A 64560-nucleotide genomic window follows, 5' to 3' on the forward strand; every position below is an offset into this window, starting at 1 on the left:
TGTGTGCAAAACATTAGCGTCATCGTCCCGATCATCTCTCTCCGTAGGCCGCTTGTGCGAACCTTTCCAGGGGGTACCCGACAGATTCAGCACTTCAACGACTCTCCGTCAACCTTTCGCACAACAAGGCCCGTCTTCATCCGACTCAGCTTCCGGATGAGATCATATGCGATTAACGATAGTTAACAAATTAAAACCATTAATCGCGAGGTAAGATTTAGAGGAAAACTAGTTTTAAAACTTAAAATACTATTCGTACAATGAAATATTATATATATTTAAGATGGTCACGAGTTAAGTATAAATAACCTTTTTAAGTATTATCATCTTATGTATTTATTTAAGACTCGAAAGGGGTCTCATATTCAAGTTATATTTCTATCCAAGACTAAGTTAGATTTCTAATGATACATAGTCAAGGCCCCTTGGCCATCACGTCAATTAAATTATTCACAAATAAACTTTTTAGTGTTCGTATGGTCTTTGTAACTTTTTTCAAACAAAATAATAAAAAAAACACTATGCGATCAACTATATATTTTAATTTAATAAGGGAAGTCAAACTTTCTTTATGTGTTTTTTGAGCTTTGCTAGATTCACACTATTTCTTCTCTGTGTGTGTTTTCTCTGCCGAGCACACTATGCATTTTTTAAAATGAATATACAAATTCAAGCGCTGTGTAAAATGAATTAGAGGTCAGATCACCGGATCATTGACCATTTATACTTATAATTGGATGGTAATTATAATATAATATGATCATAATTGATTATAATCTTTTTCTGAATTTATTATCTTTAAAATTATAATTTGAGACAGAATAAGTGTCAAAGACTATCCAGAAATCATTGATGGTGAGTAAGTGACCTCCGAGCGATGAGATGATTATTTATCTAATCTAAATTATAATTTGAGGGAAGATAAATTTATGAAAAATCACAACTATAACTGAATCGTCATCCCAATTTAATTGAACCGTAATTATAGATAGTCATCGTCTGTTAGTCTTACATGGACCAGAGGGGAGGATCTGGTTTCAATGAATTAAAGACGATTTTCCAGAATGAATCAGTTTTTTTAACGGCACGTCATCAATTCGAGAGTTGAGCCGACAGAATCAAGTCATAGATCTACTCGTAGGGCCACGTGTTCGACATTGAGATGCCAAAATTCTACCGAATCTAACTACGGACGCGATCCACGTGTTCGACATTGTTTTTGCAAGTAATAATGCATGGCGTCATTTTTCAAAAGCAAGATAAACTATCATTTCATCGCCGGCCAAAATATCGCTCTATTACAAGGGAAAAACAAACAAACAAAAATTTCAAATTTTCTTTTGCTAAATGGTTGACGGCGCCGCCTTCCGGCGACGAAATCACAGCCGATGACTTTCGAATGAACATTAACATGGCGGCGAAATTACCGGCTACATCCGGAAGAAGTCGCCGATTTCCGAGAAGAAGCTGTCGCCTCCTCGCTTGAAGTCGAGGTCGAGCCCGGAGCTGAGGTTCAATACGTCTTTCAAGTCGTCGACTAAGAAGCCGGTTGGCAAGTCGCCGTCGTCGTTGAAGAAGTTGAAAGGGGAAGTCTTTTCCAGGCCGACGAAATCGTCGAAGAGCTCTCCGTCCTCGACCGGCAGCAGGAACCCGCCGGACTCCACCGGAGGCAGGGTCGTCTCCTCTTCGCCGTCGACATGCCGGGAGGGGGAAGTGGAGAGGCCGAGGACGGAGGTTGGGGAGCGGTCGTTGCCGGTTCGGGAGGCCACGGTGCTCTTCTTCGGCGCCGGAGAGGCGCGGACCTCGGCGGCGCCATTACTCGCGGCGGCAATGGAGGCCGCCGGCGCTGGCCGTGGAAAGTTTGTGATAGCGTCGGCACCGCGCAGCTCGATGGCGGCGGAGTCGTACACCCTAGCCGCCTCCTCGGCGGTGCCGTACGTCCCCAGCCACACACGGACTTGCCGCCACGGATCACGTATCTCCGCCGCGAACTTCCCCCACGGCCGCCTCCGGACTCCGCGGAACCTCGGCGGCCCGCTGCCATCTCCACCTCCGGTTACGTTAACCAAGACGCATTTCTTCCTCGTCGCGCCGACGGCGGTTTTCTTCCCAGTATTGGATCTCCGAACCTCAGCCGCGGTCTGCGCCTTCCCTCGCCGGACCTCTATTCGTATCTCCTGCACGATCCGCCGGACGCTATGGCCGCCATCCGGTTCCTCGTCCCCGGACGAGTCGGTGGCGCAGTAGTCGTCGTAGAAAACTCGCACCGTGCGCTGCCGAATCTCCGCATCGCCCGACCCCCTGCCCGGCATCACCCACATGACCTTCGGCGTGACTTGGACGTGCTCCGTCCGCTTCCCCGGCGTCGAAGACACAGCGACCATCACCATAATCTATTCTCAAACACCTGCATCAACCATCAAAATCCAATCTTTTCGTTCCCAAAACCTCGAATCGAACGCGAAGATTAACAGAAACACTAAAAGCAGGAATTTTTTCAGCAACACAAATCTAAACATTCCACAACTCAAACCTCTGCTCTGCTCTGCTCTGTTTTGATCGGCAGAGACAGAAGAGATCCAAAGAGGACGACGATCGAACACTGAACCAGAGGAGAAGAACAGAGAAGAAGAACGAAATTGAAGAAAAATGGTACCAGACTTGCAGTTTTATAGCATCGACACACTATCGAATATGGAAACCTCAAGATCTGGCGCGTTCTTATTGTTTTTCCTTTTATGTATTTTCTTCACACTCAGATTTAATACTTTACTATGAAAATGTTTTTTTTTTCGTTTTATTCCATTAAATTGTGTTTAACAGACGCGGCCGGTGTTTTTACAAAACACCCTGAACTTTCCAAATTGGACCAAAATATTTAATGACATTGCAATTGCGCTTTTATTCGGTAATTAATTTTAAAGATCTGGGGAATTTTGAAAATTTAAAAGTTAGGCGAAGGGGAAAAATAAAAATAATAATAATAAATTAATTTCCTGGCAAAAGATAATTTATTCGTCCCAATATCCTTATTAATTCATCCGTAAATTAATACGGACAAGATAGATCATGTATAACTATTAATCATTAATGTAAGTGATCAAGACAAGGAAAAATATAGTCGCCGAAAATGCATTAGGTTGAGGAATGTTAACGTATAGATTGGACAGCAATTCATTAGGTTGAGGAATGTTAATGCATAGATTGGACAGCTAAATTAAGAAGCATGTGTTGAGTGTGTATGAGGGTAGAGATTGTACAAAATTTTATTTTAATTTTTAATAAAATAAAATAAAATGGTAAAAATGGTAAATCTTAGTTCATTCACTCTTCGGGGTCGATTTTTTTGTTCAATGTTTATTAACTACATTCCAAAATGAAAAGATCGATGAGATCTAGATGATATACATGAATAGGTGCATTGTATGATTTTATTACAACCCACGGCAACCTTATTGATTTAATTTATTCATTTTAAGGAGTTAGCATAATTAATTATCAGTTGATCAATAACTGATAAATTAATTATATATGATAGAAAAACTAGAATATATATGTGGTGTATAGTATAATTAACTAATGAAAAAAAATGATGACCCATTTGATATAATTCCTAATCAATAAACACACAAAATTGAAATACTGTAAATACCTTATCAAAGAACAATGTAAATCTTTGTGTTTTGTTGTTGATTAAAAAATAATAATCAACGTTCTGGTCTGAGAATGAGAGGTGGGTTTGAATGATGAAAATAATTTTATTATCATTGATAAAATTTTGTTTATTTAAATATTTTTTATTTTTTTATAGTTCATGTGGCAAAAAGTGATTTGCTCGTCCTCAGCGCCCCCGCCAACCCGTCCCTAGGCCAACACGAAGGAGGTAAATCACGGGTGACTACTAGTCATTAGTGCAAATGGCCAAGACATTGGGGAAGTTATGCTCGGTCACGCCGAGTTTCGACCCCAAGACCTCATGTGGCAACACCCCATGTCTTAACCATCGCACCACCCCGAGAGGACATTTTTGTGATCCAATTGATCCTATAAGTGACCAGTTAATAACTATTATTTTATCACAATATTTAGATTTCTAAATTCATGATTTTTAATCTTCTCGTATATTAAATTCACATTTATATTATATTTTATGAATTTAGATTCATTTTGAGATTTGATGTGATTTATCTTACATTTGTGGAATTATTTCTAAATATTTGAATGTGATCTTCTTTGTAGGCAACCAAGGGAACATAGACTAGAGTGGATCAAATTTGGAGTCAAATCTAAAGAAGAGATCCAATCTGGTCTAATATGGGCCATTCATTCAAGATTCGAGAGATCTAAGTCATCTGTCAAAGATCTAATCCATCCAAGTCAAAGGAGAGTAAATCACAGTCATTGATAAAGATTTGAGGCCTTTGATCCAGATTTGAACTAATCCAACCATTGATCCAGATCTGAAGAGTTCTTAGTTGTCCATCCCAATTCAATTCAAATGAGAAGCTATAGTTAAGAAATGGATGAAGCATTGGGGGGAGGGGGACAAAGGAGGTGGGCGCGAGGTTGGGTAGTGGAGGAGGAAGACGACCGGAGCATCACCAACAGAGGTAAGGTGTTTTTCTATTCCACAACCATCATCGGCCGGAGTCTTCTTCCTCTTGAATCCATCCACCAGCGATCGTCAAATTCTACAATAGAAGCTCGCGCGATGCAAAGGAGATCGCCGATCCAGTTCCTTCATCTCCGCTAGCCACTAGTGATCATCCATCCATCGTCGAGGAGGGTTATGGGATTTTCCTGCCCTATTCAGATTCGGTGATCCATCCTATTCACAGACATCACCATTCAGGATTCCTTCTTCTTCCACCAACGTTGGTAATCCATACTGCAAGCCACAGTGAGGATAAGGGGTTTTCCTTCCTTGGGGAATCATCTCTATTCCTCCGGCATTCCTCAGAATTGCAATCATCCTTCTTCCTCCATCATTTCGATCAACTTCATTCACCTTTGTCGGGCATCTCTTCTTCTTCACCCTCGCATCAAATCTAACCATATGAGCTAGGTTGCCCTAGCTTGAATTGTAAGTACCCTTAGATTTATCAGTCCTCCATGTAGAAATTAAGAAAGAAAAAACTAACTGTATTATTGAATCCAAAAAGAATAGTATGAATATAGAGTATAAACTCTTATATACCTAATCTAAACCCTAAATAGAAAAGGAAAATAAACTAAATTGCTCTAAAAGTTATAAACAAATAAATATATATAATCTAACATCCTCCTCAAATGTACGATGCTACAACTACAATCATTGAGAGTTTGTCCGACAAGAAACGAAAGTGTGAAACAGAATGTATCTTGGTAAACATATCAGCAATCTGTAAATTTAAAGAAATGAAAGACAATGTGATGATGTCAATCTGAAGATGATAATGAGTAATGTGACAATCAATTTTAATATGTTTCATATGCTTATGAAAAATTGAATTGCCTGTAATTTGAGTAGCACTCTGATTATCACAATATAACGGAATATGTTGATGAAGAGAGATACTTATATCTGCAAGCAACCAATACAACCAAACTATCTCACAAGTAGTTAAGGTCATGCCACGATACTCAGCTTTTGTGGAAGATATTGAAATAACATCTTGTTTCTTACTCTTCCAAGAAATCAGGGAATCATCAAATAAATGCATAAACCAATGGTAAATTTGTGATCCGTGGGATCACTAGCCCAATCAGCATCAAAGTATGGATGCAACTCTAGAGATGAAATAGAAGGAAATAAAAGGCTTTGAGATAACTCCACTAACTAACTATAAAGAAGTTCAAGTTCCTCTCTGTACCCCACTTAAGAGCTTTAGAGAGCCTTCGTACCAGTAGTTAGTGGTGCAACCCTCCTACTTAACTAAAAGCACAACTCCATAAGTTTAAGGAAGGGAAGACGCCTTAAAGAATCTTTCTGTATGCGGAAAAGCTAGATAATATGCCTCGAACTCAGTACCAGTAGTGGATATTAGCGTTACTCCTTTCTTCAATCAAAGTCTCTCTTGTTGTCTATAGAGCCCTCCCTTCGTGCACCCCTTGGAATTCACTCTCTCGGTCGACACTATGTCCAAGAAGATAGCTGCAAGTATGAAGACAAGAATCAAAATAAAGGGTTGAGTGAGAACGACGGGGCAACGTGTAGATGGGGTGACATTGAGACGTCTCGAAATAAAGTTTGGTACAAGCATTGCAACATGACGAGACACACTTATTTTGATTTTGCGATGTTGAGAACAACGGGGCTAAGTGGTGCTCTCTCCTGTTCTTGTCTATTGTTAGCAGTTAGTCTTCTGCCTCAACATTGCGATGCTCGTACCTCTTGAATTGAATATAATAGAAAAGAATGGAATATGCTCAAGAAATACAACATGATGAGAGATATATAATTTTTGACTAACGGGATCAAAACAACGATATCCTTTTTGACCAACATCATGACCCTAAAAGACACAAATGTAGGATCGAAAGCATTAGAGGGGGGGGGGGGGGGGGGGGAAAAGGGCTCGTGACTTTTACGTTTTTTGAAAAATACTCGCATAGAGAGTAAGTGTAGCGGAATAAAGAAATAGATGAAAAGTAAACAACACGCTAACACAACTAAGTTTTATTTGGTTCGAAGCCTGTGACGACTCCTATTCCAAGACCGCACTTGTTGAATGCTTTCGATAGAAAGTCTACTAGTAGTTCGAAAAGGTTATAGGAATAGAGTGTAGGAACTACAATGATTTAAAAATAGTAAATAAAATTATACTGACAACTTTTAAAGATTTGAAGTTACGAGTCTTCAGTCGTCGGAGCATTGTTTGGGCATGGTAGAAGTGTTTGTAGAAGTGTTTTCTGAGCAGTGTGTAGGAGAGAAACTTCATTGAATTGATGTATTTGAGCTGCTGGTTGAAGTCTCCTTTTATAGCCCCATCCGGGCACCTAGATTCCCTCCCGGGCGCTTGAACTGTGCTGATATGGCGAGCTCTCATCGAAACTTTATCCGAGAAGTTTATCCACCTTCGAGCACTTGGAGCCCCTCCGAACACTTGGACCGCTGACGTGGGTCGGCCAATCATCTTGATCCAACTCAGCCTGATGATGAGATTTCTCTTGTCTAGGTGCCTGGACCAATTCTGAGCGTCCGGACCAACTCCGAGCGCCTAGACCTCCCGGGTGCCTAGCGAGGCACCCACCCGAAGGCGCTCCCTCATCGAAGCTTGCCCGGGCACCTGGAGGAAATCCGAGCGCTCGAAGTCTGGGCATTTAGACCACCTTTTTTTTCCAACTTTTGTCTTTCTACAAAAAAGAGTTAGTATAAACAACAGTATAGATATATAAAGAATAATTTTGACAGTCTCCGGACTATCCAGTCATGACTTTAAGTTTCGCTGAAACTCTAGGTCAGATGTGTAGGACTGTTGAGCCGGATAGAAGGGGGGGTTGAATAGCCCTAAAAAAAAACAAAAACAACCCTTCTCGAACTCTTAAACTAACACTTGTATAAAATTAGCTAAGCAGAAATACAAGAAAGAAACGAGGCACCGTGTTTAACTTGGTTACAACCGGGGAGGTTGTTAATCCAAGAAAAGTGATCGCACTAAAAACTCCTTCGGGCGGAGAAGCCTCTTACACCGGTGAAAGCACAAAAGCAGAAGCTAAACTAGAACAATGAGCGCACAAGTGTTTGGAATGCTAATTACTGAGTTGATTTGAAGCTTCTGGACCAAGGCTATATTTATAGCCTTGGTCGGGGCGCCTGGAAGGGTTCCGGGCGCCCTGGGGGGATAAAACTTTATCCCCCAACGTCCAGAACGCGAAAGATGCGTTCTGGTCAAACTTCATGTTCCGGGCGCCCCGGGCTGCTCCGGGCGCCCCGGAGCAAAAAGTCAACTCTGGTTGACTTTTGCGTCCGGGACCTCTGCTCCGTTTCAGTCCCGCCTCGGTCCGGGTCTTCCGCTCCGGATCCGCTTACTTGGGTGATCTCTGCCATCCGGAATAGGGTTCACCCGAATCCAACTTCCGGTCTTCTCGAGCGTGCTTCCCTCCGGCTTCTCGTCCCACAGAATTGCCGGATGTTTCCTTCTCGTCCGCCAGCGTACTCATCCGCAGTCTTCGTCCCTCGGTCGTCGACCTTCTCGCTAGCTGCGTCTCTTGCTCCTCGAGCAATCTTCCGCTCCGACTTTCGTCCCTCGGAACCACCGCGCGCTTCCTTCTCGTCCGCCGGTGTACTCTTCCGCAGCGCCTCGTCCCTCGGACGCATAGCGTGCCGTCCTTCTCGCTAGCTGCGTCTTCCGCTCGAGTACCTGTGCTCCTGTATACTTAGACACAAGGTTAAATACACACAGGACCTAACTTAACTTGTTGATCACACCAAAACAACCTTGGGCTTCCAACAATCTCCCCCTTTTTGGTGTGATCAACCCAAGTTAAGCTAGGGTAAAAATAGACATTTAATAAAATTAAATACATTAACTTAATTTGCAATTTAAGTACAAAAAGATAGAAAAATTAAATCTATCTACCTACCTCCCCCTAGACTTATACTTTCCCTTTCTCCCCCTTTGATCACAAAAAATGGGGTTCCAAGAAAAATAATCTAAGGGTTAAAGACTTAAAAAAAATATTTCAAAAAAAAAAAATTTCAAAATTTTTAAGAAATTTAGAAAGTTTTTCTAAGTAATTTAAGCTGAGATTTCTTGTTTAAAAAGATTCTTAACAAAAAAAAAAATTTTGAGAATATTTTTAAAAAAAATTCTAAGTAAATTTGAAATAAAATGTTTTGAATAACCTTTTTCAAGCACTAATTAATTCTTGTATTAATGCTTCATTAGTAAGTTAATTAAATATTTATTTCAATATTTTGGCTTCCAAGTCGTGGCGAGGCACTAGGCCTTCTTGGTTATTGGAGCAACAACCACTTCCTTAGACAAAGCCTCATAAAGAAATTATTTGTTTAATTTTCTCACTTAAAGCGCTAATTTTAATTTTAAAATTAATTTAAGCATGATTTAAGAACCCAATATAGGTTCCAACCTACTGGATTAACTAAAAAGTTTTTAGGGACATGTTTTCTTGAGATGTTCCTAATTTGTCCCGGGTGATATTTAAAGTACCAATTTAAATTATTAAATCTTCTAAAATTGGTTTTAGATGAACATGCATAGTTTTTTAAGTTATCTATTTCAATTTTCAAATTTTGATTTTCTAATTCCAATTTTTCATTTTTCAATTTTAATTTATCTAATTCTTCTAAGAGACAAGACTTAGCTAGAATTACTTTTAAATTTTTATTTTCACTTTCTAATTTGCAGCAGTCTTTTGTTAAAAGTTTAACGAACTTAAACATTTTATCGGGAGGAAGAGATCGTACCTGACTTACCTTGTCGATCTCGTTGTCCGTTTCTCCCCCTGAGCTGCTGCTTTCTTCCGACGTGTCTCCCCCTTCATCGATGCCCTCGATGCTCATTTCGGAAGAGCTTGAATCGCAGTCGTCGTCTTGATGGCTCGCCATCAGTGCGAGCCCGGAGAATGCTTCGACTTCCGATTCGGACGACGTATCGTCCCACGTCGCCTTCAGGGCCTTTCGTTTTTGGATAGGCTTCTTACTCTTCTCCTTGTCTTTGTTCTTTAGCTTGGGGCAGTTTTCCTTGACGTGCCCTTCTTCTTCGTAGTGGTAGCAGCGGATCGTCCTTTTCTTCTTTCCCTGCGGATGGTTAGTAGATCTAGATTTACAAAGTTTCTTAAATCTTCTTACCATCATTACCATTTCCTCGTCGTCGAGAGAGGATTCTGACTCAGGTTCGTCTCTCGAAGCTTTGAGGGTGACATTGTTCTTGGGCTCCTTTATTCATGCACATCTTGACTCATGGACTTCAAATGTTGAAAAAAAAATCTTCTAATGAAATTTTTTCTATGTCCTTAGAAATGTAAAAAGCATCTACTAGTGATGCCCATTTTGAATTTCTTGGAAATGAATTTAAGGCGTACCTGAGCGAATCTCGGTTACTTACCTTTTCTCCGAGATTCGTGAGTCCGGTGATGATTTCTTTTATTCTGGAGTGCAGATGTGCGACTGTCTTGTCTTTCCCAAGTCGCAGGCCGGTGAGCTGATTGCGAAGCAGATCTCGTCTAGCGAGCTTGGCTTCGGACGTCCCTTCGTGCAGCTCAAGAAACTTCTCCCAAAGTTCCTTTGCGGAGTTGTATCTACCGATCCTGTTGACTTCTTGAGGCGGGAGAACGCTCAGCAGATGGTACTCTGCTTTGCCGTTTGCCACGAAGTCGGCCTGCTCCTTTTTTGTCCATTTATCTATTTCCTTGTCCTCTGGAGCTTCAAAGCCAAATTTCATTGTTAAAAATAATTCAATATCTGTTGTAAGAAATACCTGCATCAGTTTTTTCCAGGTAGCGAAGTCCCCTTCATATTTCGGCGGGTGGATGCTTGGTCCGGCCATCGCGTTGCTTCGTTCGGCGGTTAGTCCTCCTGAAGCGCCTTGGCTCTGATACCACTTGTAGGACCGTTGGGCCGGCTAGAAGGGGGGGTTGAATAGCCCTGAAAAAAAACAAAAGCAACCCTTCTCGAACTCTTAAACTAACACTTGTATAAAATTAGCTAAGCAGAAATACAAGAAAGAAACGAGGCACCGTGTTTGACTTGGTTACAACCGGGGAGGTTGTTAATCCAAGAAAAGTGATCGCACTAAAAACTCCTTCGGGCGGAGAAGCCTCTTACACCGGTGAAAGCACAAAAGCAGAAGCTAAACTAGAACAATGAGCGCACAAGTGTTTGGAATGCTAATTACTGAGTTGATTTGAAGCTTCTGGACCAAGGCTATATTTATAGCCTTGGTCGGGGCGCCTGGAAGGGTTCCGGACGCCCTGGGGGGATAAAACTTTATCCCCCAACGTCCAGAACGCGAAAGATGCGTTCTGGTCAAACTTCATATTTCGGGCGCCTCGGACTGTTCCGGGCGCCCCGGAGCAAAAAGTCAACTCTGGTTGACTTTTGCGTCTGGGACCTCTGCTCCGTTTCAGTCCCGCCTCGGTCCGGGTCTTCCGCTCCGGATCCGCTTACTTGGGTGATCTCTGCCATCCGGAATAGGGCTCACCCGAACCCAACTTCCGGTCTTCTCGAGCGTGCTTCCCTCCGGCTTCTCGTCCCTCGAAATTGCCGCATGTTTCCTTCTCGTCCGCCAGCGTACTCATCCGCAGTCTTTGTCCCTCGGTCGTCGACCTTCTCGCTAGCTGCGTCTCTTGCTCCCTGAGCAATCTTCCGCTCCGACTTTCGTCCCTCGGAACCACCGCGCGCTTCCTTCTCGTCCGCCGGTGTACTCTTCCGCAACGCCTCGTCCCTCGGACGCACAACGTGCCGTCCTTCTCGCTAGCTGCGTCTTCCGCTCGAGTACCTGTGCTCCTAAGCTCCTGCATACTTAGACACAAGGTTAAATACACACAGGACCTAACTTAACTTGTTGATCACACCAAAACAACCTTGGGGTTCCAACAAGATGGACACCTATTGTTCCCTCTTTGTGGAACGCGTTCTCACCTACTCCTCTCAAGAGAATTTACCTTTTGCTAAACCAGTCCTCTAGATCATTTGGACTTTTGCTCAGCGTCCGAGACATCAGGATTTTCTGTTGGACGTCCGATCCTCAACCCGTCTAGTCTTCCACCTGATGTCCACGACCTCCAGAACTTTCACCTAGCGTCCTCGACTCTAGGATTTCACCCAATGTCCTTGACTCACCAAGACTTTGCCCAATCCCTCGGACTATGACTTCGTTGTCTAATCATACCTAGGACTTTTCACCTTTTTGTCTAGTCTCAACTAGGACTTTCACTTTGCCTAAGATCAGTTAGGACTTTCCTGCACACTTAGTTCAACTTGTTAGAACAACAACACAACTTAACTTTGAACCTTTGCCAATATCAAACCATAAGTTTGATTAGCTGGTGCTTTCAATACCAACAACAAAGAGCAAATCGAGGAGCTAACTTGTTGCGCTTGACATGTGGACGAAGGATGGAGCAAGTATAACCAAAAACACGCAAAGAGAAATAGACAGGAGCATGCCCATATAATTTTTCAAAAGGTGACATGCCTAAATTGAGTGAGGTTGGAATTCTATTAATCATGTGAGCAGCGGTAAGGATTGCTTTCAACCAAAAGACTCTAGGAATAATGACAGATAATAAAAATGAATAGGTTATTTCAACAAGATACCTATGTTTCTATTCAGCCACATTATATCTATACACAAGATTTGATGAATAGTACTATCATAAGTAAGTAAATGTGAAAAATGATTCAAAGTGCATTCACCTCCCAAATCACAATGAAAGCGCTTTATGATACTAGAATATTGAATTTTCACAAAAACTCTAAAGTTGTTGAAATGGGTAAAATAATCAGACCTATGTTTTATAAGATAGACCCAAGAATAACGAGTACAATCATCAATAAATAAAATATAAAACTTTGACCTCCCTTGTGTAGGAATAGGATAGGGTCCCCACACATCAGAATAGATAAGATCAAATGGAGCAGATGAAAAAGAAAGACTTTTAGTAATTAGGCAGGCAAAAAATTTGACCAGTTTACAATTACTGTAATAAAAAATATCAAAACTTTTTAAAGGTCCTAATACTCTTGTAAAAGTTAAAAACTACAAACGAGATACTGAAACATGACCTAAATGAGAGTGCCACAAATAAAAATCAGAAGATGAACGACTCAAACAAAAAGATGATAAATTCACATTCGAAGCTCAACTTCTAATAGAGTTGATCCAAAGCATAGAGTTCTCCTTAACTATGGCTTGTCCCAATCAGCCTCTGAGATAATGAGTCCTGATCATAACAATTAGATGAAGAAAAGAAGATTAGATATACAGACTTACATAATTGACTAATAGAAACAAGATTTAAAATAAAACTCAAAATATAATAAACATTAGTAAAAGATAAAAAGATATAACAATTGAACCAACATCTATTTATGATATAAAAGTATCACCAGCGGCCACAATAGATATAGAAGAACTGTGCGAAAAAAATAAAAAATGATAAATTAGATGACATATGATGGGAGACACCAGAGTTCAAAATCCATAAGGAAAAAGATATATTTGAAATACTAGATAATGACAAACCTATATGAGAGGAAGCTGACATGGTAGAGTGCTGTGAAGCAAGGAACTGTTGATACTGCTCATGTATATATGGATCATATTTCTATGAAGTATTTGTACGACCATGCATGATGACAGAATGAATAATGTTCAGAATAACCAAACTATACAAATACCTATCGCGAAAACTGTGGATTGTATTAAAAGTTCTTCAATCAAACTATCGAAACCATGAAGATGAAGACTCTGATATCATGTAGAAATTAAAAAGAGAAAAAAATTAGCTATATTATTGAATCCAAAAAAAATATTATAAATACAGAGTATAAAATCTTATATAACTAAGTTAAGAGACTCTAAACCCTAAATAGAAAAGGAAAAAAGATTAAATTATCCTAAAAGATATAAATAAATAAATATATATAATCTAATAGTCCACTGTTTAGTGTAGTTTTCTTTTCATGTTTGGAAGAATGTTGGGGTTTAATTCCTTATGCAATTGGTTTAAATTCATTTGATTGGTAGTAGTTGTTTTGCATCTAAGTGTTCGTTGCTCATGCTCAATTTCTATATTATGGCAGATTAGGGATAACTAGATTGATTGTGTTTTAATAGATTGAGTTAGTTTATCTTCACAGTATAGTTTCTTTCACTCTCTTTTGATGCAAACAGGTTAAGTTAGCTTAAATTTCATTGAATGGTTCGTGTTCCTTAAGTTGGGATTCAACTAAATGAGCAAAGATCTGACTCGCGTTTCAAATTGAGCCCAAATTATGAAATCCTTCTCCCTCGCTGTCGACTGCTTCTTCTTGGACGATCAAGGTCATTTTCTCCTTATGGTTATTGAAGCCCAGAGAGAGCATCCTTTGGGCGTCTTGTTAATGGCTATCCTCCATGTTACATTTCAAGCTTGGACTCGGTTTCGGTTGCATCATTCTGCATCTAATTATGTTCAATATTAAGAGCTTTAAACTTCAGGGACTTATGCTGTTCTAGCTGTTGACTTATCAATCATCTACTGTATGTCGACAAATATTGGATGCGTCAATATTGCCTCGTGTTATTGTGGGCATTACTCGTGGTAAGCAGTTGGTCGTTTTAAGAATTTTGAGTCATTTGTGCTTTCCCGTTGCTACAATGAAGAGAAGCTAGCCAATACCACACCTAGAAATTTTTCTTAATGTCTATTTCATTTTCTTTCAATTTTACTGTGTCGAACGATTTTGAGTTGAAACATTTTATTTAGTTTACTTATACAAATTGCAGATGAGCTAAACAAGTTTATATAAATTTAGCGACTATCACTGATGATGTTGGGGATTGTGGAAAGGAAGAAGAAAAAGTGGTGGTTCCCTAATGGTGGAAGAGGCTCAGTGAATTTGTGTTTGTTCCACTTAACTAGAATTGAGTACATAAATTTTTGTTTTTTGATAGGTTAGGTGCTTAAATTTCATCTGATTAATTTTGGAGGTGAATAGTTTTTTTTTTTTGTTTGTTTTGATTTGTCTATTAGGTAAATTTGAAATACATTTTATGATGACAAAAGACGAACACGTTCGCCCCCAGCGTCCCCACCAACCCGTCACAGGATCAACACGGAGGAAGTAAATCACGGACGACTACTAACATTTAAAATAGTAACTAATACATAATGGAGACATTTATCTAGCAAATTAAAATTGAAAAGCAATTGATTTTGTCCAACATAAGAACAAGAGATTCAACTAGTTTTAACTCCTTTGAGATGTTAGTGAAGAGAAGTAGAAAACTCAAGGGTATGTAACATACTCCCCTCTTCACTTTTCAAAATTTATCGATTCACCGTCGAGACTAGCGATCCGACAATGTAGGCTTCTAGCTCTCAGGTGTTTAGCATCGTCACAAAGCATGCACTCTTCAAGAATGCAGGCTATGGAGGAAGGGAGCATTATTAGTGGAGAAGTTCCTTAGTAATTGTACTGTTTTGGATCGTTGAGCAAGACATTGTCCATTATGGCGGACCATGCGAAGATCTTGCTAAGTTCACTTAAGGAACAGATGAAATGCTGATGCCACAGCGTGTACAAGATCTTGAGTTTCGATGCTTTTCAACAATGACCTGAAAAAGAAAAGCACTGTCATGGCCCTCACAAAGATTTCATTAGCTGCATAACAAAATGACTAGGATTTCACTACCAGTGACTTGCTACTCCAAAATGAGGAGTTAGGAATCTGCCATAGTTGCTCAGAAGTCAAGAGACCCACATTGTTTGCTCTGAAAGTTGGAATCAGTAATTTTGGGAACAGAATTTCCGTGCTTCCATTGCTTCTTCAGATCATTATTGCCTATTGTTCTTCCGATACCGAATTCATTGGAAGTGCAACTAATGGATGCCACTTCAGGCTTCAGCCATTGACTCTGTTCCTTGAACAGCAAGCATTGAGTTTTCCATGACGATGGTTTCTTGAGAGCTTCAAATTGAACAAGACAATGCGGCATATCACCAATTCATAGGTTTCAAACAAACTTAACTGCCTTTTAGGTAAAAGAACATCATGAACTTTCAGGAAATCTTAAACTACTGTGCTTGTCCTGTAAGATTAGATTCAGCAATGAGAAGTTCAACATTAGCAATCCTGTCAATCATGCTATTAATCAAATCAAATTCCTATTTGGTGGTCCGGCAGAAAAGTAATTAAGAGAGGTGAAAGGAATAGCTATAAACCAAAAAACTTCTGAGCAATGAAAAGGCGTACGATTATTTAATCCGGCTTTTGAATTATAGACATAGGCAAAGAATTTACCTTATTCTTTCCAAGTCCTTGATTAATTCACGAGCAAACCCAAGATATGCATTAGGTGAGTAAATGCCTGCACATTCATTATCAGTACTAAGAATTGACGAGACAAAATAAAAGTGCTCTGCGTAACATATAAGTCTGGCGTGTGCAAAACATATGACAAAAAGAAATCAGAAAGCCACTGCACAGAACAAATTTCTGGGAAACGGTAAATCTACAAATCAATATATTAGTCAAAAGAAAAGGAGATCATTTATATTAACTGCATTCCAACAATATATGGTCATTTAGGTACCAGCATGTCCTGAGTCATGCACCAAGTCTGTTTTGTAGTGCTAGCACACATAAAATAGCAGCCATGACCCATTTTCATATGCATAATATTTCCATTTAATAATTTGGCTGTACTTGACAAGCTACTACATAAGTTCCCCTAATCACCATTTATTCTAAATGTGCATGCCAAATCTCAGCGAACAAAAAGTATAAATAAGGGAAGGGCATGATAGATTACATTCGGTGGAGAAAAAATCCAGCTTCTTGAAGTATGCATACGTGAAACTTGGTTAAGGTCTGACAGTTTTAAAAATCGACAAATTATCTCAATAAACATACAAAGACTGCATAAAAGAATTTCATTGCCAAGGATATATAACAATTTCTTTCTCATAAGTGTATTTGAAAGGCTTGCATCTCGGAATAGGCCCATCTTCCCCAGTAGTAATGATTGTACACCTACTCAGCCTAAGAGAAGTCCATGATTGTGATTATTATTTACTATTAAGAGAAATTGTAGCAGTAAGTGAAATGTGGAGAGTACATTACCTAGCAATATCACCCCGCCAAATATTCAATAGAACAGTCTCAGCAATATCATCTGCATTATGGCCAGTAACAATTTATATCTGCTTTCATTAATGCAGCACCTTTATCTAGAGCCTACAAGTAACATGGCATCCTACTGTCCATTATCACAAGATTGGCTCTTCATATAAGGAATAAAAATAAAGCATTAAAGAGAGCGGTCCGTAGATGTAAGGAATAAAATATTAACATTCAAAGGAGAGATGCAAATACACATGGAAGTAACCATACTCATACTAATGGTATGTTTAATTGAACAGAAATGGGATAAAAAATAATTAAAGAAATGAATTTGTTAAAAGAAGAGAAAAATGATGGAAATTCCATCTAATTCCTCCATTTATTTTCCACACAATTTTGTAGAGGGAGAAAGGAAGTTTGAGGTTTGAGTTTCTAATAGAAATAACATAAGTCGCATTACCATATTTCTTTTGGTTTTGTTCAAGCAAACAAGTAATGTAATACTTTTTTTTTTATCTCTTCTCACATAATCTATCTCCTTCCTCCCATATTTATACCCCTTCAAGTAAACACCAGATAATGGTAGGCACTTGGTAAGTAGAAGATTACCAAGATGGCTACAATAAAATCGCAACTTTAATCCTCCTTTTAATTATAATAATGGTAATACAGGCTAGCAATTTTCTTTTGTTGAAATGTAGTATCGAATGTAACTTATTTAATTAATTAATTAATTTAGTGATATGCTCAAGTGATTTCTAGATCCACACGTCATTGTGTTCTTCACTTTACAAACACATACCAAAGATCAAAAGAATGGGAACAAAGAACAACAACAGGATCTAGTTAGCAGAACTTTTTTTTTAATATTCTAAAATTAATTTATATATCAGCCATTAAATTTGAGAAGAGCAAACAGGATTTAGTTAGCAGAACTTTTTTTTTAATATTCTAAAATTAATTTATATATCAGCCATTAAATTTGAGAAAAGCTTTTAGGACCAGAACTTTTCAGATTTTTAAAAAAAAATCTGTAAAATGATATTTGCAACTTAAAAAGCTGGGCAACCAAATAGCCAAAAAAGAAAATTCCACTAGTGCACAATCTACCAAGTAACTTATGATACCTGACGACGAAATACTCCACAAAAAGTACAGTTGTTTTTAAGCCTATTGCCTTCACTATCTCATCCATTGTCCAACCATACAGATCTTTGTAAGAAACCACCTTCAGGGGCAATCCATACTGCAGCAGATTTGTAACGCCAATAATTTAAAAGATATACAAGGATGGGTTAACTTCAAGAAGATGCGACTATAAATCATTAAATCTCAAAAACAAACAATAACTACAACAACAACCAAGTCTTATCCTACTGGATGGGGTCTGCTAAAAATAGACAGTAACTAAAGTAGTATAATTGCATAACCAATAGGGGTTAAAACAGTAGATTTTGCCAGCCTTTGAGACAGTAAATTTAGTTCATGATACATCAGATGCAGATATTCTCTTTGGAGAAAAAGAGTCAAATGCAGTTAATTGTCTAAAATACTGGTGTTTCAAGGCTACATTTCTTTACCTCAGTGGTACCATGAGGCAAGAGCAAAGATACAAGCAGTTGAATAATGCATATAATCCTTTATTCCAGAACTATGCCTACACGTGGCATGACAGAGCAAAGATACAAGCAGTTGAATAATGCATATTATCCTTTATTCCAAAACTATGCTTACACATGGCATGGTAATATAAAAACTAGGCAGCATCGTACATATCCTGATAACATTAATTTATAATTTGTTATTATCTCAATTTTACTATAATTTATCTTACCTATCAAAACCTAATACTATTGCTAATGAGTAACAATATATAATTAACAATTAGAATATAATTAAGTTACTATTATAGCATTACCAATTAATAATAATATTAATTATTAGCTTATTACGATAGTGCTCATGAACGAAGCCATCCTCTTCTTGTGAGCTTGGATTCATATTCCTCATTCTCTTCTCCCAAAGCCATAAAGCTCAATCTTGTCCTTTGCTTCCAACTATCCCATAGCCCAATTTTCTCTTCCTCATGAAGGTGAACTCGTGACATCATGTCAGTTGGACACTCCCTCAGGTGGCTCTAGCATGGGATGCGATGTGGATATCTTAGCGGTGGCAATTGCAACCAATGGAAGAGCTTCATTCTTCCAGTGCATTTGCTTTTCTTCCATGCCTTCTTTCTGGTTGGCCCAAAATAATAATTCAGCAGAAATCAATCAATTTTGAGAAAATCACTGATCCCTCTCCATTTTTCTTGATTTGATCAGTTAAAATGAGATATATATCAATTCCCATTGCAACTATAGTGTCCCAGCAAACCCCAAACACACTTCTGAGTCATCAGGCAGAATTGGATCAGCTCTTATCACTTACTATCCAACTTGGCCAATCTGTATCACAATTGGCTGAGTTTGACAACCACGATAGTGGCAAGGTTCAATGAGTGAATAAATGATCCAGATAAGACTCATAGCTAAGCAATTCAAGCGAGTAAAAACAAAATTTTTTGGTCCTTGTGTGACTTCGCTAGGTTTCAATGGGACTAGGTCAATCGAGTTTCTAACATCAGCCCAGTTTTAAAAAATTCAATCCACTTGCACTCTCTAGTTGAAAAAATTTCAAATGATTTGATTGATTTTCTAAAAAAAATATTAACTCATTTCTAGCTAGTTTTAGAAAGTCTAGGGTGCGTTTGGTTTGCCCCATTTTCATTTTCATTTTCTCATAAAATGAAAACAGAAAACAGCGTGGAAAATGCAAACTAAACGCCCCCCTAGTTTTTCAAACTTCTCCACAATCTTATTGAGATGCTCAATTTTATAAGAAAAACTGGAACTGTTTATGAATGTACCTATCCAGCTGGGGCAATCTGTATCCATATAAGGCGGCCAACTTTGACAACCATGATTAAATCAATAGTATCTCACAGTTAAAAATAAACTTATGCACTGCAAAATAAATAAAAAATGTAATATGAAATGATAATAACCTAGATTACTAAGAGCATAATAATATAACAGAACCGCCACCAAAAAAAATCAAGAAGTAACAAAATTCAATTAATAAAAGAAGAATTCCTAACATGGTAATTATACCATAGCCTTAGAAAGTAGCAGTTTAACTAAAGTTAATACCTCAATTTCATTTCTTTTAACTGTTTCAAGTGAATCATCACTGTAACCTGTAATGCCTTCATCAACAGATAAAAGGATGAGATCTAATCCATAGTTGTGTCGACGATTCAACTGTGACATAACATATGCAAGAACAGTTGAATCTGCATAGAAGAAATTTGTCATTTGTGTAAGAGGAAATTAGAAAACAGATCCATCTTTGAACTGAGGTAATTCTAATTAAATAGAGACTGAAACTATTTAATCTTGGAACATGACAGTAAAAGTTTCCAGTAAACTCCTATAGAAGCACCGTGTTAATAAAGAAGCTTCACTTGTATTTACAAACACATTTTTTGTTAAAGGGGAAAAGAATAAATATGACTCGGCATTTGATACTTGTAAAAACTTGTCATTCACCTTTTCCTCCAGAAGCTGCAACTGCAACACCCTCACCAGGTCTAAATAGGTTGTTATCTATAATAACATTATGTATCTCGTCTTCAAAAACAATGTAGAAGAATTCCTTACAAATCTACAAAAAACAAAATGAAATATTCATTGAGTGTATGCCATTTTACATATGTAACATTCAAACTTGTTCTTAGGAAGTTGCAATTAGTTTGTGTTTGAAATATAGGCCTCAAAGGAAGAAGTATTTCCCAATTTCTAGATCATCCCCATCATGTCATTGAAGCTTTAATTTGAACCCACCTCAGAATGCAAATCAGCGAAGGTCCTTCCACAGAAATTTGGAATCCAAAATCCACAATATATAGTAATTTCATCTTAATCTTAATCTAAGGCTATTGGTTAGCTACATATTCCTTTCTTTTCACAATAAGTGAAAGTGTCCAGTACGACATCTAAGCTACAATCGCCAACAATACCATCAACAATATTAGCATATTCCACATTTGAGGATATATTTAATTTCATAGAAAAAACATCAAGATCATCAGGAAATATGGATGATTAGTGCATCTAGTGTAAGCTTTTGCATCCCACATTGAGTAGGAATTGTTTTGTGCTCATAAATATCTGCCAAAAAAGTTATCGAGTATTGTGGAGCTACCACTATAAATACAATATTAAATTGTACAGATACCTCATGAACTACATTATCAAAATTGTGTAGATACCTGATAACAAATGTGTACCGGATGGTTTGAACTTGATTCTAAATGTACCAACTCCACCAACTAGTGCTAATTTCTCACATTTTAGAATGGATCCAAAGATTAAATATATGTTAAGCCTGAAAACTTGAGCAGTTGTACCTTTTGATTATGGTATGATATTGTCAGATAGGAACATGGGGCTACTTTTCTGTTTGCCATATCTTCACTAGGTGTTTATGGAGTCTGAGTTTAAGAGATGATCCGGGCTTGTTAAAGCCAACAGCTTTTTTGAAACCATATGAAAACATGAATTCACATTCATATTTTTTTTCTAAGTTTCAGTGCTCCATAATGTTGGTCCAGTGATAATGACTTGGCATTAAGGAATCAGGCATTGTAGAAGCCATGTCAATCACTTCTCCCCTTTTAACAGACTAAGTTACGCAAGTTTGCATTTTTAAGATGATCATCAATTCATGGGTAACGAGAGTTAACGATAATAATTATCTTTACAAGTTTACTAGTCCTATCTAAAAAAATCTGCAACAGATGAACAAAAAAAAGTGAATCACAACCATAACATTCACCCTATCCAATAGAATTCCAATTCCGACGCATAAACAATCGCTCCTAAGAAAGAGCGGAAAGAGTAGTCCTGCTGCAGGGTTTTAGGTCGTTGCAGATGGAGCAGAGACGCGCGGCTGCTCTCTTCGACCTGGAGCTGGCGTCAGAATCCTCCATGTAGACCGACCCCTGCCGCAAATTGCGGTAGAGGACTGGGCGGAGGGGAGATCAATATCTAAACCTGCGAACAGGATGCCGTATCGATCGCCGTTGTGCCTCCGCCGCGGACAAGAAAACGTCGTCGTATTGATGGGCAACACCTTGCTGATGCTTATGGGCCGTAAAGCCAATAAATGGGCCGAACGATTTTTGGGCTACCCTATAATATATCAGGTTTGATTCGTGCTGTGAATATTATAAATATAATTTATAAATTTTCATGAAAAAAAAGGTTTGATGATTTTTTTTTTTTAAAAATGAATAAACAAAGTTGTTGAACGGTTTTGTAATTTTCTAATATTAAAAGTATCTCTCAATCCGTACTGGCATAACCCCGTCCATCTCTCCCACACCATGGCGACGGCAGCCACTCCCACCACGACGTTCCCTCCGACCAGGACTCCACTTAACCGGAACCGGCCGTTTTCTCAGTTATCCCGCCTCCGGTGCTCCGCCGGTGCTAAATCCCTGATTTTGACCGCCTCCACAGCCTCCAACCCCACCGACTCCTCCCCGGTGTTCCGATCTCTCACGGCCTTCGCTCCCGCCACTGTAGCCAACCTCGGCCCCGGTTTTGACTTCCTCGGCTGCGCCGTCGGCGGTGGCCTCGGCGACACCGTCACCGTCTCCGTCGACCCCGCAGTCGTGCCCGGTACTCTCTCGATCGCCGAGATCTGTGGATCCTCTTGTGCCTCCAAGCTTGGGCGTGACCCGCTATGGAACTGCGCTGGCATAGCCGGTATAGCCGCGATGCGCATGCTCGGAGTCCGCTCCGTCGGCCTCTCCCTGTCTCTTCACAAAGGCCTCCCGCTCGGTAGCGGCCTCGGCTCCAGCGCTGCTTCCGCCGCCGCCGCGGCGCTCGCCGTCAGCGAACTCTTCGGCGGCTGCCTGACCCCTGACGAGCTCGTTCTCGCCGGGCTCGAGTCGGAGAAGAAGGTAAGTGGCTACCACGCTGACAACGTGGGGCCTTCGATCTTGGGAGGCTTCGTCTTGATCCGGAGCTACGAACCGTTTGAGATCATCCAGCTGGAATTCCCACATGACCGGGATCTCTTCTTCGTGCTGGTGAGCCCCGATTTCGAGGCGCCCACCAAGAAGATGAGGGAAGCATTGCCGGCAAACATCCCATTGAAGGACCATATTTGGAACTCGAGCCAAGCCGCAGCCTTGGTGGCCGCTGTGGTGCAAGGCAATGTGAGGGTTCTCGGATCTGCAATGGCAGCAGATGCAATCGTCGAGCCAAGGAGAGCACCTCTAATTCCGGGGATGGTGGGTGTGAAGAAGGCAGCAATGGAGGCAGGTGCCTTTGGTTGCACCATCAGCGGCTCCGGGCCGACTGCTGTAGCAGTCATCGACGAGGAGGAGAAAGGAAACCAGATTGCGTCGAGGATGGTGGAGGCTTTCACCAAGGAGGGTAATCTCCAATCCATTGCAACTGTGGCCAAGCTTGATAGAGTTGGGGCAAGGGTCATTAGAACAGAAGCAGCCTAAAACAAACAGGTAACTTTCCTCTTCACTTCTCTCATCCATAAACTTGAAGTGTTATTTCAACATATCAAATTTTCCATTGGCATGCTTTCCTGTACCTCATCTCTGCTAATCATATAAACTGGATGAATGTAAATCCAATCCAATTCTAGTTCAGTAAGATTCATTATTTTATCTTTCTGAATTATCATCCAAACTACTCACTCTGTTAAGGGTTAAAATAAAAAACTTTAAAGATCATTGACAAAATCATTAGATGTTACAGCCCATTTTAAAAATCACCCCTAACCTGTGAAATTCTATGTTCCTTTTGCAGAATGTTCAGGGTTGGCCGCTGCTTAACGGGGAGGTTTGAGCACACAGGAGATGAGTTCCAAGCAACAAAGAAGTGCCAATCCTTTGATTCTTACCAGCAAAGATCAGCTGTAGTTGTAACAGGATATTGTAGACCTGGTGAGATTGTCATATTCCTACTAGTATATTATCACTTTGATCTAGTGTTTTGAATTATAGTTTATCTGGCGGTGAAATAACTTTTTCCTTCAAACCTTCTTGTGTGATGATGTCTACAATATTTATTTGTTACTTATTTTAACTGCAAGCTCTGTTATTTCTCTTTCCCTTTTCTTGAAGCACACTTGGGTTTTGACAAGGAGATAGGCTATCGTTAATCACTCATCTCCACCAAACATTAGATCATCATCAATTGTCATCATCGTTAGTAGTTTTGATTGTTCATGGATCATCATCGACTATTAGGTCTGATTGTTAAATATTTGTTAGCCATCGATTCCCATTGCTAGTTTGTTAAAAGGGTCCATTAAGTTTCATTTTCGCTATACTAGAAAACCTCAGCTGGTTAAGCCTGTTTTACCAACTCTAGAGTAAAGAATGCAACAGAAATAAAAACACGTATAATACATAAATACCATGAAAAGATAAGAATGTGGTTGGTGGCGCCAGGGAAGATCTCAACCAGAAGAAATTAAGGCCATTGCCTAATGCAGCCAGTAGTTTGGAGCCAGGGGTTCCTGTCGCGGATAAGAACGCGGTGACCGAAATGAAGGAGCAGGACAAAGCTGTTGGATTCACATTTTCAAGGAGATATCAGGATATTGCGGAAGTAATTCATGAGATAAAGAACTAGTTTGATGGGGCATCTGCTTCAGCCGATCATGTGGCCAAACTGCTTGAAGTGGGAAAATTTTTCTATCACCACAAAATTCTGCATATAAAGGTGGAGCTATTGTTGCAATTCTTTTTTTCTGAGTATTTCTTCAACTTGTTGTGCAACATTTCCAGCAAAATCTGAGTTGTCTTTTCTTTTTTCCTTTACTTTCTTTCCCTCTAAGCAGTTTTTGCAAGGATGATTTGTGGCTTGTCTCCTCTTTTAACCTCAAAATTGATGATCTTTTGGTGTTTGAGGAAGATGAGGTAATTGGCACTGGATATCTTTCATCAACTCTACAGAAGATTTACAATTGGGAATTAAAACTCCTTGAGGAAGTCATGGTCAGTATAACTATTTTTCTTGTTTTCTATTAGTCTTATTTTTTGCTTTGATGTCTTTGCGGAATGCATATCTACAAGCAAATCAAGAAGGGATTTACCTTTTTCTTCGATTTCATAATTAAATTGGTTATTTTAGTCATCTTTTAACAAGTTTTTTCGTTCCATAAGGTGACTTTTTATTTTTCAAGAGTTCGGCTTCAATATAGTTATCAAACAAAAACATAGAGTTTTTAGAAACTTCTCTGATTTTTTTTTCAGAATCACTACTGATTCTGTTTAGAACTTAATTTTTATTTCCTGAAAAGTTAAAAGACATTGACAATGAAAAAAATTATCAATTATTTTTTTATAATTATTTTATTTATATGTTACAGAACTTAATTTTTATTTCCTGAAAAGTTAAAAAGACCTTGACAATGAAAAAAATTATCAATTATTTTATTTATATGTTACAGAACTTGATTTTTATTTCCTGAAAAGTTAAAAAGACATTGACAATGAAAAAAATTATCAATTATTTTTTATAATTATTTTATTTGTATGTTATATGTATTGGGTGTTAATAATTAATTGTAGTGTAAATAAAGAAAAGATAGTCTTGCAAAAAATTATATTTTTGTAATTGGTATTAATCATTTGATTATTTTTAGAATTTTTTTTCTTTTAATAATAGTGTCACCAAAAAAATAAAAATAATACTTTGGTATTAAAAATAAATACATCTCGAATAGATTTTATTTATTTATTTTAATCATGAATTTGCTACTGAAATATTGCGTCTATACGACCAAACAACATTTCATATTTTTATCTACCAAATTATTTTTTATTTTTTATATTTAAATTAGAATATGTATATATATATATATATCATTTTTCAAAATTATTTCATTAAAAGTGAAAATTTTTTAAAAAAAAAATCTTTTGCCGTTATGGTTCCTCCTTGTATCATATTCATTTCAAAATTATTTCATTAAAAGTGAAAAATTTTAAAAAAAAAAATCTTTTGCCGTTATGGTTCCTCCTTGTATCATATTCATTACAGTTTTACTCAAAGAAGATAAAGTACAATCAAATAATTAATAACGCATATACCTTGAACGTTCTTTCTTTATCATTTAAATGACTTCTTACATTTCATATGATCTGGAGCTGATCTAATGGTTGTAGCACTATGCAGGTTTCTTTTTACATTATTGACATACTAGGTCTTAAGACGAACCAAAAATGCCTGAAATATATTCATTGTTTAGTTCCTGGACTACACATCTACTGTGGCTTTTTCTTCTTTTCATAACATTGTTAAAAAACAATATTGGAGTACTTTTCCTACTTTGTGATAATATTAAATCCTCTTCAAATAGAACTTTTATTGATTGTTATAGTGACAACTTCTCATGCATTTGATAGTGTACTTAAACAATAAAGATGTGTGTAATTGTGTAGCTTACCTACATTCTATTTAAACTTCATATAGGTCGAGGAAAAGATGAGGGTTTTATACAATAGAATGTGAGCAGCAGCTGAATCGACAAAGTAAAATGTGTGCAGAGTCTGAAAAGCTGGAGTCAGTTGAAGTGTTCATCAGAAAGCTATCTGTGAGGATACAAATAGCCATACAGATAGTAGGTTCAATTTCATGAAAAATCAATCAAGTCTGGGATGAAGAGTTGTATCCGCAAGTTATTGAACTTATCCATGGGTAAGCCATTCTTGATTATTTATTATGCCTTGTTCTTATATTTGTGATTAATTCTGAGCTTGCACATGTGCTCATCTGGAAGTAGAATAATTTCTTCATATTCTATATGATTCAGATCTGCTACGACTTTGTGTATTGCCATTTTACTCAATCTCAATTTTTTTTATATATAAATAGTAGAATCTATATTTTTATAATTAGAAAAATGAAATCGGGTTAAAGGTATGCAGGTGGAGGGAAATCAAAATAGAGTAGAAGGTGTTAGGTTAGGTGGAACTTAAAGAAAACACTACTTGTGATTCTGGAGGAAGGGATGAGCTTGGTGCCCTTTCTTGTATGGTGCAGTGAAGAGGATGTGAGGTAGGAAGCTAGGTGAAGATTGAGGCTTAGCTTGGATCGATCGGTCAATTGAGATTGTGGTAGTTGAAAGAGAGGGACTAGAAGCCTAGGGCTCAGATAGTAGGTTGCAAGCAAAAAAAAAATAGTTAATAACTCTGGAAACTCCCCTCTACTTGGATATATCATTAATGAATGCATATTAATACAACCAGGTCCCGGCATTAATGCTGAATTTGAAATTTTTGTACTCATTTCATTTTTTGATTAGAGAAGGTAAAATAAACCATTAGATTAGATTGTTTAATTAAATTTGTGGTATGAGGGTGATCCGGTAGTAAGAGTGGGCCCCCCCTTTCTTGCAAAGTCAACGCCAAGGGGAAGTCACCGGAACAGCCGCCCACCCAGAGGAGAGTGTGGTCCGACCGGACGGATGGCCGTAGACGGCCGGTCCGATTGGACTGCCGGCCGGCCGATGGAATCGAGTACCCGGAGGGGCCCGGCCGGCTCGCACTTGTAGTTGGGAGGCACCCTGTCAAATCGGGGTTCCGACGCTCAGTTAAAAAGGTCATGGACCGAGCTGACCTTTTGACCGACCGCAGTCATAAAACACCCCTGTTTGTTAGTCTCCACAAAGCACAAGTAAACCACTGCGGATGTCCGGTCGGATGTTTAGGTATCTGTCCGCTCGGACTACAAGTTTGGAGCAAAGGAAAAGGCCAGAGGATTTCTTTCTTTGACAACCTGTAGGTTTCACGTGTGTGCCATGCTCCAAATCTTGTGACGGGGGCTGCCGTCCCATCGAGGGCATGCTTTGTATCAGTGATATGGGTCGGTAAACTTTACGATACCGCGTACTAGGAAAGGACAGTAAGCTCGACCGCATACCTAGGATAGGACAGGGACACTTATGCACCTTACGCGTGCCCAAACCTTTCATCTCTATATAAAGAACCTCGGGTTTCATCGACAAAGAATGGTATGTACTCGAGACTTGGAGCCACCTTGTTCATCGTGATTTACGACTTGAAGCGTCGGAGGGTCGTCATTGGGAATCCCTTCCTGGCCAGGATAGCTGGAGCATCTCGACACTAGTTGGAGATCTACATCAGTGAGCCTTGGGCGTCACGTGCCCAGCGTCGCTGACTTCGGTTCGGACGGGATCAAATTGGCGCCGTCTGTGGGAACGCTCCCGCATCCGATCGGAGACAATGGACGAGGCCGGACGACAACACACGGCGCTTTCAACAGAGGAACTCGGCATACAGTCGAAGGGCCGCCAAACTCATGGAGCAAAACAAAAGCATCCGCCGAGCAACAAGCAACATCTGCGTCTCGTGGCCGGCGGAAGCACCTCAGCCACTGTCGCATTCCACCGAGCCTTGTTTCGCACTCCTGAAGCCGCACCAGCTCGAAGAGATAGAGGCTCCTCTTCGGATGAAATGCCAAGGCGGGATGACAGAAAAGGGAAAGCCCCCCGGGCGGACTCATCTCCCGAGCGGACCAATCGCCAATTCTCGGAAGATATTTTACGAGACCCTCTGCCCACGTGCCTCCGACGATCGGCGAATACAATGGAACAACGGACCCGGATGATCATCTGGGTAAGTTTGATACTGACCACGCTCCATCAATACACCGATGGAGTAAAATGCAGCGTCTTTCTTACCACTCTCTGGATCAGTTTCGGAGGTTGCTGGACGGATCCATCACAAGCTTGAGGACTTGAACGGCCTTCCTCCACCACTGCGCCAGCGTTATCAGAAAACAAGTGTTAGCTTGTTCGCCAACAAGAACCAAAAGAATCGCCGAGCTTACATCCGATTGACCAAGTGGCGATGGACATCCCAACGGCCACATCGGAGGCGATGATGAATGCCTTCACGCAAGGCCTTGTGGATGGGGATTTCTTCCGTGCTCATTCGAAAGCCGCCCGAGATTATGATCACATGCTACACGGGCCAACGAATATATAAATGTGGAAGAAGCGCAAGCCGCTCGGAAAAAGGAAACTCCAGCCGAGCGCGCACCTGTTCATGCCGAGCGGAAACAGCACACCGCTCAGCAGCCACCCAGATTGCAAGAAGTGGCTGCCGCTCGGCCCAAGCCAAAGAAGAGGTGGACCCCTATGTTCTGCAAATTCCACCAAACGGATCGCACAACACGAGGGATTGCGAAACCTTCCCTTTGTGTCAAATCCTGTTCCCCGGAGAGCCGAACGACGGTCTCCTCCCCTCGACAGGCAAAGGACCCGAAGCCGACCGGACCCGCATAGAGAGGCGACATCACCCGTCCGATCGGCGATAGATCCCCAAGGCGGGAGAGTCGCGGACGTCGAGAACGGTCCCGAGGCCGTCCGCTCGGGAGGAGGAAAATAGGAGCAATACTTCCCGGCGAGATCAGCGTTATTGGTGGACCGACCGAGGAGATTCCGCCCGAAAGGCGGCCGTCCGGCACCGCAGATCCATCGGTGTTTGTAGCCAAGAGCGGCAAGTGGACCGAAATCACTTTCGTGGAGACTTGGAAGGAATAGAAGTGCCCCACGCGTTGCTCATTAAAGCGGTAATAGCAAATTATACTATTCATCGATATTCGTTGGCTGTGGAGACATCGTATTCAAGAAGGCGTTCGATCACGGTGCAATTGATCGAGCCGCCGCCCATGACTACCCGCTTTACGGGTTTACGAAGTTGGTGGTCGGACAGATCCTGGCCACCTCACTGGGAAGAGCCGCTCGGAGGACCGGGACAATAAACTTCGTGGTGGTCGACTCTCCATCATCCTACAATGTCGTCATTCTCGGATTACGAATTCCGGCGGTTGTTTGACCTTCCACCGAAGATAAAGTTCCCGTGGAAGACAAAGTAGGAGAAGTGCGTGGAGATCAACTAGCAGCTCGGCGATGCTATATAGAGATGATCCGAGCAGAAGCTTCTTCCGCTCGGAAGGCCCCCTGAATCGAGGTACACGCCATAACCGAGAAACCTCCTGCTTTAATTTATGATGAAAAGGAGGAAATTCAGATCCATCCGACCCGATCGGAGGCCACCACTTTCATCGCCTCGGATCTAGAGGAAAAACAGAAGAAGAAGCCAATGCCTCCAGAAAATCATGATGTCTTTGTTTGGTCGACACACGAGTTGCCGAATTTCGCCTAGCCTAGCGCAGATGAGTTGCATGTCCGACGGCTCAAGAAAGCGAAAAAAGAGATTTTAGCGCGAGCGAATGCCATAATCCGGCGGAAGTAGAAACCGAGGCCCGCCACATGCTGTGAGTGCGTTCCGAAGTGGCTAGCTAACGTGGTATTGGTCTCCAAGCCGGGCGGCAAGGAGAGTTTGCATTGACTTTCGGGACTTAAACAAAGCATGTCCCAAAGATTTTTATCCTCTTGATAGATCGTTGGTGGACTCTACGGTATGAATTAATTGCATGCTCGGCCTACCTATCACGGTCTGCCCGCCAAGATCGTGAAAAGGTTACCGATGCCGCACTGCATTACAACGTGATGCCGCTCGGATTGAAGAATCGGGGCCACCTATCAACGCTTGATGAACAAAGTGTTCGGAGCAGATAGGCGGAATCTGGAAGTTTATGTTGACGACATTCTTATCAAATCCGTCCGGCGGCCGATCTTTTCAAAGATATGGAAGAAACCTTCCGAACATGCAAATATGGAGTCAAGCTAAATCCACGAAGTGCCTTTCGGAGCAAGGGAGGCGTTTCTTGGGATACGTAGTGGCCGAGAAGGGCAAAACCCGGCAAGGTGAAAGCTCTGCAAGACATGCTTCCTCCAAACACAAGGAAGTGCACGGTTGGCCGGTCGGATAAGCGCTTTGTCGGTTATCTCCAAAGCCGACTCGCCATTCTTCAAGATCTGCTTGAGGCTACTAAGTTCCAGTGGAGCGAAGAGTGTGAGCATTGAAGAGTTGAAAACATATCTGAATTCTGCCTATACTTGTCAAGCCGATCGGGGTGAGTCACTTTATATGTATCTATCGTCAATCGAGTACGTAGGCTCGACCATGAGGACGGTGAAGAGCAACCTGTATTTTCGAGCCATATTTTGAAAGATCTTGAATCTCGCCACACCGACTCGAGAAGTTGGCCTTTGCTTTGTCCCAGCTCGGCGCCTCGACCGATTTCGCCCGATCATTGTCGGACGAGCAGTCCACTAAGAGTCTGTTGAATCGAGGAGCGTCGGACGGCTTATCAGTGGGACGGATTGTAAGTTTAGCGTCGACATCCCATTTCGGCGATTAAAGCCCAATCCTTGGCTGATTAAGTGCAGAGGCCCGAGCCGGAATCTCTGTGGAGGATATATGGATGGGTCTTCCACTCGACTCGGAAGCGGGATTGGGATATTACTTATCTCACCGCAAGAAGAAAAGATGCACCTATCAGTCCTACTGGACTACAAGGCCACCAACAATGAGGCAGAGTATGAGGCCCTTATAGCCGGATTACAAGCGGCACGTGGGAGCCGGTCGGGTGACTCTCTATTCACGGATTGGCAGCTCAAAGACTTTAAGCACCTTTGAAATCAGCGTGTTCGGCTTAAACTCTGTGAGGCCTTTGAAAACTCAAAGCTACTTTCAGAAGTGCTTATTCGAAGATTCCCAACGGAGCAGACGGTAGATGGAGTTGGCCAAACTCATGAGCTCAATAACGCCGATCGCCATTCACACCCAATTGAAAAACGATGGTGGCGCATGCCGGATTGCAAGGCCTCGCGTTTCAAGTGGACCGGAGGACACCTATTATAGAATTCCTCCGTTGGGCACCACACCATCCGATGAATATGCGGCCGGCTCCTCGGAAGAAGAGCCGGTTTACACTCATCGGAGATCAGTTCTAAAGAAAGCTTTCTCGCGTCCTCTGCTAAAATGTAAGCTCGGAGGACTCGACACATCCTCCGTGAAGTACATCGAGGATCATGTGGAGGTCATCGGGCGGCGACGTTAGCCAGAAGATCCTCTTGGCCGGATACTTTTGGCCAACCTTACAAGCAAATGCCGCTCGGACCGTTCATGCCAGAAGTATCACAACTTCTCCCATCGACCGCAGAGGAGATGAAGGCATCAACCATCTCATGTCCGTTCGATCTGGGAATGGATATCAGGGTCCATTTCACGGCGGACCGGCAGAGAAATTTTACTAGTGGCGGAGACTATTTCTCCAGTGGGTGGAGGCCGGCAAAAATCACCGAGCAAATGGTTAAAAATTCATCCGCAAAGACATCATTTGTCGGTTCAGATCCCTCGCCGGTGTCCGGCTAACCGCGGCGGTTCACGAGGAAGATCTTTGGAGGATTGGTGCCAAAGCTACGGCATTGAGCAACATTTCACGCCCGTGGCCTATCCTCAGAGCAACGGTCAGTCGAAGTCGCCAATCGGGATTCTGCGCGCTCGGCTCGACCATTTGGGAGGGAGTTGGCCGAAGTGTCGAGCGTCTTGTGGGCTATCCGAACGACGCCAAAAGAAGGGACGGAGTCACACCGTTCCATTTGGTATATGGCGGTGAGGTTGTCATACCGGTCGAAGTAGGCGTTGAGTCACCGGGATCCGGAACTATGATGATGACAACACCGAACGAAGAAACATGGAGTGGACTTGGTAGAAGAGGAGAGGGCAAAGGCGTCCGTTCGGTGATGGCGTACCGTCGCGGATGAAGCAAAACTACAACCGGCGCGTAATTCCCGGATCGTTCAAGTCGGCGATCTTGTCTGGAAGAAAGTCAAGCCGGTCGGCGACGTCGGCAAGCGTGGGCAGGCCCTTTCAAAATCATCGAAAGCTCACGCATTATCTGGAGGATGGACGGCAGCTAGATAGGCCGTGGAGCGCGAACCACCTCCAGCCTTACCGGGCGGGGTGAAAGGTGTATCATTGTAAATCACCCTGTGTATTTCATTTTCGACTAAATACTTGAAATGCAGAAAAGTCAAAGGAGCGAATATAAGGCATTATCATCGAGGCCCCGAGCCGATCGGTAGGAGGTTTATGGTTAAGACTTGTGTAAGCAATAACGTGCCGTTCTAGGAAGTAAATTGTCGAGGCGCTCGAGGAACGAGGCCCCGCTTCGGTAGGAGTAAATGGGTCGAGCCAACGCTCAAGATCGAAGGCCCGTGCCATTCGGACGGAGGTATATTATCCGAGCCAAAATACTCGATGAAGTAGATCCCGTAGTGCGGCCGGAGGGCATTATCAGCTGGGGAAAGGAAGAGCTACTCCGAAGCGGAGTGTCAAAATTAGCCTGGCCCAGACGTTAAGCCATCAGAGCCGCCCGACCGGGCTATAAATATCCGCCGACGAGCACCGTCAAAGATCGAGACGAGCGGCCATAAACCCTCCGAGGGAAGACCGGCGAGCACCGTCGTTAAAGATCGAGACGAGGCGGCGTCTACCCCGAGCGGAAGACCGACGAGCACCGTCGTTAAAGATCAAGAGACGAGGCGGCGTCTATAAACGGAAGACCGACGAGCACCGTCGTTAAAGATCAAGAGACGAGTCGGCGTCTATAAACCCTCCGGGCGGAAGACCGACGAGCACCGTTAAAGATCAAGAGACGAGGCGTCTATAAACCCTCCGGCGGAAGACCGCGAGCACCGTCGTTAAAGATCGAGAGCCGACCGGCTATAAATATCCGCTACCGGCGAGCACCGTCGTTAAAGATCGAGGGCCGCGCGTCTATAAATAATCCGAGCGGGCCAACCGCGAGCTCAGAGGTTGAACATCGAGAGGTTCGGATCGTCTCATAACCAGCGATTCTTGGTAGCAACACAGAATTATGTGCGACCGAACGGAAGAGCTGGAGAAAATACTCCAGCGATTCTCCAAAGGTGTGATGTGACAGGAGATGAGCGGACAGCACAAGTGTTAGCAAGGGGACAGAGCAAGAAGATAAAATACACGAAAGGAAAGCATTTCATTAAAATTAAAACCTTAGGCCGAGTGGCCTAAATACAAAAGGGTTCATGATCAGCCGAGCGGCTAAATTACAAGAATTATTCGATGTAGTCGTAGAGGTCCCTCGGAATGTTGCTCAGAAGCTCCACCTGATCGCCGCCCGGAATATTGGTGGACTCCGGAAGAAGGCCCTTCGACTTCAGATAGGTCATAGTAGCCGTAATTGCCAAGTCGAAAGCCGAGTACATCCGCTCGCAAATTTTCTCCGAGAACTCGGGCGATCGGATGTGGCTTTGTCGGAGAGCGGCGACTCGGCTCGGCTCGGCACCTGGTATTCTTTGAAGGTTGCCTGGAGCTTGTGAGGGCCTCATTCAGACGTTCGATCTTCTCCGCATCGGCCGAGCGGCCTGCCTTCTCCCGATCGAGCTGCTCCATCGGCTCTTTTATCTTCGACTCCAGGCCCCGGGCCTCCACGTTTTCTTCTCCGGATCGGAGATGGTTATCTTTGTGTCAAGTGACTTGACCTGTCGCTCGGACTCGGCTAGGGCGTGGGCCTGGTCAGCTGTTTTCTTCTGCTCAGCAGCCAGCAGAGTTTGAGCTTTCTTCAGCTCTTTTTGCAGTTCGGAGTAGGAAGGTCCTTGGGAGCCGCTCGGACCACCTGCCGCCCGCAGTTGCCTTATCTCCTCGTCCGCCATAGCCAGACGGCTGGAAACTGCTATCTCTTCCACCCACCTCTGAAACGAGAAGGCGCAGTTGTTAGAAGCCGAGCGGAAATATTTTAGGCAAAACAAAACAAAACAACGAAGAACTTACCCCGTAGCAGCTTGCATGTGGCTGTTGGCTAGGTTCTAACGCGCGCCCGAGCGTCGGCCCACATCTCGGCGAGGGGCCCTTTCAAAGTAATAGTGTGCTCGGGCACGGATCGGTCCCCGTAACTCTTGATCGGAAGATGAAGAGTAACCCGTATTGTCGGCCGTGACCAGGATCGACCGGGATCGAAGCTGGCGCAGAAGACCGCGAATGGATGGTCGACGTTGGACCGAACGGCGAGCGGGGAGAGTGTCGGACCGGAGTGGCTTCAACCGGAGTGGCCTCGGACCGGAGCGATCGGCTCGTCGGTCGGCGTCGGTCGGACGAAATGGTCTCGAGCACAGGCGCCTTCCCTTTCGCGGTCAGGCGGCCCGGTCGGAGGGTTGGACGGAGGTAGCCGAGCGTAGTGGGGTCTCCACTCGGCGTCTCTTTTGCGGTGGCTGATCCTCCTCCCGAACGGACCCTTCCTCGGGCCGTTGGTTCCCTGGCTACCTGCCGTTGAGAGGCGGAGCGGCCGATTCAGCCTGGGTGCCGCTTTCTCCTTCGTGAGAACCGACCGGCTGAATACCCCGTTTCTTTGAGTCACGCCAGTTGCCTTTCTCTGCTAGTGGATTTGAGAATGTGACTGTGGACCAAAGTCACCATTCTTCTATAAATTTAAACAGTTCAATCTATTCCCAAGGATCCCAACCACGCAAGCGGTTGTTGTCTCCTCTGAGCAGTGTGCTTAGGACACAATTCCATGGTGATTTGCTAGATATTGATTCTGTTGATTCTCAAGCATGTGAATTTATTAGGGAGGATAGTCTCTTGCCCTCACAAGATCTTAAGAAATTGAATGTTGGTGTTTCTCAAGTTATTTAGATTGAAGAAGACCAGACCGGGCCGAGCTTGGAACATAAAGGTGTCCGGCTCGGCTTGCTTAGGATAATAGAAGTAAAAGAAGACCTCCGGTCGGAGGGGGATGTTGTGAATCTTAAACAAAACGACAACGCCGCAGAGCAGACGAAAGGTATTTGGTACTAAACTTCCGAGCGGCACGCTAAAATAGTTACAGACGTCTACTATAAAAGGATGTACGGGGAACCGCAGACCGGCGATGAATTGGTCGCGAAAGACACAGAAACCGCCGCGCGGTGGTCTGTGAGGCCGAGCGGCAGGACCAGCTAGGCGAACTTCGATATCCTCGGGGATTTCGAAATTGTCAGCCAAAATATCAAAATCCCGTTGTTCGAAACGAGATCGCATGGTAGTATACCATGGGCCTAAGGATTGTTCTTCGGGATGAGAAGAACTGGCCATGATCGGGACAGAAGAAATCAAAAAGGAAGTTTCAAAGACGAGGAAATGGAGTTTCAAAAACTAGAGCAGAAGTGCGAATTAGATATCGGAAAGGAAAAAGGAGAGATCTAAAACCTTACTGGGGGAAGAGGGATCGAAGAAAGGCGCCGGATAGCGTCAAAGGGCAGAAGCGAGATCGCCGGAGCTCCAGAGCGCAGAAAGCAACAATAGAGGTGACGGAGGCGTGTGAAGGTGAGGAGGAAATGAAGAATTTATAGGGTGAGGGCCGGGCGGCCTCCACCGTCGGATCCAGGTCACGGGAATCAATGCATACATCTAGCCGTTTATTTCGAATTGCTTCGGTCACATCAAAATATCATGCAACCGCCTCCGTACTCTGATGGCATTGCTCCACGTGGCAGTCAATCATTCGGAGCATTTAATGAATGTATGATCGACATTGATGTCGAAGATTGGCGCAGAACGCAAGGAGATCCGGCGAAAGCCATCATTGATTCGTTCAAGGATATCTCTGCCGCTGACCGGGCGGAGAAGATTAGCATGGAAGAGCCGTTCGGCTAGACTCACAGTCCAGTCAGTCGGACTATGCTCCTCCTTCGACTAGACTTGAAGGGAAGGCAAGTGATCCGGTAGTAAGAGTGGGCCCCCCTTTCTTGCAAAGTCAACGCCAAGGGGAAGTCACCGGAACAGCCGCCCACCCAGAGGAGAGTGTGGTCCGACCGGACGGATGGCCGTAGACGGCCGGTCCGATTGGACTGCCGGCCGGCCGATGGAATCGAGTACCCGGAGGGGCCCGGCCGGCTCGCACTTGTAGTTGGGAGGCACCCTGTCAAATCGGGGTTCCGACGCTCAGTTAAAAAGGTCATGGACCGAGCTGACCTTTTGACCGACCGCAGTCATAAAGCACCCCTGTTTGTTAGTCTCCACAAAGCACAAGTAAACCACTGCGGATGTCCGGTCGGATGTTTAGGTATCTGTCCGCTCGGACTACAAGTTTGGAGCAAAGGAAAAGGCCAGAGGATTTCTTTCTTTGACAACCTGTAGGTTTCACGTGTGTGCCATGCTCCAAATCTTGTGACAGGGGATTCTGCTGTCCCATCGAGGGCATGCTTTGACTGTAGCGATATGGGTCAGGTAAACTTTCTGACAGCCGCGTACCTAGGAAAGGACAGGTAAGCTTTCTGACAGCCGCATACCTAGGATAGGACAGGGGACACTTATGCACCTTGGTACGCGTGCCCAAACCTTTCACAGCTCTATATAAAGAACCTCAGGTTTCATCGACAAAGAATGCTGGTATGTACTCTGAGACTTCTGGAGCCACCTTGTTCATCGTGATTTACCTGACTTGAGCGTCGGAGGGTCGTCGCTGGGAATCCCCTTCCCGGCTCGACTTCTGTGCAGGATAGCCGGAGCATCTCGACACTAGTTGGAGATCTACATCAGCGAGCCTTGGAGCGTCACGTGCCCAGCGTCTATTGACTTCTGGTTCGGACAGGATCAGAGGGTATAGGTTCAATTTAGGTAGCCAAGATTGTTTAACTACTGGTTATTTTCTTTATCTCTATATACGGACTTTCAATCATTTAGCGAACCTACTTTTTCACTTGTTTTATGATGTATGATGATTTCTTTTGGATCAATTTGACATTTCAGATTTAGAACGTGGACAGTTTTGTCAAAATGCCATCATATTCAATGTCAAGCAATATCGGAAGCTAAAAATCTAGATTCTAATATCGACAGAGTAAAACTGAATGACCATATGGATGAAATAAAGCGACTGGAGATGGCCATAGTTGATTTGGTTGTTCATTTTTCAGGTTGGTTCACTGCTCAAAGGAGCTACCTCAAATCCTTGAACGATTGGCTTATGAAAGGTGTTTGTTCTATACCTGAAGAAACAGACGATGGCATTGCTCCTTTTTCACCTAGGAAATTAGGTGCACCTTCTATATTCGTCGTCTGCAATTACTGGTATGAGAGTGTAGATGTCATATCGGAAAGGAATGTTCTCGGTGCAATGAAGGTTTTTGCTCATATTGTTTTTAAGTTATGGCAACAGCGCAGCCTCGAGCAACAACAAAGTCTGATTGCAATCAGAGATATGGATAGCAAGCTAAGATTGATGGCAAGGGATGAGCAACTAATGGTCAAGCATAAGAATAAGTTAATGCTGATTTCCAGTGAGATCGATATATCAGTTCTTGAACATGTATATCATGGTTCCACCATGATTAGTTTTCAATCAAAGCCCCAGACACATTTTTGGAGTCATAGAAAACTTCGCTGCTAGTTATGCAAAAGCATACGAGGAACACGTTTTGAAGGATAGATGAGTGAGCTGACATGAAATGTTTGCCATTTCATTGCAATTTGATTAGAACCGAAAGAGTAAGCCCGTGGCATCCCAAGCGACGACAAGCTTCACTGTCTAATAGCATCTGGTTGTGGGGAGGAGATGGACAATTCCAACCGGCACAGACATTATGGATATTATTTATAACTTTGGATTACTATCTTCATATCTCAGGTAAGTAAGTTGTACCGATATGTCGAGAGCATTTTATAAGACTTTTCATCATTTTTTGGGTAAGATCTGATCACAAGCTGTGAAGTCGTATGGAATTTTTTGAAAATGCCATTGATGCTGGTACCTGCTGCTGCTCTCCTGAAACATCACCAAACTGCACTGGCCCTTGTTTCGAAACACTTGTCGGTCGGTCCAAGTTGTGAGATGCTCATGATGCTGGTACTGGAGTAGTGTTAGTTCTCATGACCACTTGCACCAAGGTGTTGTTGTGCACGATGCCGAAGAACATAGGACAGTATAAGTTCAAGTATCCGTCATTCTATTGATCTTCCCAACCATGGCACGGAGCAAAAGGTTAGTGATGTATATATGATTCTTTATCTGTATTAAGGATTGCTGATATCTAAGCCTGTTAATTCATTAACTTAGGAGATTTATCTATTATTTATAAAATTCTTATAAATTAGGTATAAAAAAAAATGTTTTTTTATTAGTTTTATTGTATTAATCAAATTAAAGCATACATATATCAGTTATTTAAAGTAGCTTATTAAATTTATCCCGCAAACCAAAATTGAATTTTAAATTATTTTTGGTGTTGTTTTACTAAACAGCTGTATGAAATAAAATTAATTATTTTTAAATTTATAAAATATAAATTATTCTATATATTTTTTTAATAAATTGAACTGTTATTTATTCCTTTTAAAAAAATCAAAAGGTGCTCTATCCTTTTGGTCTGAACATTATATTTTAAAATAAAAAATATTGTTTAGTATATTTTTTAGTTTAAAAAATATTATTGTTGTATGAATAATTGTTATAATATAATGCATAATATTATTATATTAATTTGGTGATTTTTTTAAAAATTTAATCAAAATTATTTTTATTGGGTATTATTATTGTGTTTATGTAGTTTTTGATTAATTCAAAAGTAATTTTAATAAGTTGATTTAAAAAAAAAAGTATTTTGATATAATAGTAATTTATAGATAGTAATTTGATAAATTAAAGTAATTTTATTTTATATTATAACAATTAATTTAACATATAATAATTATGTTTTATATGTTATAATAATATCGAAATATAATATTTTTAAAATAAGAAATATGTTAAATTGTCCTTTTAATATATTTTATAAGAGGAAGAAAAACACTAATAGAGTAATATGTTAGGGTGTAAATGAACAGTTAGGTGACGTTTGATTCTCTCCTAGGAATCAGAATGAGAATAACTATCATAGTATTATGAAATATGAATGGATATGAGCTTGGGTATCATTCTTAAAAATAATATTTGGTTAGTTGAATATTTTCAATCGGAATGAACCTAAATTTTTTTTTTTACCCTTAGAGGAAAATAAGAGAAAAAATTAGATGGGAGAGAAAGTTGAATGTGAGAGAAACATATGATGAGAGAGAATGATGAAACAGAAAGTGTGATGGGAAAAATGAAGAGAGAGAAAGTATGATGAGAGAAAATGAGGAGAGAGTGCATGATAGGAGAGGTTAAGAAAAGAAAAAGTATGATGAGAGAGAATGTGCTAAGAGAGAGTGTAATGGAAAAAAATGAAGAGAGAAAAGTATGATGAGAGAAAATGAAAGATTGAGGAGAGAGAAAGAGTGATGAGAGAGAAAGAGTGATGGGAAAAAATGCAGAGAGAGAAAGTGTGATGAGAGAATGAGAGATTGATGAGAGAGCAAGTATGATGAGAGAGAAAGTGTGCTGAAAGAAAATATGATTAGAGAAAATGAGGGGAGAAAATGTGATGGGAGAGAATGAAGAGAGAAAGTGTGATGAGAGAAAATGAGGAGAGAGAGTATGGTAAGAGAGATTGAGGAGAGAGAAAATATGATGAAAAAATAAGGAGAGAGTGTGTCATGGGAGAGAAAGTGTGATGGAAAAAATGAAGAGAGAGAAAATGAGGAGAGAGAGTGTATGATTGGAGAGAATATAGAGAGAAAATTGTAGAGAATGTATGATGAGAGAGAAAGTGTGATGATAGAATAAGGAGAGAGAAAATGTGGTGAGAGAGAACAAGGAGAGAGAGTGTGAAATGAAAGAAAAATTGAACAAATATACTAAGAGTATTTTTGTCTAAAACTTAATTCACATCCCTATTCTATCAAAATTCAGGGAGGGATGGGTTTCCTCCATACCCAAGTTTTTGAGTTTCATTCCAAAATTTTAATTCCATTCTCATCACTCAAATATAAGGTTTGGGAATGAATCCATTCACTCATTCCTAAACCCCTAAACCAAACGTCATCTTAGTGTTTCATTTGGTAAGAGATTATTTATATTTGTTTAATACAAACAAAATTAATTAAATTAATAAATTCTAATAACTTATTAAATTAAACAAATAAACTTGAATAGTTGTGAACATATTCGTAAATAGTGTTCATCAATAAAACTTTCATCATATTAAATAAATATATAATTTTTTAAATGAATAAATATATTTATCAAGCTCATTAACCAAACTCAATAATTAACTAAACAATCTTAAAATATATAAGTTTCAAATAATCAAACAAACTTAAATTAAGAGTTTGATGATATTTAAACGAACTAAGGTCAAGTTAAACTTGAATTGAGCTCAAGCTTATAAAAAAAAATTAAGTCAAACTTGAATAATCAATTCAGTTCATTTTAGGTTCGACTGATTTGGTTCGATTGTCTTATCAAATAAATTTGAATATTATAACTCTCGATTCAAATTGGCTTCTTTATCATCCTAGTAATATTGAGTGCACTTTTGATTCTTCCCATCTCTCATGTTATTTCATAAAATCGGACAAAGTTGTTGAACAGCGAAGACTCAGGAGGGTTTTGTAATTTTCCAATATTAAAAGTAGCATTTGGATAATTGCTCAATTCCTACTTGCAATTTGACTCATTAACCCATTTACGAGCGCATAACCTGTCAATCAACCCTAACCTGCCACCATCCTCTCCCACTTTAGCCCTTGACCACTAATGGTGACGGCAACCACTCCCACCAGGACCTTCCCTCCGACCAAGACTCCACTTAACCAAACTCGCCTGTTCTCCTACTTCTCCCGCCTCCGATGCTCTGCCGGTGCTAAAGCCTCGATTTGACCGCCTCCACAACCTCCAACCTCATCGACCCCTCCCCAACGTTCCGATCTCTCACAGCCTTTGCTCTCGCCACCATAGCCAACCTCGACCTTGGTTTCAACTTCCTCGTTTGCGCCGTCGATGGTGGCCTCAAGACACCGTTAACACCGTAGTCGCGTCCGGTACTCTCTCGATCGCCGAGATCTTTGGATCCTCTTCTACCTCCAAGCTTGGGCGTGACCAGGTATGGAACTGCGCTAGCATATCCGGTATAACCGCGATGCGCATGCTCTGTTGGAAAAAAAATTATTGTTGGAGAAGAAATAAAAGATTATAGAAGGAAAATGTGGAAGAGGTGAAGAAATCTCTACGTGAGAGGAGGAGAATAAAACAACACACACAACTTACTTCATTCATTGAAAAGAGGTACATATTTATAGGCTTATTGGATAAACACTAATAATTAAGATTTTTTTTTTTTTAAATTCTATCTCTACGAAACTCTTATCCTATCTTGACAACTCAACAATTCTATCACAAAGTTTGGTCAAACTTGCCACCTCATCCTTCTATCTTCACAAATTTTATCAACATTAAAATAAAGTTTAATTAATCTCCAACACCCCCTCTTAAACTTTATTTTGTGACTCCAAGTAGATTCCGCATCTTGATGAAATCTTCAAATTTGAGTGGCTTTGTAAAAATGTCAGCAACTTGATCTTTGGTCTTCACATAGACTAGCTCAACATCTTTGTTTTTCACATGTTCCCGAATAGAATGAAAGCGTATATCAATATGTTTACTTCTTTGATGATATACTGGATTCTTCCCCAATGCAATTGTCGATTTGTTGTCAATGCAAATTTGAGTTGCTTCACTTTGTTCAAATTTTATCTCTTTTAGCAAACTTCTTAGCCATATAGCATGACTAACACATGAGGATGCAGCAATGTACTCTGCTTCACAAGTGGAAAGAGTAACAATAGGTTGTTTCTTTGACATCCAAGAAAATGCCGTATCTCCAACGAAAAATGCAAAGCCGGAAGTGCTTCTCCGGTCATCACAGTCTCCACCCCAATCACTATCTGAATATCCAACAAGCTGAGAATTATTAGAGTGTGAATAAAATAGTCCATGATTCATAGTACCTCGGACATAACGAAGGATTCGCTTGGCTGCCTTCCAATGAGTCTCTTTAGGCTCTTCCATGAACCTGCTCACAAGACCGACTCCATATAATATATCCGGTCGAGTGCAAGTTAGGTACCGCAAGCTTCCCACCAAACTTTTGAAACGTGTGGGATCAACAGTCTTTCCTTCGTCATTCTTGGATAGCTTTGTTCCGCAGTCCACCGGTGTGTTAACTGGATTACAATCATCCATTCTAAATCTCTTCAGGACCTCCTTTGCATATTGTTCTTGAGTCACAAATATGCCATCAACTCCTTGTTTCACCTCCAAGCCGAGAAAGTAGGACATAAGTCCCATATCAGTCATATCGAATGCTTTTGCCATAGCTTCCTTAAAAGATTTTATCATTTGAGGCGAACTTCCTGTCACGATTAGATCATCTACATATAATGATACCAATAAGATGTTATCATTGTCTGCTCTTACATAAAGAGCATACTCATAAGGGCATTGCATAAAGCCATTTTCTTTGAAGTATGCATCAATTCTTGAATTCCATGCTCTCGGTGCTTGCTTCAAGCCATAGAGAGCTTTCTTCAACTTCAATACCTTTCTTTCTTGCCCCCTCTTGATGTAGCCAGCCGGTTGTTCAATATAGACTTCTTCTTCTAAGTAGCCATTAAGAAATGCCGATTTAACATCAAGCTGAAATATTTGCTATTTTTGTTGAGCAGCTAAAGAGATTATCAACCTTATAGTCTCCATTCGGGCAACAGGAGCAAACACTTCTTCGTAATCAATGTCGGCCTTTTGTTTGTAACCTTTTGCCACAAGTCGCGCTTTGTACTTTTCTATTTCTCCTTGAGCATTTTTCTTCACTTTATAAACCCACTTCACACCAATGGGTTTATGGCCATCGGGCAAAGTAGTAAGATGCCAAGTTTCATTCTTCTCAATTGCTTTCATCTCTTCATCCATAGCTTTCTTCCATTTGCTATCTTTAATAGCTTCTTCAAAAGATACAATTTCTTCATTAGCATAAAGACAAATGAGATTAAGTGGAGTTGTCACCTCATATATTTCTTGAAGACTTCTTGTCTTTTGTGGTGGAGGATCTTCTTCCTCCAAGGGTGATGAAGAAGTAGGCGATGGTGGTGGAGTTGGTTCTTTCTCCTTCACTTGTTCTTCTTCTTGAATCATCACCATATTAGTGTTCCAATTCCAAGCACCATCTTCTTGAAATTCAACATCTCTACTTATGATAATCATTTTGTTCACTGGATTATAGAGTCTGTAAGCCTTCGATCTTGCATCGTAGCCAATGAAAATGCAAGGTAAGCTTTTGTCATCAAGCTTCGTTCTTCTTTGATCTGGAATGTGTGCATAGGCAATACACCCGAAAATCTTCAAATGAGATACAGATGGCTTGTATCCGGTCCATGCTTCTTGAGGTGTAATTCCTTCTAAATTTCTTGTAGGAGATCTATTTATCAAATACACCGCACAGTTTACAGCTTCAGCCCAAAATTCTTTGGGTACTTCTTTTGTTTTGAGCATACTTCGAACTATGTCGAGAATAGTTCGGTTCTTCCTTTCAGCAACTCCATTTTGTTGAGGGGAGTAAGGTGCTGTCAAAGGCCTCCAGATGCCATGATTTTTGCAGAATTTTTCAAATTCTTTTGAGGTGAATTCACCACCACGATCTGATCGCATTGCCTTGATAGTATAGCCAGATTGATTTTCTACCAATCCTTTGAATTCCTTGAACTTCTCAAAAGCATCGTCTTTATTCATCAAAATATAGACCCAAGTTTTCCTGCTAAAATCATCAATAAAGGTTAGAAAATATCGACGACCTCCAAAGGAGGTCGGAGTGATTGGCCCACATATGTCTGTATGAATGAGTTCAAGAGGCTTCTTAGCTCGATTGTGCGATTCATTCGGAAAACTTGCTCTAGGATGTTTGCCAATAATACATCCTTCACAGATATCATCTTGAGCATTAATATGAGGAAGACCATTTACCATTCCTTTGCTTGAGAGAAGCTTTAGAGCTCTGAAGTTTACATGCCCGTACCTCATATGCCATAGCCATGTAATATCATTTATGCATGCACTTAAGCATTTTGCAGTAATATGCTTAATATCAAGAGAAAACATCCTATTTTTAGACATAGGAATATGAGCAATAAGTTTGCTCTGCTTTTTTAGACAAAGACTACCATCTTTTAGTTGCATATTAAAACCTTTCTCAAGCAATTGTCCAAGACTAATAATATTTGTTTTCATGTCGGGCACATAATAAACATCAGTGATGTATGTGTGGGCTCCGTCTTTAAGTTTGATAAGAATCTTACCAACGCCTCTTACTTGAATTTTTGATGCGTCTCCAAATGAAACTCGTCCATTCACCGTTTCATCCAACTCGACAAACATATCTTTACGCCCGCACATATGATTGCTTGCTCCGGAGTCTAAATACCACAAATTCTTGTTTGTGGAATCTCCATCCTTTCTTGCTAGCAAAACTACATCATTGTCATTGTCTTCTTTTGACGCGTAATTAGCATTCCCTTGCACATTGTTAGAGCGGCATTCCGTTGCATAATGACCAAATTTGTTGCAAGTATAACATCTTACATTTCTTTTGTCATACCTTTGGTCTCTACCTTGATTGTTGTCTTTACCTCTTCCTCGGCCTCGAGCAAAGCCCCTGCCACGGCCTCTACCTCGGCCACGTCCACGGAAGTTACCACGACCACCGCCATTTTCTTGCGAACCTTCGGTCTTTAACTCTTCTTTCTGGTCAATAATGGTGAGCTTGGTTTGTAGAGCCTGCTCCATAGGCTCTCGCCTTCTTCTTTGCATTCTTGCTTCATGAGCTTGTAGAGAGCTTAATAATTCTTGCACCTTCATTTCTTTCACATCTTTTGATTCTTCTATTGCCGCAACTACATAGTCGTACCTTGGTTCCAACGAGCGTAGAATTTTTTCTACGACACGACTATCTTCAATGTTATCGTCATTTCTTCTCAATTGGTTGACAATAACCAATACCCTTGTAAAGTAGTCTGATACATTTTCGGACTCTTTCATCTCCAACGATTCAAATTCCCCTCTCAGGATTTGAAGGCGAATACTTTTTGCTCTTTCATCACCTTTGTATGCTATTTGTAGGATCTCCCATGCCTTTTTGGAAGTTGTAGCTTCGGCTACTTTCTCAAAAGTAGCTTCATCAAGAGCTTTATAAATAAAGAAAAGAGTTTTTTTATCTTTTCTCTTTTGTTCCGCTATTGCCGTCTTTTCTGCCTCCGTTTGGTCGACTCCTTCTTGAGGCGCTTTATAGCCTCTTTCAACAATATCCCATAAGCCTTCGCTCTCCAGTAAGACACTCATTTGGATACTCCAATTGCCATACTTCAAATCAACAAGACGAGGGATAGGAAGCATCGACATGGCTCTGATACCACTTTGTTGGAAAAAAAATTATTGTTGGAGAAGAAATAAAAGATTATAGAAGGAAAATGTGGAAGAGGTGAAGAAATCTCTACGTGAGAGGAGGAGAATAAAACAACACACACAACTTACTTCATTCATTGAAAAGAGGTACATATTTATAGGCTTATTGGATAAACACTAATAATTAAGATTTTTTTTTTTTTAAATTCTATCTCTACGAAACTCTTATCCTATCTTGACAACTCAACAATTCTATCACAAAGTTTGGTCAAACTTGCCACCTCATCCTTCTATCTTCACAAATTTTATCAACATTAAAATAAAGTTTAATTAATCTCCAACATGCTCGGCACTCGCTCCGTCAGCTTCTCCCTGTCTCTTCACAAAGGCCTCCCGTTCGGTAGCGACCTCGACTCCAACGCTGCTTTCGTCGTCGCAGCGCTTGCCAACACCGAACTCTTTGGTGGTCGCCTGACCTCTAACGAGCTCGTTCTCGTCGGGCTCGAGTCGTTGAAGAAGGTAAGTGGCTACCACGCTGACGACGTTGGGCCTTCAATCTTGGGAGGCTTCATCTTGATCCAGAGCTACGACCCATTTGAGATCATCCAGCTCGAATTCTCACATGATCAGGATCTCTTCTTCATGCTGGTGAGCCCCGATTTCGAGGCGTCCACTAAGAAGATGAGGGAAACATTGCCGACAAGTATCCCAATGAAGGATCATATCTGGAACTCGAGCCAAGCCGTTGCCTTGGTGGCTGTTGTGGTGCAAGGCAATGTGAGGGTTCTCCGGTCTGCAATGGCAGCAGATGCAATCGTCGAGCCAAGGAGAGCACCTCTAATTCCGGGGATGGTGAGTGTGAAGAAGACAACAATGGAGGCAGGTGTCTTTGGCTGCACCATCAGCGGCTCCGGGCTGACTATTGTAGCAGTCATCAACGAGGAGGAGAAAGGAAATGAGATCTTGTCGAAGATGATGGAGGCTTTCACCAAGGAGCGTAATCTCCAATCCATTGAAACTGTGGCCAAGCTTGATAGAGTTGGGGCAAGGGTCATTGGAACAGAAGTAGCCTAAAACAAATAGGTAGACAAATAAATATCATTGCAATGGATTGAAGATTACCCTCCTTGGTGAAAGCCTCCACCATCCTTGACGCAATCTTGTTTCCTTTCTCCTCGTCAATGACTGCTACAGCAGTCGGCCCTGAGCCGTTGATGATGCAATCAAATGTACTTGGCTCCATTGCTGCCTTCTTCACACTCACCATCCTCGGAATTAGAGGTGCACTCCTTGGCTCGACGATTGCATCTGCTGCCATTGCAGACCCTCACATTACCTTGCACCACAGCAGCCACCAAGGCGGCGGCTTGGCTCGAAATCTAGATATGGTCCTTCATTGGGATGTTTGTCGGCAATGATTCCCTCATCTTCTTGGTGGGTGCCTCGAAATCCAGTTCGGATCCTCTGTCCCGAAGATGCCTCTGTCCCGGTGTCCCATTCAGAAAACGACAAAAAAACGTGCCAAACACGTGCTTTTCTCCTTCGCTCTCTGTGCCGTGTAAACACTCGCCGAAGCTTGCTTTTCTCATTCAATTGCCCCAGCGGGCCAGTCGGATCGGATCGGTCTGGGGACTGATCAGGCCGATCGGTCCTAGCCCTGATCGGTCTGTGGACCGATCAGGCCATAGATGGATCGGTCCACAGACCGATCTCCCTATTTTTCTGAATCACATCTCTTCTTACTGATCGGTCACCAGACCGATCAGATAACCCACAGAGAGCTACTGTGTGGTTACTGATCGGTCACGAGACCGATCAGATAACTAAGATATCACGGGATCGGTCGACAGACCGATCCAGACAGCCAAAGTATCACTGGAGATCCAGACAGCCAAAGTATCACTGGATCGGTCAACAGACCGATCCAATGCCTCTGTTGGTTTTAGAGCTTCCCAGCCCTAAACCCTAATGTCTTCCTGGTCCAGAGAACGAGCTACCGAGCCCTCTCTGACCTAAGGTTGCACCAACAACTACAACATAGCAGATAACATCAATCCCAATCAATCCCCAGAAGCCACAACTCCTTTTTAAATACACGAATCTGCATAACACTCACTAAACCAAATATTTTGTAAGAAAAACCCACCTACATCAAATATTCAAATTACAGCAACATTTCCACGGACAAAGAAGCTCCACCGAAACACTAGCTTATCTCTAGAAACGAAAACCAGACTCACAGAAATTTCTCCATTTTCAAGCAAAATCAAACATGTGCATCAGAAACTAGCTCCCAGATTTCTAATGATATACACCAAAGAGAATGCCCATATGAAAGCCAGCAGCAACCATCAACGATACGAGATCACTCCCAATGGAGAAACCCAGAGTGAATAATGATTCCCCCCAACACCTTTCTACAAACAGAGCAAACCTTCGTAAAAAGTAAACTCATAGAAACAATCTCCCAACCAGCACTAAAACCCAGAAACTACCATGATTCCAGATTTTCCAAAAAATCACTAAACATCAATTCAAACATCACTGTGCACAGCGCAGTTACAATGTTGCATGAATATCACATGAAGAGGAGCTCCATAAGAAACCCACACATAATGATCACACAAAAGAAGAGAACACCAGAAAATCAGTGAATATATTCCTCCCATGTCCAAATAGAACATTTCATAAAGGTCCAAAATGAGAAGAAAACAAACTAGGAACCAGACAAAACCATAGAGTCCTCCAGCAAGCATAGTGAACCTACACAGAAAAAGAAGACCAGCAAAAACTAGCCAGGTTTACAAGATATGGTAACCACAAAAGTTCCACAAAATATGCAACACATGAGTTTTGAGGAGCTTGCTTCATTATATATTTGTTTGCATTCCATTGTAACTTGATGCCGACGATGTCTATATTGACATCAATCACTCTTTATGGTGTTCTTTAGTTGATGTGCATTCCATTGTAGCAACATCCACACCATTGAAGCACCTGGAGAGAATAAAAAAAAACAAGTAAAGCCATGTAAGTCTTATCAAATATCATATATATAACATGAAAAGATACTAGAACTCGTGAAGTTTGATAAGCAGCGCATACTATACTATCACAATATTAGTGATGACATATTATTAACCTCATGTGCAATGTGCAAGTCTACTAAACATAGCAAATAGAAATTTAACTCACCCTCTCATGTGCATGTATACTAGAAATAAAGTAACGATAAGCAAATTGCTATCAATTTACCAGATTTCAAACTGTGCTAACAAGGTGTTAACAATAAATGTTCAAAACATGGTTAAAAATGGTACAACAATGGTGTAAACATGGTTAAAAAGCATACTGATACAACAAATTTAATCTTATGACAAATGGTTAAAAAAACAACAAAGGTGTAAACATGATTAATTTCTTACCATCCTTCCCGATTATTTGTCTGAAAATAATCATTATCAGAGTGAACCTGAGATAGTTGTGTTGACAAAAGTGGTGGAAATTGAGTTTCGGTCATATTCAAACCTTCAACACAGCTATAATTTGTAGGCTAAAATAATAAAATATAGTTTTAGAAAGTGATAACATAATTATTTTAGTTAACATACTAAAGTAAACCTTAACTTGATTGATCATCCGTTGACATTCTACACTTGGCATGCTCGATATACTTTCATAATGCTCTTCTACATCCTGTTATAAAAAAAAATAGAATGATTTAATTCTATATACTTTCTCAAATGTAACGACAAAATATAAACAACACTTTAGTAAGAATGGAGATGAAACCTTAACAATTGTTTAAGATTGGTTGGTTCTTCTTGCTGCTTTCCTTTTCTTTGAAATTTTATCTAAGCCACCTTTCAACCTCTTACCTGAAATTGTTTTCTTCTTTGTTTTAATTCCTTTGACTCCAAGAGAATTTCCTTCACCTATTTCGAACTCTCTTTCAATTGAGTGTTGGGCAGTTGGTTCATTAACTTGTAACCTCTCATCCACCATCTTAAACATACTCAACAAACCATCTTTAACAACCTTGTAAGTGTCTTCTCTCTCCGCTGCCTTGGTAACCAATTGAACATACAACCCACTTAATTCTTTATATCGCAAATTGGTGCAAGCTTTTGGATCCAAATTATCTTTGTTTGCAATTAAATCAATAACACCAATGTATCCATCTTTTGCTTTTCGTGTCCACCTCTTCAATATATACTCACTTGGGATCTTCATGATATTTTTCATTGCAAATATTTTCAAAATATGAGAACAAATAATCCCAGCAAAATCATATTTTCTACAACTATACTCAATTTTTTGACCCGATGAATCAAGTGTCACTATATGATGGTAACTCTTTTTGTAAGAAGTAACTTTATATTTTGTATGTGATCCATCATCTTCACAAATTTCTACACTAGAATCATGAGATTTGTACCACTCTTGTTCAAAAAACTTGTATACCTCAGGAGTATAAATACAACTTGCATGCTTTAAAATTTGAATTGGATACAATAAACATGGAATACTTGTATTTGATTTAAAATCAGCTTTTAACTCCTCATATCGACGATCATCAAGCAGTCTTCGGAAGTGATTGAAAAAGTCTAAAAATTTGTGTTGATAAGTGACGTATCTTTTCACAATACTATTCATGCTCTCACTTCTTTGGGTTGTAGTTATATCCGCACAAAACATTTGTTGCCCATAAACTAAAGCCCATTTTTCCTTTATGCGAAATAGACGTCTCAACCAATCATTGTCTTCAAGTGCATACTTGGTCAACATTATGTTCCAAGCTGAAATAAAATCTTCATCTTCATCAAAATCATATATACATGAGGCAAAATCTTTAGTAAACTCTTTGAACTGAGAAAAAACTCTACTCAAATGTATTGCAGCATTTTGATAAATGTGCCAAATACACAAACGATGATGTGTTTTAGGCCATCTGGAAGCTAAAGTCTTTGCCATTGCTGTATCTTGATCAGTAAGAATAGTTATTGGTTTTTTCTCACACATAGCCTTGGTAAATGTATCAAACAACCATTCAAATGTCAAAGATGTTTCATCATATAATAAAGCTGCACCAAAAATTATGGATTGCTTGTGATGATTAACACCTACAAACAACGTAATTTGGCGACCTTCATTATTCTTCCTGTAGGTTGTGTCAAAGCAAACAACATCTCCAAAATATCCATAATCAGCTCTCATCTTAGCGTCACACCAAAAAATATTAGTTATCAAATCATCTTCATCAACTTGAATAGCATAAAAAAAAATTGGGATCATCGAACTGCATTTTCTGTAAAAACTCCAATACACCTCCTGTATCACCAACTCTCATATTTCTTGTTCTTTTGGATCGCAAGTAGTTTTTGTAATCGTCAGGAATAAAACCTAAATTCTCTCTCCCACCTACTTGTCTCACCATAAGATTATGAGATGCTTTTGGGGGAATTCCCACATCACTTGTCATCTCAATCTGTATCACCACAGAAGAAGATATGTTTCTATGACATCTGTAGAGGTGAGTTTTGTTTGAACTTGAAAGATAATGATTATGCTCTTTAACAAATTGCTCCACAGTCAAGTTGCCATTATTTCGACAACTAATCTTCATTTTAGCCTCACAACCAAATCTTGTTTCAGGACGACTTGATTTCACATAAACATCTCGTTTGTCTTTTCCCCTTTTACCTTGTGCACTACAACAAAAAATTCTGTCAACTAATTTACCCGATTTATCATTGTGGCTTTTGCTCCTTCTTACACCAAATCCAACTTGTTTAGCATATTTCAAATAAAATTCATAGGCTTCCTCTTCTGTCTTAAATTCCATACCGATTTTTGGTATCAATTCTTCTGTGATAGATTGGTCAGAACTCATCAATAATATGGTAGAGTCCATATCCTCATTAATAACATCAAACTCATCATTCTGACAGTCTTGGTTTACATCAAAACTCAACCTACGACAACTTGTAGATTCAACCAACGACAACTCCATGATAATTACAATTAGGCCTGAAAAAAAACAACCAACCAAGAAATGTATATTCATAATATTAGGTGCAAAAATAACTCATGTAGTACCAAGAAAATGAACTGGAGCAACCACCAAAGGTTATTAGGTGCTGTGTTTGGTTGAAATGATCTAATTACAGTCCATTAAGCCATGTTTAATCAATTTAACAATCCCTAAACCTCTAAAGTGCTTGGGTAGTATTTAAGGATAAAGGAATGCAGTAGCAATGCAACAGCAACATATTAAAATTTCCCACAACAAACTATCTAAACAGCAGCAATTAAAATTGGAACTGCAGTCACCTCGATATTATAGCAATTAATTCAATAGCCAAATTTGACTCTGCTTTTCTGTAAATAGAACGAGAGGTTGGGAGGTTTGCTAATCAATCAAACTTGATTGAAAGTGTCGTTGAATCCTTTTCCAGATTACCTAGTCTAAAACCATCAAATTTGTCACCAAATTTGACTCTGCTTTTTAATAAATAGTCTGATGATGCAAGATTAGGTGAAGAATCAAACTTGCCATACTATGATTGATGCATTTACAGGCTTATGTATTTGTATCTAAAAAAAGTTCAGAAAGACCGGAGATACATACCAGCTGGAGTCGACGAAGGGAGGGGAAGCCGGAGCTGCTGGAGTCACCGAGATGGCTGCTGGAGTTCCTGAGGAGGAAAGGTAGACGCCGGGTTGCTGCAGTTGGGGAGGGGACGGAGAGGGTTGTCGTCGAGTCCGAATGTGACGGTGGAAGCAGCGGGGTCGGGATGACTGCTGGAGTTGCTGGGGAGGAAAGGTTTTAGAGTTGGGGAGGGGATGGAGATGGCTGTCGTCGAGCCCGACGGCGACGGCCGAAGCAAAGATGCTGGAGTTGCTGGGGAGGAAAGGTTTTAGAGTTGGGGAGGGGATGGGATGGAGTTTGGGTTAGGGCGAAGCTTCGGGAGTCCAGCTTTGGAGTTGCCTTCGGAAGAAAAGCAAGCTTCGGCGAGTGTTTACACAACACAGAGAGCGAAGGAGAAAAGCACGTGTTTGGCACGTTTTTTTGTCGTTTTCTGAATGGGACACCGGGATAGAGGCATCTTCGGGACAGAGGATCCGAACTGCTCGAAATCGGGGCTCACCACCACGAAGAAGAGATCTCGGCCATGTGGGAATTCTAGCTAGTGTAGGACCGTTACGACCGGCTAGAAGGGGGAGTTAGATAGCCTGCAAAAATAAAACAACCCTTTATCGAACTCTCAACAGTACACTTGTATAAAATTAAAGCAGTAAATAAAAGCAGAAAGAAATAGGCAGAAGGTTTTTACTTGGTTACAACCTAGGAGGTTGTTAATCCAAGAAAGCGTAGCACTAGTATCTCCTTCAGGCGGAGAAGCCTCTTACAGGAGTGAAAGCGTAAAATAAAGAAGCTAATCTAGAACAGTAGCGTACAAATGATGGAAATGGAATGCACTGAGTTGATGAAAAGCTTCTGGACCAAGGTTATATTTATACCCTTGGTCGGGGAGCCTGGAAGGGGTTCCGGGCGCTCTGGGGGGATAAAACTTTATCCCCAACGTTCAGATCGCGTTTGACGCGATCTGGTTAACAAACCAAGTCCGGGCGTCCGGAAGGGTTCCGAGCGCCCCGGACTGCTCCGGGCGCCCCGGAGCCTAAAGTCAACTGATGTTGACTTTTTCATCCTGGGACCACTGCTCCGGTTCAGTTCGCCTCGGTCCGGGTCTTCTACTCCGGATCCGTTCGCTTGGGTGATCTCTGCTATCCGGAAAAGGGCTCACCCGAACCCAACTTCCGGTCTTCTCGAGGGGGCTTTCCTCCGGCTTCTCGTCCCTCAGAATCGCCGCGTGTTCCCTTCTCGTCCGCCGGCGTACTCATCCGCAGTCTTCGTCCCTCGGACGCACCGCGTGCCGTCCTTCTCGCTAGCTGCGTCTCTTTCTCCCCGAACAATCTTTCGCTCCGGCTTTCGTCCCTCGGAACCACCGCGCGCTTTCTTCTCGTCCGCCGGTGTACTCTTCCGCAGCGCCTCGTCCCTCGGACACACCGCGTGTCATCCTTCTCGCTGACTGCGTCTTCCACTCGACTACTGCGTCTTCCACTCGACTACCTGTGCTCCTAAACTCCTGCACACTTAGACACTAGTTTAGAAACACACAGAACCTAACTTAACTTGTTGATCACACCAAAACAACCTTGGGGTTCCAACAATCTCCCCCTTTTTGGTGTGATCAACCCAAGTTAAGCTAGGGTTAAAATAGACATTAAATAAAATTAAGTAAATTAACTTAATTTGTAAAAAGATAGACAAGAAAAAAATTAAATCTATCTACCTCCCCCTAGACTTATACTTTCCCTTCTCCCCCTTTGATCACAAAAAAATGGGGTTCCAAGAAAAACAATCTAAGGGTTAACAATTTAGTAAATTTAAAAAAATATTTAAAAGAAATTCAAAGTTAAAAACAATTCTAAGTAAAGTTTTAAAAATCTGACTTAGGCAATTTTTTTAAAAAATTTCTAAATAATTTGAGCATAAATTGTTAATTTCAGAAAATCTTTTAACATAAGAAAAATATTTAAAAAAAGTTTCTAAGTAAAGATTATTTTTGAAAGAAATTTTTCTAACTTAATCATTTGAGAATTTTTAAGAAAAATTTTTCTAAGAAAAACAAATGACTTAGTCAATAAATTTTTTTTTAAATAAGTAAATTTTTAAATTGAAAAAAATGTTTTGAATAATCTTTTTAAAGCATTAATTAATTCTTGTATTAATACTTTATTAGTAAGTTAATTAAACATTTATTTCAATATTTTGGCTTCCAAGTCGTGGCGAGGCACTAGGCCTTCTTGGTTATTGGAGCAACAACCACTTCCTTGACAAAGCCTCATAAAGAAATTCTTTGTTTAATTTTCTCACTTAAAGCGCTAATTTTAATTTTAAAATTAATTTAAGCATAACTTCGGAACCCAATATAGGTTCTAGCCTACTGGATTAACCAAAAAAATTTTAAGGACATATTTTCTTAAAATGTTCTTAATTTATCCTGGGTGATATTTAAAGTACCAATTTAAATTATTAAATCTTCTAAAATTAGTTTTAGATGAACATGCATAATTTTTCAAGTTATTTACTTGAATTTTCAAATCATCATTTTCAAGTTTCAATTTTTCATTTGCTAGTTTTAATTTATCTAATTCTTCTAAGGGACAAGACTTAGCTAGAATTACCTTTAAATTTTTATTTTCACTTTCTAATTTGCAGCAATCTTTTGTTAAAAGTTTAACAAACTTAAACATTTTATCGGGAGGAAGAGATCGTACATGACTTACCTTGTCGATCTTGTTGTCCGTTTCTCTCCCTGAGCTGCTACTTTCTTCCGACGTGTCTCCTCCTTCATCAATGCTCATTTCGGAAGAGCTTGAATCGCAGTCGTCGTCTTGATGACTCGCCATCAATGCGAGTCCGGAGAATGCTTCGACTTCCGATTCGGACGACGTATCGTCCCACGTCGCCTTCAGGGTCTTTCATTTTTGGATAGGCTTCTTACCCTTCTCCTTATCTTTGTTCTTCAGCTTGGGGCAATTGTCCTTGACATGCCCTTCTTCGTCGCAGTGGTAGCAGCGGATTGCCCTTTTCTTTTGCCCCTGCAGATGGTTAGTAGATCTAGATTCACAAAGTTTCTTGAATCTTCTTACCATCATTACCATTTCCTTATCGTCGAGAGAAAATTCTGACTCAGGTTCGTCTCTCGAAGCTTTGAGGGCGACGTTGTTCTTGGGCTCCCTCATTCCTGCACATCTTGACTCATGCACTTCAAATGTTGAAAAAAATTCTTCTAATGAAATTTTTTCTAAGTCCTTCGAAATGTAAAAAAGCATCTACTAGTGATGTCCATTTTGAATTTCTAGGGAAGGAATTTAAAGTGTACTTGAGCGAATCTCGGTTACTTACCTCTTCTCCGAGATTTGAAAGTCCGGTGATGAGCTCCTGTATCCTCGAGTGTAGATGTGCAATTGTTTCACCTTCTTCAAGACGAAGGTTGATGAGCTGGTTGCGAAGTAAGTCCCGTCTCGCAAGCTTGGCTTTGGATGTTCCTTCGTGTAATTCAAAGAACTTCTCCCAAAGCTCTTTTGTCGAGTTGTAGGTGCCGACACGGTTGACTTCTTGTGGCGGAAGTACGGTTAGCAGATGGAATTATGCTTTCTTGTTTGCCACGTACTCGGCCTGCTCTTTCTTTGTCCATTGATTTTTCGCTTTGCCCTCGGGAGCTTCAAAACCGAGTTCCATTGTTAGTAATAAATCAAAATCGATACCGAAAAATACCTCCATGTGCTTCTTCCAGCTTGCAAAGTCCCCCTTGAATTTTGGCGGGTGGATGTTAGATCCGGCCATCTCCTTGCTTCGTTCGGCGGTTAGTCCTCCTGAAGCGTCTCAGCTCTGATACCACTTGTAGGACCGTTGCGGCCGTCTAGAAGGGGTGGTTGGATAACCTGCAAAAATAAGACAACCCTTTCTCGAACTCTCAACAGTACACTTGTATAAAATTAAAGCAGTAAATAAAAGCAGAAAGAAAGAGACAGAAGGTTTTTACTTGGTTACAACCCAGGAGGTTGTTAATCCAAGAAAGCGTAGCACTAGTATCTCCTTCAGGCGGAGAAGCCTCTTACAGCAATGAAAGCGTAAAATAAAGAAGCTAATCTAGAATTGTAGAGTACAAGTGATGGAAATGGAATACACTGAGTTGATAAAAAAACTTCTGGACCAAGGCTATATTTATAGCCTTGGTCGGGGCGCTTGGAAGGGGTTCCGGACGCCCTGGGGGGATAAAACTTTATCCCCAACGTTCAGATCGCGTTTGACGCGATCTGGTCAACAAACCAGGTCCGGGCTCCCGGAAGGGTTCCGAGCGCCCCGGGCTGCTCCGGGCGCCCCGGAGCCTAAAGTCAACCTATGTTGACTTTTTCATCCGGGGACCACTGCTCCGGTTCAGTTCGCCTCGGTCCGGGTCTTCTACTCCGGATCCCTCCGGCTTCTCGTCCCTCGGAATCGCCGCGTGTTCCCTTCTCATCCGTCGACGTACTCATCATCAGTCTTCGTCCCTCGGACGCACCGCGTGCCGTCCTTCTCGCTAGCTGCGTCTCTTGCTCCCCGAGCAATCTTCCGCTCCGGCTTTCGTCCCTCGGAACCACCGCACGCTTTCTTCTTGTCCGTCGGTGTACTTTTCCGCAGCGCCTCGTCCCTCGGACGCACCGCGTGCCGTTCTTCTCGCTGGCTGCGTCTTCCGCTCGACTACCTGTGCTCCTAAGCTCCTGCACACTTAGACACTAGGTTAGAAACACACAGGACCTAACTTAACTTGTTGATCACACCAAAACAACCTTGGGGTTCCAACAGCTAGATGATCTCAAACGGGTCGTAGCTCTAGATCAAGATTGAAGGTCCCACGTAGTCAGTGTGGTAGCCAATTCTCCGACTTGAGCATGGCGAGAACGAGCTCGTTAGGGGTCAGGCTGCTGCCGAAGAGTTCACTGATGGCGAGCGCTGTGGCGGCGGAAGCAGCGCTGGAGCCGAGGTTGCTATCGAGCGGGAGGCCTTTGTGAAGAGACAGGGAGGGCTGACGAAGCGGACACCGAGCATGCACATCTCGGTTATGCCAATGCAGTTCCATAGCGAGGCACGCTCGAGCTTGGAGGCAGAAGAGGATTTAGAGGTCTTGGCTATTAAGAGAGTACCGGGCGCGACTACGGGGTCACGGTGTCATCGAGGCCATCGCCGATGGCGCAGCCGAGGAAGTCGAAATCGGGTCCAAGGTTGGTTACGGTGGTGGGAGCGAAGACCGAGAGAGATCAGAACGCTGGGAGGGGTCGGTGAGGTTGGAGGCTATGGAGGCGGTCAAATCGGTGCTTTAGCATCGGCAGAGCACCAGAGGTGGGAAAAGTGGGAGAACGGGCAAGTCTGGTTATGTGGAGTCCTGGTCGGAAGGAAGGTCCTAGTGGGAGTGGATGTCATCGCCATTGGTGGTCAAGGGCGGAAGTGGGAGAGGATGGTTGCAGGTTAGGGTTGATTGACGATTTATGCGCTCACAATTTGGTCTGACTTAATTGAACTGAATTGATTGTTCAAGTTTGACTTAATTTCTTTTTTTATGAGTTTGAGTTCAGTTCAAGTTCAAGCTTAGCTTGAGCTTTGTTCGTTTAAATATCATCAAACTTTTAATTTAAATTTGATTATTTGAAACTTTTATTTTTTTAAAATTGTTAGTTAATTATTGAGTTTGCTTATTAACATTGATACATATATTTATTCATTTTAAAAAATATATATTTATTTAACATGATGAAAATTTTATTGATGAATATTATTCGCGAGCATACTCGCAAATATTAAACACATATGTCCATGTTTATTTATTTTATTTTATTTAACAAGTTGTTAGAATTTATTCATTTAATTAATTTTATATTTATTAAATAAATATAAATAATCTCTTACCAAACGAAACACTAAACTGTTCATTTACACCCTAACATATAACTGTATTAGTGGTTTTTTGCCTCATATAAAATAAATTAAAAGGACAACTTAACATATTTCTTATTTTAAAAATATTTTATTTCAATATTATTATAAAGCATAATGGTTATATGTTAAATTAATTATCATAATATGAAATAAAATTATTTTAATTTATCAAATTATTATCTCTAAATTACTATTACATCAAAATACTTTTTTAATCAACTTATTAAAATTACTTATGAATTAATCAAAAACCATATAAATATTATAATAATACCAAGGAAAAATAATTTTGATTGAATTTTTTTAAAAAAAAATCACCAAATTGATATAATAATATTATGCATTATGTTATAACAAAAATAATATTTTTTACATAAAAAAAAATATACTAAACACTATTTTTTATTTTAAAAATATAATGTTTAGACCAAAAGGATAGAGCACTTTTGATTTTTTTTTTTTTTTAATAGGAATAGATAACTGTTCGATTTATTAAATAATTGTATAGAATAATTTATATTTTCTAAATTTAAAAATAATATAATTAATTAATTTTATTTTATACAGCTGTTTGGTAAAATAACACAAAAAATAATTTAAAATTTCAATTTTAGTTTGTAGGTTAAATGTAATAAGCTACTTTAATTAACTGATATATGTATGCTTTAATTTTATTAATACAATGAAACTAATAAAAAAATATTTTTTTTATTTTTATACCTAATTTATAAGAATTTTATAAATAATAGATAAATCTCCTAAGTTAATGAATTAACCACCTTAGATATCAGTGATCCTCAATACAGATAAAGAATCAAATGTACATCACTAACCTTTTGCTCCGTGCCATGATTGAAAAGTTCAATAGAATTAGAAGTGATCATGGAAGTGACAGATACTCATCGTGCACAACAGCACCTTGGTGCTAGTGGTCATGAGAACTAACACTGCTCCAGTACTAGCATCATGAGCATCTCACAGCTTCGACCGACCGATAACTATTTCGAAACAGGGGATAGTGCAGTTTGGTGATGTTTCAGGAGAGCAGCATCAGATACTAGTATCGATGGCATTTTCTAAAATTTTCATACTACTTCATAGCTTGTGATCAGGTCTTACTCAAAAAGTGATGAAAAGCACTATAAGATGCTCTCGACATATCGATACCACTTACTTACCTGACATATCGTTGGCTTGTAACGGTCGAATTTCACTTAGGACCAGTCGACTGGTGGTTGTTCCAATCGACTGGTGGCAGAAAAACACTTGATGTTTTCCTCCCGAGTTCTATTTAATAGAAGTCGGGGTGCTTGGGCAAAATTGACGAAATAGACTTGGTTAAAGCCTATTAGAGTCTCCCAAGTCCTCGTGTGATCAGTGTGCTTGTATTCAAGTGTTTGTGGTAAGGTTTCTTCACCGACAAAGAACTTGAGCTAGTCGTAGGTTTTTCGGAGAGATCCACGGACGGATCGGGATCGCCCTGTTGGTTGGTCTTAGGAAGATCGTACCGGTTCCACTGTACAAAAATTTTGTACAATTGTCGAACCTTTCCTAACAATCTATTGTGTTCTTTAGAAATTAAATTCGGAATCGCAAACAGAACTTAACATTATTGATTCCAAATTTAACTTATCTGTTCTTAATGGTTTAGACTTGGATCGCAAACAGAACTTAACACTATTGATCCAAATCTACCTATGTTACAAATTCAATTAAATATTTATTTCAGAAATTGGCTCCCAAGTCAAACATGGCGAGGCACATGACCTTCTTGGGTATGGGAGCATCCACCATTGCTTCGACAAAGCCTCTTAACGAAATTCAATATTTAATTTCCTAAAATAACATTAGGTTTAACAAAAAAAAATCAATCGAATCACAAGATCGAAAAAAATAAAAAAAAAATACAACTTCGAATATCTAATCCAAAAATCTAGAATCATATGCCTCTTGTGTTTGGAATTTATACAAAAAAAACTAGTATGATGCGGAAAATAATTACTAGTTATACCTTTCTTTGTATACAACAACCTCTTGATCTTCTACCGTATTCCTCTTCTTATCTCGGACGTTGTGTGGGCAACGATCTACCGAGATGAGTACCACCCAAACCTTTGTTCTTCCTCACCAAGTTTCGGCCACCAAAAATTCCTCCAAGGATGTAGAGGTTTGGCAACCACCACCAAGCTCCAAGGGATGCAAGAAACAAAGCCTCCTTTCTCTCCTTCTTCTCCAAGCAATATCCGGCCACCTTCCAAGCTCCAAAGGATGAAGAGTTTCGGCCAAGGAGAAGAAAGAAAAAGGAGAAGGGAGAACTAGAAGGGCCGGCCACACCGCCAAGGAAAAGAGGAGGAGAATAGAATAGAGTTCTTAGTCATGAAGTCACCCCTACCCCCTCTTTTATAATCCTTGGTCTTGGCAAATAAGGAAAAATTAAATAAAATCTTCCTTATTTTCTTTACCATGAAAATGAAAATTTAATTAATTTAAACTTATTTCCTTTTCTTAAAACAATATGGTCGGCCACCTCATAATCTCAAACAAGGAAAGTTTTAACAAGAATTAAAACTTCCTAATTTGTTTCTGAAAATTTTAAAATAAAAATTTCTCTAATAATTTATCCCTTCATGGTTGGTTATAAAAAGAAATATATAAATTAAAATTTTCTATTAAAACATGTGGATTATTTCTAAAAAGGAAAGTTATCTTTAAAATTAAAATCTCCTTACAATCTACAAATAAGGAAAGATATCAAATCTTTTCTTAATCTTTTGTAGAAACTTATAAAAGGAAATATTTAATTTTAAACTCTCTTTTTAAATCATGAACATGGTTACAAAAAAGGAAAGTTTTATCAAAATTAAAATCTTTCTTTCAATCTACAAATAAGGAAAGATATCAAATCTTTTCTCAATCTTTTGTAGAAAGCTATAAAATGAAAGATTTAAATTTTAAATGCTCTTTTAAAATCATGGAATCCACATAAGAAAAATTTTAAAAATAAAATCCTTTTAATTTTATTGTGGCCGGCCACCTAAGCTTGGACTCAAGCTAGGGCCGACCACCACTTGGTTCATCCAAGGATTAACTTGGCCGGCCCCTTGCTTGGGCTCCAAGCAAGGCTTGGTCGGCCACCTTAGGATGGGTATAAAAGTGGGTATAGGTGAGTATAATATTTTTTAAATAAGAGGCTACGATAGGGGCCGAGAGGAGGAATTGATTTTGGTCTCCCGATGAAATTAAGCTTCCCGTGTTCACCCCGAACACCCAACTTAATTTCATCAATAATAATTCATACCACTAAAGAATTATTATTGAACTACCGCACCAATCCTAAATTACATTTTGGGCTCCTTCTTATTATGAGTGTGTTAGTCTCCCTGTGTTTAAGATGTCGAATGTCCACTAATTAAATGAGTTACTAACAACTCTCTTTAATTAATATCTTAGTCCAAGAGTAGTACCACTCAACCTTATTGTCGTGTCGGACTAAGTCCACCTGCAGAGTTTAATATGACAATCCTTATGAGCTCCTCTTGAGGACATTATCAACCTAGATTACTAGGACACAGTTTTCTTCTATAATCAACAACACACACTATAAGTAATATCATGTAACGACCCAATTTTTCCAATTTCAAGTTCTAAAAGTCCATAAAAATATTTGGAAATACTTTTAAAATATTCTAGAGATTTTTAGGAATTTTTAGAGTATTTTTACGTAATTTTTGGAGGTCGTTTAGTAGGGTTATAAAAAGAAAGAAGTTTTAAAGAAAAATGTTGAAGGTGAGATTTGAACCCACGATCTCGGGTTGGACTGACCCAAGCAAAACCGGCCCCAACCAGTTGAGCTAAACAGTTTTGTTAACCTTATATGGTGAGAACTAAGTTTATAGCATAGTTAATGATTAGGGAATAAATTGGGAAAAAGTGCGCGGCTGAGGGATTGAAGCCGAGACCCTGGACTCGGTTAAAACCCAGCCAACCAACCGAGCTGCGTTCGATTTGTTAATTAAATATGGGAACAAATTGATTTAAGGTATAGTTCGATTTAAACCCTAGTATAAGAAAAGGAATTTAGGTTTCTTTTCGGAAAATCAACATTTTCTCTCAAAATCTTCTCCTTCTCTTCTCTGGTGCGCGACGGCGCCGACTCACGAGCGGAAACAAAGGAGGACCTAGGGCTTGATCTCCGGCGCTGGCGAAGGGCTTTTTCCGGCCGGTCTTCACACCGCCGAGCTCCTCTCGACGAGGAACACACGAAGGCGCACGAAGAGGAACCGGAAGACTTGAGTTGACCGAAACCCTAGGGCTTTTCTTCTTCCTTTTCGGTTGTAAGTCCAAGAACAGCGAGGTGAGTTGCTTCTCACCTGCAGTAGGAGTAGTTCCGCGAGTCTTGATTTGCGAATGAACTCTGATTTGGTATTTCTGTGCCTTCCTGTTGTTCGGCTGGTTTCCTTTTGGTTCTTGCGATTTTGGTGTTGCTGCTGTGGGTTTCAAAGAAGGATCAAGAAATGGTTTAGTTTAATTGAGCATCTAGATTGAATTAAATAACAAGAAATAGTTACATATATATATGTAGTTATATATATAGTTCTGTATCTTATGGAAATGAATCTGCAAATGTTTAGATGTCATCTTGTAGCTTCATTCTCAGATTGAGATGCGGACACACTTCAAAATAGGTTGTGATTAACTTAAATGAATTTTAAGTTCATGTATAACTTCGACTTGGGTTTTATAAGCCTATAGCAAGTTAGATCAGTTTTAGATCTTTTATTTATTTAGTAAGAAGTTTTAGATTAGTGCCAAATCCGGATCAGATTTAGATCAGCGTTAATTCTGAGCATGAACAGCTTTAATTCAAGTTGCAGTCCAGATTTCTTTTGTATCTCCATAAGCAAGAACCGGCCACAAATTATATACCAGTTTTAGATCTTTTGCAGAGTTAATATGAGCAGCCCTTATATTTAGCATACCGGTTTAGATCTTTTTGTGCCATTAATGGGCACGAACAGCCCTATGTTTAGCATTTTCTGTTTAGACCTTTTTGTGCTATTTAGAGGGCACGAACAACCTTTAATCTAAGTACATAGTATTAGTTTTCTTTGCTATTTAACAAACATGATAAGCCCTGTTTATTAGCATTGCAGTTTTAGTTTCTTCGCTACTTTAACAAGCATGAACAGCTACCCTCTAAGTGTATGCAGTTTTCCTTTTAAAGAATGCAGATCTTTCTTTCTTTGATTTATTTCTGCTGTAGCATGCCTAAAGATTTCATATTTGTTAAGTATAGTATGCAGACTTTAATAAGCAGATTTTTATAAGTATAGTATGCAGATTTTTAATAAGCAGATTTTCATAAGCATTGCTTGCAGATTTTGATAAGTATTGCATGCAGAACTTCAATGTTAGGACAGATTTTTATTAAGCTTAATATGCAGAATTTTATTAGCATAGTAGGCAGTTTTTGGTTTAAGCATTTCAAAGATAGAATTTGCTTAAACATTTCAGCTTCTCTTTAAAGAAGTATTCTGTTAGAAGTATATACAAGTATAAGAAAGATAAAGAAAAGAAAGAAAAAGGCCAAGGCCTTAAGTAGATCCCAAAGTCAAGATTTTAGGGATTTTTGGCACACAAGGTGTCTATTAAAATGCCAAGGCATTTAAAGAAGAAGTAATTAAGATAAAAAGTATTTTACTTTTAAAGGGCATGTACCGGACACAAGGTCCAAGGGATGGGCTCCAAGTTGCCCCTAGGCACAAGGCCTAGAAGTATCTTAGTAGTTTCGGGATTAGCTACCTCGATTCTTATTAAGAATGCGCGCAAAGTGGTACAATGCCGGGCCCAAAAGAAGTTTATTATTATTTTGAAGTATTAAAGTATAAGTTTTGAAACA

General features: G+C 40.5%; 2 protein-coding genes and 3 pseudogenes across 5 annotated transcripts; 2 read left to right on the forward strand and 3 right to left on the reverse strand.

Moving 5' to 3' along the window:
* Positions 1–1430: 1430 nt before the first annotated feature.
* Positions 1431–2384, reverse strand: LOC122044248 (pathogenesis-related genes transcriptional activator PTI6-like). The gene has a single exon (XM_042604767.1). It carries the CDS (start codon positions 2382–2384, stop codon positions 1431–1433), a length of 954 nt encoding a protein of 317 aa, XP_042460701.1.
* A 12445-nt stretch (positions 2385–14829) lies between these two features.
* Positions 14830–22205, reverse strand: LOC122044249 (annotated as a pseudogene).
* Positions 22167–37846, forward strand: LOC122043209 (homoserine kinase-like). Of its 4 annotated transcripts, XM_042603725.1 has the most exons (7): positions 22167–23349; positions 23654–23790; positions 24301–24574; positions 24693–24849; positions 26327–26551; positions 37558–37648; positions 37725–37846. In XM_042603725.1, exon 1 carries the CDS (start codon positions 22204–22206, stop codon positions 23338–23340), a length of 1137 nt encoding a protein of 378 aa, XP_042459659.1. In that variant the 5' UTR covers positions 22167–22203; the 3' UTR covers positions 23341–23349; positions 23654–23790; positions 24301–24574; positions 24693–24849; positions 26327–26551; positions 37558–37648; positions 37725–37846. The 4 variants fall into 4 exon arrangements, with proteins under 4 accessions (XP_042459659.1, XP_042459657.1, XP_042459658.1 ...); XM_042603723.1 differs by having other exon boundaries at positions 37558–37846; XM_042603724.1 differs by lacking the exon at positions 37558–37648.
* On the forward strand, positions 37667–47188 carry LOC122044250 (annotated as a pseudogene).
* Positions 47189–57461: 10273 nt separating this feature from the next.
* LOC122044251 lies at positions 57462–57976 on the reverse strand (annotated as a pseudogene).
* Between the last annotated feature and the right edge of the window lie 6584 nt (positions 57977–64560).

The sequence above is a fragment of the Zingiber officinale genome, chromosome 2A (assembly GCF_018446385.1).
Source record: "Zingiber officinale cultivar Zhangliang chromosome 2A, Zo_v1.1, whole genome shotgun sequence".
NCBI lineage: Eukaryota > Viridiplantae > Streptophyta > Magnoliopsida > Zingiberales > Zingiberaceae > Zingiber > Zingiber officinale.

Coding starts and splice junctions, on each gene's coding strand:
- LOC122044248 (XM_042604767.1), bottom strand. CDS start 2,384: ATGGTCGCTGTGTCTTCGACGCCGGGGAAGCGGACGGAGCACGTCCAA.
- LOC122043209 (XM_042603723.1), top strand. CDS start 22,204: ATGGCGACGGCAGCCACTCCCACCACGACGTTCCCTCCGACCAGGACT.